Source organism: Gossypium hirsutum, chromosome D02, assembly GCF_007990345.1.
Source record: "Gossypium hirsutum isolate 1008001.06 chromosome D02, Gossypium_hirsutum_v2.1, whole genome shotgun sequence".
Lineage (NCBI taxonomy): Eukaryota > Viridiplantae > Streptophyta > Magnoliopsida > Malvales > Malvaceae > Gossypium > Gossypium hirsutum.
Window position 1 is genome coordinate 39,364,588 of NC_053438.1, and position 72,089 is coordinate 39,436,676.

Consider the following 72,089-nt stretch of genomic DNA (forward strand, 5'->3'; position numbering starts at 1 on the left):
GCCACTAACCGCTCGAAAAGTATTAACATTAGAAACATTCCACACAAGAGAAATTTGAGTGCACAAAAATTGAATCCACATTTTTTTCTACAGAAAACATTATTGCTTCATTAAACGAAGTTGGGATATCAGTACCTAGACGACACTTCCATTCATTCCTTCCTTCTGTTAGATAATTTATAACATTATCCATATTTATGTCTTTAAAGTAATCCAAATAAGTTTCTTCTACAATGTCTTTCTTATAAAATGGGGCGTTATAAAATTAAAAAATAATTTGAAGGGTAATTCGTACTTCCTTCCCTCGCACCGGTACTATTTCCCATGTGGAGCCTTCATTCCAAAACTACAGGGACAACAGCGGAGTCTTTTGGGATCACACAAAAGCATTCCCATCTATGGTATCGGACCAAAGGCCAAATCTCCTAACAGAGAATCATCGACGGTTCAAATCCCTTCTCTTGAATAAATGTTTTTCCCTGAAGTTCTAGAAAATATTTCACAACATTTTGATTCGAGAAATTAGAGAAGTTTGGAGTCGTCGATGGTTTCAGTTCATTAATTCTCCTAACTTTCCTTGGAGGCATATTCAATGGTGTTCTAGGCTAATACTAATAAACTAAAAAGCAAAATTTCCAATAGAACAGTAAAAAGATTATTTAGGAACCCTTAACCTCGTATTACTTCTCTTCTGATTCCTTGTAATTTTTGGTTGTTGCTTTGAGTGTTTTCCTATTCGTTTATGCTCTGAATAAGATTAGAAGAAAAAAATTGTAGCAGAATAGTAGGGAAAAGTAATAAAAGGTTTAGGGTTTTTGAAATTTCAGAGGTTTTAAGATGGTTAAGGAGTTAAGATGAGTTTGAATATTGATTTAAGATATTTTTAGGTTTTAAAATAAGGGTTTTTAACGTTAAAACCTGGGTAAAATTATGGTTTGCTTGATTGCATTGCACAATAGGTCGAGACAACCCTGCACAAAAATTACAGCAATGTTGCAACACAGGGGTAACATGTCGCGACACCCATGTTAGTTTACCGATGTCACGACATCGGGGTTTGATCTTGCAACACACTCTGAAATTTTGAAAACTTGGGTCAACTGTCTTCTGTGTTGCGACATAGAGGTGCTATGTCACGGCATCGAGATGATTTTCTCAATCCTTTGCTTCTAGACGCAGAGTTACGACACGAGTGTTCTGTGTTGCAACACTGACTCTATTTTAACCCAAATTTTTGCTTTTAAAGTGTCCTTGTTCCTATAAAACAAAACTTTAATATAAATTAAAGTTTACGCTAAATAGTTAGTTAAATATAAAATAATATACATAAAATTAGATCTTAATTAGAACTATCAAGTTTTACTATCGGATTCATTCGTCAGTTCAAGTAATGTGCATGAGTAACTTTTTCTTGAATTGTTTCTATCTATATTTGTCCAGCATTCATCGTGCCACTCCACTCTCTTCTGCTTGTCCCTCTCTTTATATCTATGCTTCTGCCATGCACTAATCGAAGGAAACATTTTCCTTTGTTTAGGTTTATTAGTGATATTTACAAATATTTCATAACATGGTCTTCCTAATCCTTTCTTCTCTACCTCACCTTGCTGGTGACCACATTTAAAATTTTAGTTTCACCATTGATCTGCATGGTTAATTCATTCTTTTCCAAATCAATGGTGGAGTTCGATGTTGCTAAGAATGGTTTACCTAACAGGATAGGTATCTCACGATCTTCTTCAAAGTCTAATATCACAAAATCTATCAAAATGATGAAGATGCGCATTTTGACTAACACATATTCCAATACTCATTCTGGATGCACTAAAGATCTGTCAGCTAATTGTAGTGTGATCTAAGTGTTTTCTAGGTCCCGTAGCCTAAGTTTTTCATATATAGATAAGGGCATTAAGTTTATGCTAGCTCCTAAATCATGTAGGCCTTTACTAAAGTGAATATTCCCGATCTCTATAGGGATTGTAAAACTTCTCGGGTCTTTTAGTTTTTGGGGAACCTATCTAGATATAATCGCACTAAATGAGGCACTTATGTTAACTTACTCTCCTGTTGTAATTTTCCTACGCCTAGACATGATTTCTTTTAGAAATTTTGCGTACTTAGGGACTTTTTCAATCAAATTGATCAGAGGCAAGTTAACGTTTAACGTTTTGAATACACTCAGAAAACTTACAAATTCCTCTTCATCCCACCTTTATTTTTCTTCCAACCATGAAGGGAATGCTACCTTTGTGGTTGTGGGTTCCTTGATTAGCTCTTTCTCTGGCTCAACTGTCGGTTCAGCTACTTCTTCCGGTACTAGATCATCATCAGCTTCTAGAGGCTCTTTAAGAAGATCATCAGTATTCCTCTTGGTTCCCTCCTAAGTTAGGTTATTTGGACTACTCAGCACTTTAACTGATTTGAGCGCAATTGCTTCCATGTTCTCCTTCCATTCTCTTCGACGATTATCTTCAGTGTTACTAAGGTTACCAGTGTCAATTTGTCTCTTAATGTCTCCCATTATGCTCATCAATTGGCTCATCTAATCTTCTAATTTAGTCAATGTTTTCACGAAAATGATGCACTCAAATTGCACATGTTTCACTCTATCCTCATTGACTTCATTTCCCCTCGATCCGGTCGAAGCGTTGATCACATACATTATGTTCATTTGGGTTGCTCATTTCTTAAGGCTTCGGCAATTAAGGAGGTTGATAATTAGAATTCTTAACCTCGTTAGAGTTATTACCTCCTTCTTGATTTTCGCCGCATCTAAAGTTCGAGTGGTCTCTCCATTTGGGATTATAAGTTTTTGAATAAGGGTTTCCACCCCTATTCCCAATTTAGTTTACATCCTTAGTTGAGTTATTAATATAATGAAAGAGTGGTTTGCATCCTCCATATATAGATGATACGCTAGACAATTACTCGATATGGTTGAGTTTATCCACTATCTGTTGGAATCTATCATCTTCTTGGACAGCTTTTACCGTAGATGGTTTCTGGACATATGTATAGCGTTCAGTTGGCCACTGGCAAGAGCTCATTGTCATGTTTTTTTATCATTTCATATACGACCTCGTATGTCCTATTGATTAAAGCTCCTCCTACAGCTGCATCTAGTCCTGATCGTGTGTAACACCCCGTACCCGAGTCCGTCGCCGGAGTCGGACACGAGGGGTTTGCAGACTTAAATCACTTCCTTGCACAATCCATTTTAAATTTTCCAGGCAAGCTGGCTAACTGCGTCACTGTCACCTTAAAATCATATATTGAGTTTCACAACTCGAAAATCAGCTTCGTGATTTTTCTATAAAACTAGACTCATATATGCATCTACAAATTTTTTTCTAGAATTTTTGGTTGGGCCAATTAGTACAGTTTATTAGTCAAAGTCTCCCATGTTACAGGGATCGACTACACTGACCTTTGCACATTACGACTTGGATATCTCCCTGTACAGGGATTCAATACTGATGTCGTTTGTTTCTATAGAAACTAGACTCAAAAAGGAATCTATTCATATATGGCATGACTTCTAATTATCTCTGGTTAATTTATAATGAATTTCCAAAGTCGGAACAGGGAATCCAGAAACCGTTCTAGCCCTGTCTCACGAAAACTTTAGCATCTCATAATATACTATTCATATGAACGTTTCGTTACTTTCCTATGAAAATAGATTCATCAAGGTTCGTTTTCATAATTTATTCACTATTTAATTCCATTCCTACTATTTTTAGTGATTTTCCAAATCTACATCACTGCTGCTGTCAGCATCTGCCTTTAAGGTAGACTTTACCAATTTCATAGTTTCCATGATTCAACTAGCCCTTTTAGCATAAATAGCACAAATTATGATAGTGATTAACCATTCCCATGGCCAATCCTTGTTAAGCATATCCATACCAAATGAGTATAACATTATGCTCAAACATATATAAGCCATTTTCGCATGGCTATCCAAAATTATACAAATCCAAAGGGTCCATGACCCACAACAAAAAGGGTAGTCCTATACATGCCATTTCGAAGTTCAACCAAAATTGTACCAAAAGGGGGCTTTGATAGTGTGGGCGACTTCGACTTCAAAATCCCGAGTCCGATAGCTGAAGAACCAAAATCTATAAAACAGAGAATCAAAGAAACGGAGTAAGCATTAAATGCTTAGTAAGTTTTGAGCAAAGAATTTAGACACAACCAAAGTATAGCATTCATGTAGCTAAACGGATAATTTCATATGCACAAATTTTCAATATCATACTTACTTCACATTACCAACCCTTTTATTCATACACAAAGATCAACTTAGCCAAAGGCCGGTAGCTCATTTATCAACTGAGCGAATACTTATTTGTAAGGGCTCAACTAATTCAAAGCACATACGAAACATACCTCAATGTTGGGATGTTACAAGCGTATTAACTGAAATTTTTACAGCAAGATCATTCATTCCCAAATCACGTACCTTCGGAATTTAACCGGATATAGCTACTCGTTCAAATGTCTTCGGGACATAGCCCGGTTATAGTAACTCGCACAAATGCCTTCGGGACTTAACCCGGATTTAGTAACTCGCACAAATGCCTTCGGGCTTAGCCCGGAATTAGTATCTCGGACAAATGCCTTCGGATCGTAGTTCGGATATGGTCACTTAGCACAAAGCCTTCGGGACTTAGCCCGGACATCATTCGAATAACCATGCACATTTAACAATAAATCATGACACATTCGTATTTCATTTTCATTAGCAAAACTCAAACACAAGACACTTATCACTCTTGCCATTTCGGCTCAATAGCCACACACAAAGAGCACGATTTTGATTTGCTTAAAACATGATCTAATCAAATCATAATTTAAGCTCTATTACTCAAGAACTTACCTCGGATGTTGTCGAACGGTTTCGACGGCTATTCGACCACTTTTTCCTTCCCTTTATCGGATTTAGTTCCCCTTTGCTCTTGAGCTTAATTCAAACAAATTTAACTCATTAAAGTCTCATTTTGCTAGCTTATGGCCGAATATGACAAGGAGTTTGATAGGTCATATGGCCACCTTTTAGCTCAAATACACAATGGTCATACGCATTTTTAATCACATCAAGCAATTTAATACAATTCATTCGAACATCAAAAGAGAAGCTCAAGGTACTTAGCCCATATATACATTAGACACTAGAGTCACATATGTACGAAATCACGAATCGAATTCAACATACTAGCTAATATTTCCCCTTAGCCGAATTTTCTAAGTCAAGCTAAAGCCATCAATAGGCTACCTATGGTCGAACATACACATAACTTATGTACTTATTCATGTGGCCGAACATACATGTCTATGTTGGGGCCGATTGCATCACAACACCATACCATTTCAATTTTTGGTCATGGTTAAACAAAAAACTTAATGTCTCACTCAAAAATGCTAAAAAGAAGATTCAAGAATCATCAATCCACCATCACATGCACCATTACAAAGCTTCACTTTTAGCATGCAAATGATATCAACACCAATCCATCTTGGCCGAATATCATCTCCATGACATAGTAAAGATTTGAACCATGGGCTATTTAGAACTCAAGCTAACTACTAAAACATGCATGCATCTCATGGAACATCATCAAACATACCTTAGTCTATCAAACCACCATAGCTGATTTCCTCAAAGCTCTTTTTCTTTCTTTTTCTTTCTCCTATTCGGCCAAGAACAACATGAGAGCTTTTCTCTTCTTTTTTTTTTGGTCATGCATGAGAATGATGAACACATTTTTTTCTCTTTGTTTTCTTCCTTCAATTTCTTATTAGTTTATTGCCCATGCTTCTTATTTTATTCTTCCATTAACACAACATGTTTCATGACATGTTTTGCCCATGCTTCTTATTTTATTTTTCCATTAACACAACATGTTTCATGACATGTTTTGCCCATCATCCCTTGTCATGGCCGGCCACTAGTACTTAAATGGGGGGAAATTGACATGCAAGTCCACCCCTTTGATTACATGCACTATTAGGCCACTTGCATTTGCCTAGCACATTTCTAAATTTTCTCACATAAGTCCTATCAACTAAATTCACATGCAATAAACTAAATCGAAGCTTAAAACTTTCACACATTTATATTCACATATTTTAGGCAATAATTATAACATTTAAATAATTTGGTGACTCGGTCTAGCGGTCCCGAGACCGCTTTCTGACTAGGGTCACTTTAGGGCTGTCACATCGTGCATGTGCATCCAACTCGTTATATAACATTTACAGTCGTAACCATTCAGGTAGTCCAGGATGTAGGCATTTCTGAATTAGCATTTTGAAACGTTCCCAAGCTTCATGAAAACATTTTTCTTCTAACTATTTAAATGTGGTGATCTCTCTCCTTAATGGACTATTTTGCTGATAGGGAGGAACTTTTGTAAAAACTTTCCTACTAGCACATCTCATGTTGTGATAGATCCTGGTGCTTGCGAGTCTAGCCAAGATAAAATATTATCTATTAAAGAGAAGGGAAACATTCGAAGACGAATAGCGTCATCAGTGACCCCGTTATATTTAAATGTATCACAAAGCTAAAGGAACTGTTTTATATGTTGATTTGGGTCCTCCGTTATCGTACCTCTAAACTGCAAGTTGTTTTGGACCATCTGGATCATAGTTGGTTTGATTTCAAAATTATTGTCCGTGATGATTGGCCTTGTTATACTTCCCTAAAATATATCCAAATTTGGTAGCACATAGCCCCTTAAGGTTCTCTCATTGCGTGTTATAGGAATGTTTGTTGGTAGCTGTGGTGGTGGTGGTGGTAAGTCTTGGAAGTTATTGTTTGCCTCATCGAACAGTGGATTTTTGTGAGGTAAGTTGTCAAAAGCAAGTGGTGGGTTCTGCATCTACTATTGCTATTATTATTATTACTATTAACAATTCCTACGAATTATTCTTTCTGGATCAGTGGATGGCTTTATAGGTGTTCCCCTACTACGAGTCATAAACTAAACCAAAAAGAGAATAAAAGATATTAGCAACAATAATAAACCGTATCTATAATTTAAAATTTTCCTAATTATTCTATTAGAATGCAAAAATTAAAATCAATCTAGTGGCATTGTATCCCCGACAACGGCGCCAACAACTTGACCACCTCCAAACATACCAACATCTAGAGTAAGAATCCTGCACAAAATATATCTAATAGGCGGTGTCCGCAAGCATATGGGTCAGGTTGTAATATTGTTACAACGAAGTAAGTGAGTACTCCAAGGATCGTACAAAAGGGAGGCGAGCACTAAATTAACCCTAACCTAAGCATAAATAAAGCTCATTAGTACTTTAAATAAATTATATTACGAATCAAAATAAAGAAAGATTTTTGGTATTTTTGTAAATAAAGAATAAAATAATATAAGGAAACAGACTTCGAGAAATTTAATATAGAAACTAAATTAGATCTGAGCATGGGTGATTAGCTCGCTTCAGTAATCATAATTGTCGTTTCGAGTTCCCTGTTCAATCAACTAGTCGCTACCCTAGTAAGATCTCTCGATCTTCTACTAGACTAACAAGTTGGCAAGAACTACTTATCTCTCAACCTCACAGTCCAGACCAGTTCAGGGATAAGGTGTTCATGAATAGGCCATACCAATTTTGGGTTAATTCCCACCTAGATGACTTTCTAAGGTCGTCAAGCCTAGGGCTTAATTTCAAATTGAGTTAGGATGATAAAATAGGACTTGTGAACTCAATTAACTCAAAAAAAATTCACTCAATTCGACTCGAGTCAATTGAATGCTTACCCCTATTTAAGCGTACCTGTGAATCTCTCTATGAACTGCAATAGGATTGAATATGTTGTGGCTCCTGGTTTGAACAATTCTACATACATCTATGCTTGGAACTCTAAGAATATGATAGTCCACTTGCTCAATAAAATATTGTCAATTGTAAAGAAATTTATGCTTCTGGATGACATGTATTGTTGTTGTTATTGTAGGACTTTATCAATTTGTTTAGGAATGTCCATTTCACTGAAGATCGGATATTCAAATTCTTATTGATTTAGGATTTCTACTTGTAGTTCAATGAGAAACAATTGTTGGAGTGATTCTTTAGGAATGGTTTCATCATTATCACTAGGAATGGTTCATTCATCAGTAGTTCCTTGCGAGAATTCTCTGATAATCTTATATTGTCCATCACTAGTAAGCTATCATTGACCATGTTAGTCAACATGGTCATGAAGATGTATGGCGTATCATTCAACATCAGTTGGGTTGCTAGCCTTGATAAGGTACTAATAGTTGGATCCTACAAGCCTGATAGATCTGGAAGACTGGTCATCTTATTGGGCCTGATTATGTTTGGTAAAGGAGTGCTGACTGCTATTTTCTCCTTTTCCTTTTGCTTCTTGTTTATACTTCTAGACCCATGCTTTAGATGAGTGTTTTCCTGGTGTAGGATATAGGGCTTTTAGGTTTAATGTAGTGTAGAGTGGTTTGTTGGAAAAAATCTGGTTCAAAAACAATTTTCTTGCACAGCGAAAAATTAAAATTTTGAAAATTGAACCAGTTTGTGATATTTATAACAATAAACCTATTCTTTAAAAAGTACCTATGTTTAGGCTAGACAGATCCTAGACGTTCCTGGCTTTCAACCGAATGTCTTCTACTATTCTCATAGCACGAACTACTTCAAGTGTGGGCTTGAATAATTTCAAATTAAATATAGAACCACAAACAATTTTCTTACTTTCAATAGGAAAGTAAATATCGCTCTTTCTTATAGAAGCCGGTAGAATTGTTATTCCCGAAAAAAAGAATTTACACTTAGAAATAAATTCTTACCATTTTCGAGCAGAATACTAATATCTCAAAAGTTGTGTGTAACTTATTGTATTTTTAGCTCTACCAGTGTCATCTATTTGTAGGAAGAGAAAGTGAAATCCTAGTAGAATTAGTAGCATGCATTTAATGTCTATTTAATAGAAAAACAATCTCCTAGTTGAACTAGGAAAGAGAGTGGCTAATAGGGTGTGTTTCCCCTCATATGTATTACAATGAAGATTCAAGTCTCTCTTGTATTGGGTCCAATTATATGTGCTTCGTGGACTTTTAGCCCATACTTTATAATTTAATCCAACCCAATACATGTTTTTCTATTTCTCAAAATAGACATTATTTATTATTTTAATTTTACTTAATTAATTTTCCAATTAAATAATTTTCTCAATACAATTATAATTTCGTTAAAATCATGACAACTTTACCTTAAAAGCATTTATGAGAAAATATATTTAATTTCTACATTCAACGGATTTCATAATGACCAATTAATTTAATGTCATTCTCTAACTTCAATTATTTAATTAAATAATAATTCAAAAAACTTAAATTAATTCTAAGGTCATTTCCCTGAGTAATGCGATCATGGTCAAGGACTCGTCCAAAATAGTTGTTGATCAAATTGAGCTTCCAATGGGGCCAATCACTCGTGCACGAGCAAAGAGGTTCAAGGAAGTTATTTCGGGTCTCATTGATCAAGTTTGAGGAGAAGCTGTTGTGGGACTCATTGATCGAGCTTGGGCATGCATTGCATGCGTCCCATGCAATTTTCTCCAAGCCAAGCTTTACTTTTCAGTTTGTTGATTTCGGTTGCAAGAATAAAGTTTTTGATTTAATTTTAGTTATTTTAGCTATTATAGTTTGAGTCTTTAATTATGTCATAATTTGAACAACATTAATAAGAGTTTTAATTATTTCATAATTTGAACATCATTAATATGTACCTTTTATTAAGTTTTCTTTATTATGTCCTATTTTGCACAGCATTAATATATGTCTTAATCTGGTCTTATTCAGATATCAAATTGTGTGTTTAAGATTCCTACAAATTAAATTGTGTTTAAACCATGTCTTGATATTGTATTTAACCGAGTTTTAAATGTGTCTTTTAGGCTGTTCATATTGGCTACTAATCATGCATGTATAATTAAAGATTCAGTAGACCGTATTTATGGAGAGACATGCACTAGGACGTTCATGCATATGGGAGATGATGATTACATTCTTCCAAGCAACTTTTCGTGAAAGGTTATGGCATCTAGTGGTTTCACACGTGACTAATTGGCTGGTTGCTATGTTCACACCAAAAGGACCGTCCAAATTTTGTTGTTCAAATTTGAAGACTTTTCATGCACCACAAGCAACATTAAAGAACTACATGCACATTCGGTTTCCCAAGGTAGCTTCAAATCATGTTCACACCTTCTTAACTGATCAGCTCCTTGCACATTCAGCTCAACTTCAAAGTCCAATCAATTGACTATTTGGGGATTGTAAATGACAAGGCTGTTGGCATCTTCCACACCTAGAAGTCTTCAAGTGATTTGTTGGACAATTCAATAGACATTTAGCTCAATTAATCTAATTGTAACATGCCTATTTGGCTGGTCTTTGTACAACATATAAATAATAGGTTTGAATCATGTAGAAAGCACTTTTGATGAATTTTATAACTATTGTGGGTGTTCAACTCTCTTTGTTCTTTCTTGACTCAAATTGACTTAACAAGTGTTGGATCGCCGGCACCCCTATGGCGCAGCAAAAAAATAAAAATCCGGAGATCCTAACCAGGGATCCATGTGTGAGGAACGAATCGGGGTGAAAGAGGTTGCGAAATTACCTAATGTTTATTCAGAGTAGACAGCAACACCTCAACAACGAGTAGTCTGATCTGTTGTCGAACCAAACCGTAATCTATCGTGATTTCGGCCTCTACGTAATCCACCCAGTTGACTACGAACGGAAGGAATCCCCAAAACAGTTTTGAGAGTTATTTTTCTTTGAAGGCTGCTAGACTCAAACAAAGAAAAACGGGATTATATATATCCTTTTGTTTTAGGGTTTTTTTAAGAATTAAATAAATATAATAATATTTTAATCCGAAAATTATAATTACATTAATTATAATATAAGTTCAGTAAACCATATATTTATTTGAATTCTTATGCTAACCAAATTCATGTCCTCACTATACGTACAACAACCTTGTACATAATGTGTTGGAAATTTGATTACCGAATTAAATTAATTCTATAATTAATTTAATTCAAGTGACCCCGAAAACAATACCAACTATGGTTTATTCCATTCATTTCAACTATAGGGTGTGACCCTGTAGGTTCTTGTAACGTTAGCAGTAACACTAGAACGATTCTAATGCTACGAACAATGAGTGGCATCTAGCAATGCATCATTGCTACCTAAGTCACAAGAGATCATGATTCGACATAACCTTTTTATGATTAACCTTTTATGCAATAATCCTTAAGTCCTTTATCTCTGGATTGGACACAAGTCATGGAATAGTCACACTTGCATTGTCCATTCCATGTTCCTTGATATCTTAAGTAGACTACGATATACAAATAAGTATGACATCTAATATCAACTTATTTGAGCATGGCCATGCATTTCTAGTCTCACTTAATCAAGTGGCCTAAGATATTACTCCCATTATGTAGGAGGGACTTATCCTATATCGACCAACCATATCCCTCTACATAGATTGTGGTATATCCAACATCAGTCTTTATAGAACAACCAGTTACGGTGTACGTTTGACTGTATCAAAATATACAACTCACGATGTTGGGATTATGATGATCTCAAGTCTGAGGATCATATAAATATTAATCATTATGAGTAATGTCGTGACAATTACATAATAATCCAAGAAACATACTCATAACGGGTCAGTCCAATATGTTGTTCTCTAACACACATATTCATGTAATGATTCTGACATTCCATATCAATGACAACTCTTTATCATCAATTAACTACACGTTAGTCTTAATGCATTATCATTGTCCTATCCAACAATAATACTTGACTAAGGAAATTTTAAGAATAATCATATTATTCTCAGGATATTATTATAAAATAGTTTATTTATATACACAGAAAAGAAACTGAAATAATAATGGTAACGCCTTATATTAATAAACATGATAAATCAAGTATGTTATTACAACCATCTCATGATTGATCTTTGGGCATACTCTAACAACAAGTACATCTTGTGGCATCAATCTGATTCCTTTTGAACTTATCACTTCTTCAAAGTGTGGCATTCAACCTATACCGATTGGTTCCTATCTCATTATAGATAGTGGGTCACGGTTCAAGTTATCGTCTCCATTTCCACCTTAAGAGCTAACAAAAGAATTGGGTCAATATTCCCCTTAATATTGGTTCGTTCTTCAGCCTTAAGCCCACACTTAACTCGTACATTTTCCTACCAGCCAAACACAACCCCTTTGCTAAAACCAACCACTTTCGTTTTCAACCTTTCCTAAAACTTAATCCGATACTTCCTAATTTACGATCGAGAACTCAAGCGACTCAATTCATCAAACGAATACAAAATCGCATCATTTGGTATCAGAGTTAGTTAAAATTAAGTAAGTATCAACGTTCTATGACTCTCGGGGTTAGAATTAAAATATATATATTCAGCATCTTTGCAAAATTCAAGTTTGAAAGTACTAGAGGGAGTTTTGAAATTTGATTAAAAAAAAGGAGGAATCTAGTTTAGGAGTTCTCTATTGCCCAATTTAATTTAATTTCCTTCGCCATATCGAACTTGGGCACACTTCAATTAACTTTGTTTCCTTATTTTTAGCCTACCCTATACCCAACATCAACTCCCACCTCTACATTATTTTTTTAAAGCCAATTTCACAAAGTTGCTTCTAAGTCTAAGGTAGTCACTTACGAACTTAGAGAGACGAGCAAGAGTGGTAAAAGGCAAGAGTGTGTGAGAGCATTAGAGAGGGTAAAAGCCAAAATTGAGTGAAACACGAGCGGAGTGAATTTTTTTTCTTTTGAGAGAACTAGTGAGGTTTGTGGTGAGAAAACTCCATGTCTCAAAGTCCCGAAACAAACGTTGCTGATGACGGTGGTGTGTGTCCCGTAAGGAATGTTACAGGTGGTGGTGGTGTGCCCGACTTAGCATACCAAGCCCTATACGAGAAATGGACTGAATGTTACAACGACGATTGCAACCAATGTAAGAGCAATTAGACCAATTGGATGAACGAGCCCAACGCGAACGAACTCCTCAAAATCTAAGGAGAGAACGAGGCTGTCCTAGGCTAAATCAAGATGATCTCTACGAGCCTAGTGACATGGAAAGTGATCAAGCCTCAGTTCATAGCGAAAGATGACGAGGTCAAAAGAACCGAGGGCCAAGGGAGCGAAACCAAGTAGATGATAACCTTAAAAACATTAAGATTTTAATTCCTCCATTCCAAGGGAAAACCAATCCTGAAGCTTATTTGGAGTGGGAAAAGAAAATCGAACTAGTCTTTGAGTGTCACAACTACTCGGAGAGAAAAAAGGTTAAGCTTGTCACCATAGAATTTTTTGATTATGCCATCATTTGGTGGGATCAACTTACCATGAGCTGGAGAAGAAATGGTGAACGGCTCGTGTCTACATGGGCCGAAAAGAAGGCTATCAAGGGGAATAGATTCATTCCCACCTATTACCATTGTGAGTTGTGCCAAAAGTTGCAAAATCTCACCCAAGGAAATCGGATCATGGAAGATTACTATAAAGAGATGGAGATAGCCATGATTCAAGCTGATGTTGAGGAGGATCGAGAGGCTACCATTGCAAGATTCCTTGCTGGTCTAAATCGAGACATTGCCAATGCGGTGGAATTGCAACATTACATTGAAATCGTTGACATGGTTCATATGGCGATCAAAGTGGAGAAGCAATTGAAGCGAAAAGGAGCCACCCAAACCTTTCATAACTCCACTTCTACATCAACGTGGGGAAAAGGAGTCAATAAGAAGGATGCCCCCTTTCGAACCAGGAAAATTGTTGGAGCCACAAAGCCTAACAAATCGAGTGGCGAATCAAGCAAAGGAAAAAATGAGGCTATACCTAACCGTACCCGAGACATCAAGTGCTTCAAATGCCTTGGGAGGGGCAACATTGCTAGCCAATGTCCCAATTAGAGTGTGATGGTAAGGGCCAATAGCGAGATTGAACTCGAAGAAGAAAAAGAAGATGAGCCCAAAGCATTCACCGAAGAGGAGGAAGATTTGGAATATGCCGTGCAAGGGGAAATTCTTGTTATTAAGCGGAGTTTGAGCCTCCAAAGCACGAAAAATGAGCAGCAACGAGAAAACATTTTCCACACGTAATGCCATGTCCAAAGCAAGATGTGTAACGTGATAATCGATGGAGGTAGCTACACGAATGTTGCTAGTAGCATGTTGTGGAAAAACTTGGCTTAGCAACCACCAAACATCTGCATCCTTACAAGTTACAATGGCTCAATGATGGAGGAGAACTCAAATTCACCAAGCAAGTCGCTGTTGCCTTTTTCATTGGTAAATATAGTGATGAAGTTGTGTGTGATGTGGTGCCGATGCATGCTGGTCATTTGCTAATAGAGAGACCATGGTAGTTCAACCGTCGATTCATACATGATGGTTACCCTAATAGATACACCTTCAAACATCTTGGGAAAAATGTAACTTTGGCGCCAATTACCCCTAAACAAGTGTATGAAGATCAGCTTAAATTGAAAATTTCTATTGAAAATTTGAGAGCAAAAGATCAAGAGGGAAAAAGTGAGAAAGGAAAAGAAAAGAAATCAGAAAAAAAGGAAAGAATGAGGTAAAAATGAGAGAGAAAACTAAAGAATGTGAGTTACAAACACGAGAGGAAAAGGAAAGAAAAGGAGAGAGTGATTCTAAAAAATTGAGTTTCTATGCAAAAGAGAGAGAAATCCGAAAGTCTTTGTCATTGAAACAGCCCGTGCTTGTACTCATGTACAAGGAAAGTTTATTTGGCACTAACGAACTAGATGACACTCTCCCTTCTCCTATTGTGACCTTGTTGTAAGAATTTGAAGATGTGTTTCTAGAGGACATTCCAAGTGGTCTACTTCCTATTAGAGAAATCGAATATCAAATTAATTTCATACCCAGAACCACAATTCCAAACCGTCTAACCTATCGAATTAACCCCAAAGCAACCAAGGAATTACAAGGGCAACTGACCGAATTGTTAGAAAAGGGGTACATTCGAGAAAGCCTAAGTCCATGCACCGTGCCCATGCTCTTGGTGCCTAAAAAGGATGGCTCTTGGCGCATATGTGTGGACTGTCGAGTAATTAAAAAAATCACCATAATATCGACATTTTTTTCTGTGCTTAGATAATATGTTGGATGAGCTAAGTGGAGCTCAACTTTTCTCCAAGATAGACCTCAAGAGTGGCTATCATCAGATCTAAATGAGAGAAGGAGATGAGTGGAAAACAGTATTCAAAACCAAGTATTGTTTGTATGAGTGGTTGGTTATGCCTTTCGGCTAAAGCACTAAGTACTTTTATGCGTTTAATGAATCATGTTCTTTGTTCTTTCATTAGTAAATTCTGTGTGGTTTATTTTTAAGACATATTGATTTATAGTAAGTTTCTGGAAGATCATATTTATCATTTGAAATCTGTTTTGGAAGTGTTGTGAAAGGAAACTTTGTTTGCTAATCTAAAAAAATGTTCATTCTGTACTAACAAACTTGTTTTCCTAGGATTCATGGTTATTTTGGAAGGTCTTGAAATTGACCAAAAGAAGGTAAAGGCAATTCGAGAGTGGCCACAACCTACAAGCATTAGTCAAGTAAGAAGTTCCCATGGCTTAGCTAGTTTCTATATAAGGTTTGTTCCTAATTTTAGTACTTTGGCTACTCCTTTGACAGGAATTATCAAGAAAAACACTAATTTTCAATGGAGTGAGGAACAAGAGAAGTCCTTCATGTTGATTAAAGATTGTTTGACAAATGCTCCTTTATTATCCTTACCTAATTTTAGCAAAACTTTCGAGATTGAATGTGATACTTTAATAATAGGGATTGGAGCTATGTTAAATCAAAATGGGCATCCCATAGCCTATTTTAGCGAGAAACTACATAATGCCACCCTCAACTATCCAACGTATGATAAGGAATTGTATGCATTGATCTGAGCATTGGAGACATGGCAACACTACCTATGGCCCAACGAGTTTTTCATTCACACCAATCATGAGGCTTTGAAACACTTCAAGGGGTAAAAAAACTGAACAAGAGACATGCCAAGTGGGTGGAGTTTCTTGAATCATTCCCTTATGTGATCAAGTATAAGAAAGGTAAAGAGAATGTTGTAGCCAATGCATTGTCGATAAGGTATGCACTTCTTAATAACTTAGACTCTAAATTACGTGGTTTTACGTATTTAAAAGAGCATTATGAAACTGATGCTGATTTTGGTGAAGTGTATAAGGCTTATGAAAAAGGGGCCTTCGATAAGTTTTATAAGCATGACAGATATCTATTTCGAGAAGGTAAGTTGTGTATACCTCAAGGATCCGTTCGGGAAGTACTTGTGAATGAGGCGCAAAGTGGAGGACTCATGAGGCACTTTGGAGTGACCAAGACCTTAGCCATGCTCCACGAACACTTTTTTGGCCAAATATGAGATGTGATATGGAAAAGGTGTGCACTTGATGTGTTGCTTGTAAAAAGGCTAAATGACACATAAAACCCCATGGATTGTACACGCCTCTACCATTCCAGAAGAGCCTTGGGTTGATATTTCCATGGATTTTGTCCTATGGCTTCTTAGAAATAAGAGTGGAAAGGACTCAATCTTTGTAGTTGTTGATCGATTTTCTAAAATGGCTCATTTTATTGCTTGCCATAAAATTGATGATGCTTTGAATATAGAAAATCTGTTTTTCAGGGAAGTAGTGCGATTACATGGAGTCCCAAGGACTATTGTGTCGGACCGAGATGCTAAGCTCCTTAGCCATTTTTTGGAGAACTTTATGGGGCAAGCCTGGCACAAAGCTGTTGTTTTCTACAACATTCCACTCACAAACGGATGGTCAAACCAAAATGGTGAATTGAGTCCTATCAACCTTATTGAGAGCGATCATTAGGAAGAACCTAAAGTCATGGGAAGAATGGTTGCCGCACATTGAATTTGCTTACAATCGATCTGTCTATTCGGCCACTAAGCATTCTCTATTTGAAGTTGTTTATGGGTTTAATCCTTTAACCCCTCTAGATTTAATTCCCTTACCTACTAATCAACTTGTGCATGTAGATGGAAAACGGAAGGCTGAGTATGTGAAGCAACTACATCATAAAATAAGGGAAAATATAGAAAAGAGAACTGAGCAGTATGCACACACAGCAAACAAGGGACCCAAATGACTAGTCTTTGAACCTAGAGATTGGATCTGGATTCATATACAAAAAGAGAGGTTCTTCGCATAAAGAAGGTCTAAGTTGCTACCTTGAGGCGATGGTCCTTTTAAAGTGTTGGAAAGGATAAATGACAACTCATACAAGTTGGACCTTCTAGGTGAGTATAACGTTAGTGCTAGCTTTAATGTGTCTGATCTTTCTCCTTACGATGTAGGTGACAATTTGGGGACAAATCGCTTCAAAGGGGGAGGTGATGATGCCATCATGGTCAAAGACTCATGAAAAACAGCTATTGATCCAATTGAGCTGCTCCAATCACTCGTGCTCGAGCCAAGAGGTTCAAGGAAGCTATTTTGGGTATCATTGGTCAAGTTTGGGGAGAAGCTGTTGTGGGACTCATTGATCGAGCTTGGGCATGCATTCCATTTATCCCATGCAATTTGCTTCAAACCAAGCTTTAGTTTTTAGATTGTTGATTTCGGTTGCAGGAATAAAGTTTTTAATTCAATTTTAGTCATTCTAGTTATTATAGTTTGAGTCTTTAATTATGTCATAATTTGAACAACATTAATATGAGTTTTATTTATGTCATAATCTGAACATCATTAATATGTGTCTTTTATTAAGTTTTTTTTATTATGTCCTATTTTGCAAAGCATTAATAAGTCTTAATTTGGTCTTAATTTCAGACATCATAATTGTGTGTCTAAGATTCCTACAAATTAAATTGTGTTTAAACCATGTCTTGATATTGTATTTAACTGAGTTTTAAATGTGTCTTTCAGGCTGTTCACATTGGCTACTGATCATGCATGTATAATTGAAGATTCAGTAGACCATATTTATGGAGAGACATGTACTAGGACGTTCATGCATATGAGACATGTTGATTACATTCTTCCAAGCAAATTTTCGTGAAAGGCTATGGCATCAAGTGTTTTCACACTTGGTTAATCGGCTGGTTGCTATGTTCACACCAAAAGGACCGTCCAAATTTTGATGTTCACATTTGAAGACTTTTCATGCGCCACAAGCAGCATTAAAGAACTAGATGCACATTCGGTTTCCCAAGGTAGCGTCAACTCATGTTCACACCTTCTTAACCGATCAGATCCTTGCACATTCAACTCAACTCCAAAGTCCAATGAATTGACTATTTAGGGATTGTAAATGACAAGGCTTTTGGCGTCTTCCACACCTACAAGTCTTCAAGAGATTTGTTGGACAATTCAATAGACATTTAGCTCAATTAATCTAATTGTAACATGCATATTTTGCCGGTCTTTGTATAGCCTATAAATAATAGGCTTGAATTATGTAGAAAGAACTTTTGATGAATTTTATAACTATTTTGGGTGTTCAACTCTCTTTGTTCTTTCTTGACTCAAATTAACTTAACAAGTACATCCTGTGGCATCAATCTGATTCTTTTTAAACGTATCACTTCTTTGAAGTGTGGCGTTCAACCTATATCGATTGGTTCCTATATCATTATAGAAAGTGGGTCATGGTTCAAGTTCTCATCTCCATTTCCACCTTAAGATCTAACATAAGAATTGGGTCAATATTCCCTTTAATACTGGTTCGTTCTTTAGCCTAAAGCCCACACTTAACTCGTACATCTTCCTACCAATCGAACACAACCCCTTTACTAAAACCAACCACTTCCATTTTCAACTTTACTTAGAACTTAATCCTATACTTCTTAATTTACAATCAGGAACTCAAGCGACTCAATTCATCAAACGAATACGAGATCACATCAGTGAGAAACCACATTTATTTTTTAATGTAACCCATTTCTCTAAATATTTGTTCATTTCTATCCATTTTTTTTCATTTGGTTTATTATACAATTCATTTCTAGTTTTAACGAGCTAATGGAGGGACCAATTGGACATATGTAATACCCTCACCCGACTCGTTCGTCGAATCCGAGTATGGAGTGCCACAAACGGATTGGTTTTGACTAAACTCAAATTGTAAACCTAATAATCATGAGGACTCTTCAATTTCAAACTCTAATGGAACCATTTAATTACAATATGCCTAGCCCTTAGGGGAAGCCTCTGAAGGTACCCCCTTCCTATGTGCATGACACTTTACTAACGATGCTTGTAAAAAAAAAGACACTTTACTGATGATGATCATTGATCTAACACTATCTGAATTGGTCACTCCTCAAGTTCCTTATCCCACAAATCTTGTAAATACAAGTCAAAAACCTTGTAAGTTCGAATGAACCTAGTGAGTTTATTTACTACATTACTCAAAAATAAACCCTATCTTGGAGGGGGTTTTAAAAAAATAACTCAACACATTACTCCTTGTTTTGTTTAGTCAATCTTGTTTTGACTGGAGTGTCAGACTTTTGCTCAACTTTTTCCTTTCTTTAAAGGTGGATTGATTGCTGAGCGTTTGTTACCTGGTCGACTTGTGACCATTCAACTAATTCTGGTGGATTCTAGATGATTTATCATCCTTGCAGATTTTGACTTTTCCTTTCACATATCACCTTTTGTCCCCTTTTTCCTCACACTTCCTATCATGAATATCTTTTTTAGTTTTATCCTGGCTTGTAAACATACCATGGCTCTAGCGGATAAACTGACATTCTACTCAAAGTCCTACTAGAAAAGGCCCATGCTGCTCTAGCGGTCTTAACCTTATTTAATCCTCTCTACTTCTACCCTATACTCGAGTTAAATGTTATCTGGATTAGCCCTTTGTAAACTACACTATTAGCGATGTCTTGATTTTAAGGCGCATCAAATATTTCTGCATTGGACCGTTTTAGCCTACAATTTCCAGCAGACTATTAACCATTCGAGTTCACATTCCTCCTTATATGATGGTTCCTTATAGAACTAAATATATATCAGATACTCCCATACTAGGTTTTCCTCAAAGAGAAATAGTCTTAAAAGACATATCTATCACTTAGATTAACCTTTTTAGTACCTTTTTCCTATTAATGGGTTTTAGCTGACCCATTTTTGTCATATAAACTATCAAGAGTACTTGTGATCGAACCTTTAACTTACCAAGTTTCACTAAGCACCTTCTAGTGATTCTTAATGACGGTTTGTTATCCGCGATCCTCAGAAAATTTTTCTTTTGTTTATCTCTACACCGAACACTACTGGTACATCATTTCCCAAGTTTGGTTCTTGCTAGGTTACCACCTATATGCCCTACCAGCTTCTATGACTACCGTTTTGGCGGATTATTCCTATTTCTACTACTTTTTCCTTGTTTGACAAATTGCTCAGAATTCGCTTGCTAATTATAGCTCGCCAACACTGGCATTTTCTTCTAACCATTTTTTCCATATTTTTGATTTTCCATAATTATTGTCTTGGTGATCTGCCCCGTATTTAATTTCTCAGTAGACTATATATGTTGTTGTAGACGAGCTACAGTCTTATTTATCAGACTCCATGTTTAATGTCCTGATAGACTTCCCTGTCTTTTCTGTCCCGGTGGACTGCCTCGTTTTTAATTTCTTGATAGACTCTCTATGCTGGCACTGTCGAGCTATGGTCTTATAATATACCCCATGTTTAACGTCTTGGTGAGCTTTCCCATGTTTAGTGTCCCGGCGGACCTTCTATGTTTCCATGGTAAAGCTATGGTATTACACATCAGGCTCCATGTTTAATGTCCTGGCTGACTATCCCGCGTTTTATGTCCCGATGGACTACCCCGTGTTAACTGTCCTGGAGAAATTTATTGGTTGTCATAGCCAAGCTATGGTCTTATACCTTAAACCTCATTGAGGTGTTGCCCGAAAGGACCTTACCGTCTTCACAGTGTTACTCTATAAAACCTAATAATCGCCATCACAATGTCGCTCTAGCGAGCTAGTTGATATCATCATATCTAACCTTGATGCTCAAAATCATAGTGTCCCCTCCACAAGGCCCGGAGCTTCACACATCAAGGTTTACACCCAGCAACACTGTATGGCGAATTCTTAACAGAATTCCATTTTTCTGTATTTTTTTGCCTATTCTTGTATTTCTCCATTTCAAACCTTGATGCTCAAACACTACAGTGTCCCTTCCACAAGGCTCGGAGATTCACACATCACTACTTGTACCTAGGAATATCGTATGGCTGTAAACAAAAACTCTGTTTCTTAAAGCATCCACTCATTCCTAACTTTATCTATCTTGTCAATACATTTTCCCTCTGTACCCCATAATTTATAAGCACACAGGCATAGGTATATGATCACATAGACATAATAGAATGGAGCATGCCAAACTTAGATATGTATTACTATAACCATTCTATGCATACTGACGCGCTTGCATATATCAATTTCCTACTGAACCTCATGCATACATAACATTCTTAAACAATAGATATTATACATCATCATAGAACTCATCTTGGACTCAACATAAATTGGAGTATAGAAACACACATGATGCTTCTTTGCCTCCTCAGCTTAACCTTTTCATATGCCAGAACTTCTATTCTCCTAGCAACAGCTAAGTATTCTAACCAAAATCATAAGTTAAACCCAACTTTTCAACTTAAAACTCAATTTTTTAGAAACATGCAGAACCATAAAGAGGCTCTAAAAATTCTTAACTTTATTTTCTTAATCTTATATATACCGAAAGGTTTAGAACCTTACCAGCTCATAAGATTCTATATTTTTTTAACTTAAACCTCATAACCACTGCCCCATGCAGAGCTTCTCATAATTTTCGCTTCTTCGGAATAACTAAGGAAAAAGATAAAGAAGAGAGGAAAATGAAATATAATTGAGATGAATCCTTCCTGAGAAGTCACTTCTCAGCTATTTATAACTCTTTATGCACAATTTTCAACCATATAGAAACCATCCATTGGTAACCATTTTGTCTCCCACTAAAGAACCAGTTGGTTTTAATCCAATCGAACTAGAATTGCATCTTAACCATGTCTAAATTAGTTAGTAAATTTTCTTGATTTTTCAGTAGAGGCTGCCAACTTACGGCTTCTTTTAATTTAACCCCTACTTATTCCTAATTTCTGGACTTAAAGAAAACTGGGTGTGACAACATATGTGATTAAGACTCAAATGATTTATAATTAAGTTCCAACTTTTTTACTGTTAATTATAAACTCATTTAGTCAAAAATTCATTCCAATATAGTATCATAACTAAGCTCTCCTCAAGTACATACCAGTACGAAAGCTACTCGATCAATACTCGTCCAATGACCTTCTCATAAGTTTGTTACCCTCATGGGATATCTTTAATCTCTTTGGAATAAATTCGTTCTCCCAATATTATCCTATTTTATCTCAGAGTAACCATTACATTTTTCTTCATGAAAAGTCAATCAATATCATATAGTAATTAAGTCATTCATCACAAAGACAAAAGACCTGTGGCCACGTTTACTTTTCATCTATCATGTAATGTCAATGAAAGGATATCATTTATGCATGTCTTGGGCTATAAATTCCACTATTGTGAATGGTGTTACACACTGCAGAAGTCATATAACCAATGCATCATCTTTTAGTTTCTTATCTATTTAAACTTAAGCTTTTAGCTATATCAAAGTATACGAGTCACATATCATAGTCTATCATCCACTCAGAATTAAGGTATGTCACACTATGAATGTCACAAGTGAATAAATTCACAAATGAATTCAGGATCTATTCTACTTGGGCCCTGTCCGATGTACTTCCAGTCAAGTCAGTCACATCTATATCTCTATCTTCTAAGAGTCATCCGCTCCGACGCCCAAGATAAAACATCTCCCCAATTAGACTTGATAGACAGCATATTAGCCTTTCAATCGATTTTCACATTTCCAATTAGACTAAAGACATGTTTAGGTTCATCTAATAATATAAGTTGTCTTTTCGTATTACGATTTGACCACATAATACCGCTTAGTATTAGTTAAACATTAAACAACCAGTGATCTAATATTTTTTTCTATTTTTCTTTACATGCAAAAACCACATAAGGACAATATACAAAGGGTATTAATGTTATTCATGAATAATATTATTTACCAAACTATTGAAAAAAATTACAAGTGTACATAGATGAAAATACTACACTTAGGGCACTAGATCCAACATGGTTTTCTCGATTTTTAGGGTGGCGATGGTAGTAGAGGGGATTTTTTATGTGGCTGCTCTGAGATGTTGGGTGGAGTAGAAGGGGATGTGTGCTAGGGCCTAGAGGTTTTTTTGTCTAACTTGACACATATTGGGCGTTGGCTAGTAGAAGCTCTTTGTTTCTTATTCTTGGATTTTCTTATTCTGTTAGTGTTGTAGATCTATAAGTTGTTTTTTCTAAAGACCTGATTTCTACTTTTTTTCAGACATTGTGAATGTGAATCCTTGGTCTATCCTTAAGATATGTTTGAGTTCTTTGTTGAGAGCGATTATTCTCATTTGGATCTCATATATTACATCGTAGAGTGTTTGGAAATGATAATCAAAATGTTTGCTAATATGGTTGATCTCGTTTTCAATTCTCTAGAGGATGACATTTTGAGGAATTGCATTTCGAGTTTGTCAATTTAGGATTGCTTCTACTAGCATCACTTTTTTTTTGTTTCCTATTTCATCTTTGTCCGTCGGGTTAGGAACATTTGGTAGGTACCTATACTAGTCTTTGTGATACTCTTGCAATGGTAGAAACTTGGTTTCGTACTGGTTTTGGTTAGATCATACAGACTTGGGGAGTATATATGTAGCTTTTACTTCTCCTTTTTCAGTTTTAGTTCATCTAAAGGAGGTGTTTCTTGTTGTGTTGTTGCTCACGGAGGTGGCATGTATTATGCCCCATACTAATATTTGTCGTTATCTTATCCAAGTGGTGCAACTGAAGGGTCTCCATCAAGGTATCTTCTATAAAAATGATTTTTCAAAAGAAATTTTGCTTTTGCTTTTGCTTTTGCTTTTGCTTTTGCTTTTCTTCTTTTTCTTTTTTGGTCTAATGGGTTCATAATCTGCAGTGAGGCTATCTTCATAGCATCCATCGCAATCGCAATTGATATCCCATGTATAGTGTCTAGCTTTGGTATCTTTGAAGTATTATATTGGCCTTCCGTTAGCTCTAAAGTTGTAGATGATGTTGTTCATTAAATAGGGGCCTCTGACATATTTTGATTAAAACATTTAGAACTACACATTTTGAGTTGTGAATGTTGGTTGCATCATGAATTGTGTAGTAAAAATTGAGGGTGTGGCATTTTCTTTATCTTTCTCGTCATGCTTTAACTTTATGGCCACTATTTTGTCTACATTTGAGCTGAATGTGGCTTTCTTCGATTGGACTGGTTTTGTATTCTCATGGAAGTTTTCGTAGTTGGTCATCCATGATGAAGGATGCAACAAGATCATTTTTTTTTATTTTGTAACCATTCTAGGGACATGTATACAAGTAACTTAGTTATCTTGCATGTCATACTTTAATAGTGGGGTTTCATTCTTCATTGGGATGGCATTATCAATTGCATGGCCATAAACTCTGTAAGCCATTTGATAGTGAAGGGTTGCTTCGTTAGTTGTGTTTACCATCTCTACTCTAGCTATCTAAGTGAATTCGAATTTCTTTCAATTCAAGGGATAAAAATGGTATGCATAAAAATCCAGATTTAGACTTTGAGGCATTTGAGTAGTGTTGGATCTTTGAGCACCATATTGTAGTTAGAGAAAAACATCAAGTAAACCATCCCTGAGTCAAAGAATGTCTCGATAATATGCATGTTCATAATTTAAGTATCTCGAGTCTAAGAGAGCTATTCTAGAAAAGATAGGTTGTCGTTCACTGCCATGGTAGCTTAGGGCTAGTTTGACTGCACCAAAGTGTATGTGGGTGTACTCATACTCAGTCCATTACTGTGAAAATTCCGAAGGAATTTCTATGGTGACAAAGTATTCTATTGTGCCTGTTGGGAGAATGCACTGGTCAAACTTTGTTGACTGGATGTATTCTTTCGGTACTCAAGGTTTTGAACGTGCAAGTGATTTAATGAAAGATCTTGGAGGTTTTTCAAAAGCTTTATAAAGGTTTAAGAGAGCTAGATAGGAGTTTTCTATTTGGCTTGATTCAAGAATATGGTAATTTTGTACTAGTAATCTAATATATTTGTTGTGGTTTTCTTAATAGGAGTAAAAAGTAAATTAAAATATGATCAAACTAATGTAGAGGAACTTGAAAGCATGATAGCTAAAATTTATTTTTCCATCGTTAAGAAATTCTCTTGGCTACTTTTTCTTGTACGGTATCTTACTTGAAAATCATGCTAGTGTAATACGAATTGTACACGCATATTCCCGTGATACTTAATATCACTCATGCTTACACATGCATATTTCTGTCATATTTAGTACATACGTTTCAATTGTGATCACTTGTTTCTAGGGGTGAGTAAAACTCAATTCGACTTGAAAAAATAAAAAAAATTAAATTTCGAATTATTCAAATCTATTTAATCGAGTTAATTGAATCTATTTGAATTTTTTTTTGAATTTCAAACTCGAATCGAGTTGAATTTTTGAATTCAAATAATTCGAATAAACTAAATATCAAACCCTTTTACTTTCCTTCCCCCTAAACCCTTTTACTCCCCCTCCCCCCCCCTCAAACAATTTTACTTCCCCTCAAACCCCCAAAACTTTTTTCCTTTTTTCCCCCTCAAAACTTTTACTTCCCCTAAAAAGTTTACTTCCCCTAAACTTCCAAAAAAAAATTCTTTTACTTTTCCCCCAAAAACTTTTTTCCTTTTGTTTTCCCCAAAACTTTTTTTTCACATTTATGTCTACTATTTATATTATTGAATTAAATTTCACATTTTGTAATATTTATTTTATTGAATTGTTTAATCATGTTGAATCTTTATCAATTTCTGTTAAAATTAAATTATTGATGATGCCATAAAATATTCATGTTAAAATTTTCTATTGGTATCAATTTCACATTTTATCTTTAAAATAAATTTTATTAAAAAAATCACAGTTTTTACATTTAATATATTTTTTTAATTTCAAAATACATGGTGACAAGAATCATAATATTATTGAAGCAACTAAGAAAATAAAGAAACTAACTCGTATATAAAATTAATAAATAAATTATGAGGGAATGGAAATTAATTATAAATTTAATTACAGTGGATGACAGTAGTTATAAGGATCTAAAGTCATTTTTTATTTAATTCGAACAAATATATTTGATTCGATTCAAATTTCATCTCACTCGACTCAATTCAAGATAATTTCAAATCGAGTTAGGATGATATAATAAAATTCTTCAACTCATTCCATCGAACTAATATTAGTAATTGTCACAGGGCTCCTAGGTGATTTCAAACTTGCGAGGGCGAGGTCACCGGGCCTTTGATACTGTAGCAAGGTAAACTGTAGTATATTAATAAAATATTAAAATGATAATGTTAATAATTAATATTTTTTTATTAAAGTTGAAGTTTAAATTTTGAATTCAACGTGAACCGATTTAAAATCTTTAAATAGTAATAATTTCATTCTTGCAATTAACACCCCCTCCCCCAAAAATAAAAAACAAAAACGGTAATCGAAAACGGTTGTAGTGAAACAAACACACTACACAATATTCTGCTTGGTTGTACAACTTCAGATTGGTACATAAAATTTGAAGGGAATAAGAATACCTATATCAAAAGCGCATATATATATATAGGTAGAGTTCAGTTGAACATCTGAACCTACCTAGACAAGTAAACACTATGGTACACGTAGCATCACACATCATTATACATCTTAGCAATTCAATCCGCAGTAATACATTTTGGCAGGCACCTCAAAATAGTACGACCTGAAGAAGGTTTATAAGTCTTAAAAAATTCCGGATCCTCTTCGAGGGATTCCGCATAACTTTCCAAAATCGAAACTATCTCCTCAAACTGTGGTCGCTTCTCGGGATTGCTTGACCAGCATCGGTTGATGAGATGACTAAACGCAAGTGGACAGGAGGAGGGTAGCGGTGGTCTTGCATCCTGCATAAATCCAAGATTTAATAAGATTTGAAGAGAATCAATCATTTTATGCTTATTATTTAGAACAAGATCAAGAGAAAAGAACTCCATTCATCCAACAATCCTGCTCATGACCCTCTGGAAATTCAGGAATGATAATGTTTGAACTCACCATACATGTTAAGCTACAAATTATGTCATAGCAGCTCCAGATGCATCTACTCTTATGCTGATGCTTAAGTAAAACTAAAAGCACACTTACCTCACACCCGAACATAAACATGGCAAGATGATATTACTTGGAAACTAGAAAAATGCATTTTAATGTCACCCATAACAAACTACACCATAGATTCCACGTATATTTTACTCCCTATTTCTTATCAGGTTTCCATATTTAGTGAATTATCAATTTAAATTTATATATTTTGACAACATAAGACTTTACATTACAAATTAATAGAGGAAAAAGGAAACCGCTATACTTAAATTATATAATCACTTAATTAGGATTGATGACGCTCAATATTTAATAACATGATAAGGTATCATCAAAATTTACAGGCTTTTATTATGCCTAGTACTTGTCTCTGTTGTTAGCAACACCAATGCGGAGAAAATCAGGATTCAAGAAACACCTGAACGATGAGAAATTATGTAGGGTGCCACCAACTGATCATTGAGCTTATTACCTTGCAATTATATGCACTCGCAACGATTTGAGAAAGGTATACAAAGATCTTTATATCACAGATAGATAATAGAGACTTGCAAACTTGGCCTGTATATCAACGCAAGCACATTAACTGTCCTATATTCACTACCTTAAAAAGTTTCCTATTAACATTCTCAACCCCCCCCCCCCGAAAATAAAAAAATAAAAAAAAATAAACCCTATTGATATTGCATAACATGCCTGCTTTCCAAGTGGTTGAAAAGATCACATGAAATTCCCAGATATAAAAAGGTTCCACTTACAAGTTTAAGCTTAAGAGCAGTATGTCAGCAATCAGGACAAAGATACATTTGCCTATCGTACTCACTTCAATGCCAACAGAAAAAATTGATTTTAGATGCTGCATCACTGCCTCCATATTCTTTCACAATGATTACCATCACATAATTATAGGTCCATAGGTCAATGATCAAGTAAGCATCATATGGGTTAAAATGTCAGCCTGAAACAAATAATAAAAAGGGGATAATCCTACAAACTTTTTCCAAATTCTTTTAGGGTCATATCCTCTATCCAGTTGCATGATTTCTTTGTAAACTTAAGAAGGGTTAAAGGCCTAGTTATATTTATATCACTTCATTTAGCATCTAATATTTCTCAACTTCTCTTGCCTTGACATCATGCCATGTCCGAATCATCATACCAGGCTTCATTATTTCATATAGTCATTTCATAATTTTTTTTATTCGGAGCTTTCCAAAAACTAGTTCCACAAAGTTAAGACTTAAGCTTTTAATATGGTTTAATTAATAAAATTTTTCACATAATTCAAGAAGTATAACATCATATCTGCATCCTAGCTTAAAACTATCTTCAACTTTGTTCCCCCCAACAACATCACAAGCAGACAATTCACTGAAGCATCACTTTCTGCATAATATTAGATCATTAGCACTTCCATTATGAGAAAAGGGAAAGGGATATCATTGGAATCTTATGTGTAAACTAATCACTTACATTTAAGTTAGATAACTCCTTAATATAAATTATGTTGGATCATCACCATCCCAGCTTTGTGTTTCTTATATAATTGACAGATCACAACTAATCGATGACCTTAATATAGACAATAATACCAGAAAGAGCGAGAGCAGACAAATAAGACTAGTCATGGGCCGAAGGTAGAGAATCTTAATAACATGGTAGCTTCATACCAAGAATGAGTTAGGCACTTTACCTTTTGGCAGACTGCAAATGCAGCCTGTTCTGGAGTCATGTTGTCAAATGGTGTCAAAGCCGTTAAAAGCTCCCAAAGGACTATGCCAAAACTGTAAACATCTACTTTCTTTGTATGATGTTTCTCTTTAATCATTTCAGGTGCCATCCACCGATAAGTACCAGTAAATCCCTTTGCACTACCACACTGAGATTCTAAGCATGAAATACCAAAATCTGCCACCTTCACACACATATCTTCTCCAAGGAGTAAATTTTCTGATTTGAGATCCCTGTGAAGTATTCCTTGTGAATGAAGGTACTGCATCCCACGTGCAATATCAAGAGCTAATTTTAGAGCTAAATTAAGTGGGACTGAATATGGCTCCTGCTGATGCAAATACTTTCTTAATGAGCCACCTGCAAGATACTCGGTGATTATACAGAACACAGGAGGCTTCTTACAAGCTGCAACAAACTGATTGGAAGATAAAGTAACAATTAGTGAATTACTAAGACAATAGAATCCCCAAGCTTTAAAATACTTAAGATTATCAGTTGCTTGTCATGCAAAAAATGTTCAGCTTATTATACTGCAATTTATTAGATGATTGTTGGCAAATCTAATAGGCAGTGACAGGCATGAGCTCTGTATAGGTTTATTTATGCAATTCAAACCTTCTTTTCATTCTTTTCCAGTATATTGTTTGTTATGCAAGAATGATAAAGAATTTAATTCATTTTAGCTGGTTTTACAATTTGGATGTTAGCACCAAGAAAATAAATGATATAACATTATGCATCCCAAAATTCCCCAAGGGAGCATCAGTAAAGCCAGATTGATAAATAACTCTTTAATATAACAACTAATTGCTAGGACAATCATCCGCAGTTGAATTTACCAATATCTAAAACCTGGATACAAGGGGGATTAAGTAATAACTGCATCGTGACTCATGGCTGCACCTCAAGAGATAAAGCACAAATATATGGCCATAAAAGCACACTAGTGGAAGAAATTGCAAACCCACACAATCACAGTAACTGACCTTTAGAGAAGGTCAAAGTGAGAGTAGTACCTGGGGAACTGGTTTGCCTGTATCCAAATAATCAATTTAAGATAATAAAGAGACACCTCTGGGCATCAGACGCTGGTTATTCTTTTACACTAGGATTCATATCACCAGTATGAACTAATTATGCTACCTTTTGGAAATATCGCGCTATGATGCCCAAACTTAGTAAAGCAGACAAGGTTTTATCAGGGCAAGTTGAAGGTATCCAAATTCCAATAGTAAGTGAATTCAATGCCACATGTCTCAGACAGGTATGATAAATAAATCTCAATTAATGCCAATTGAAGAGCTCAACAACAGTTATCCCATTCCCTCTAGAAATCAAATAAAATGTTGCAAAATGGTTGGGTGAAAAGAAAGGTCACAAATTTGCACAAAAATGAGGCTATTTCAGCTGTATGTCTTGGTGTCGTTAACTGACTCATCAAAGGCTAAAAACTTTTAAATTAGAATCTTATAAAGGGAAAATAAGCATATTCTTCTCTTTTGAAGGTGAAGTAGTTTGATTCCCCCAGCTCAGTCTTATTCCAGAAAAGTTGCTTTCCTACCAGATATGTCACCATCCATTCATTTTTCAACAATCTTTTTCATTAAACTCTTACTTAATATGATATAATGTTATGAATGTGATCAATAAAATCACAAAAGCAGAAGGCAGAGAGCAAATTACTATGTTTCTTTATGTCATCAACATCACATTCTCCTGCCACCCTATCCCCCAATCCCACACACCAAAGAAAGATGCATTATTCAAACATTAAAGGAAAACCATGACCCCTTTTAGCACAAACATAGTGCAGGCAAAAGGATACCAAAGATATATAGAACTTACAGTGATAATATTGGGATGCCTCAAATGAAAAAGCAAAGCCACCTCAGAAATGAACTGCTTCTCAAGAAAGTTAGCTAAATTCTCATCCTCCTCAGGCTGGCTGATAATTTTAATTGCCACATCCCTTTGCTTATATATCCCTCTATAAATCCTACTATGTCTACCTGAAGCAAACTTGTTGCCAATAAGCAACTGTGACATGTCAGCACTCCATTCTTCTCCTTCTCCTTTTATCTCACCGCCAGAGGAAACCAAATACTTAGACCAAGAAACTGCTCTTTTGTATTCCCCAAGAGAAAGCCTCCTCTCTGACTTAACATTGTTTGAGATTTGCTTAAACCAGTAAAAATTCTTCATGGATTAGCACCAAAACTCAAAGAAAATCATCAAATCAACCTAATGTAGAACTTGAAAAAGAAAAAAGAAAAAAATATATGGGTTATGATTATGAAAAAATATGGATACTCGTAACTATGTACTTCAAACTTCAAGCATCACAATTTGAAATAATCCTTGAGTTTTGAAACAGAAAATTTTGAAAAAAGTAAACAAAAAACTAGAAAAGTTCTGTAGGTGAAAAATGAAGCTTTTTTCTTGTCTTTGTGTCCCCTGAAGATGGTAAAGCAACCCCTCCATTGTTTTTACAAAGCCTCAACTCAGAGATCAAATGAAAAGGACAAGGGGGAGGGCAGGAATTCACCAACAGGAATTTCAATCTTTTTTTTTTTAATTTCTTTTTGTAAAAAGAAAAAGGAAGGCTAATTGGCTAAATCAATAATAAGCTTGTTGTTGGTACACTGCAGGTAAAATGGCAGCCATGGAGAAAACGGAGAACCCTGAAAACTATTTTAGGTGGAAAGCCTTTTTTTTCTGTTGTTCAGGGCTTGAAAGCGTCAAACAGCTAAAGACTATGAGAGAAAAAAATAAGAAAACGAAAGGAGAATTTCCAAATGGGTCTAACCTTACTGATAATCTTTTACAAAGAAAACGTGAAAATATCAAATTAGCCAAAAGAAAATTGCTTTTTTACTCTTCTTTTTTCTATTTACAAATATGATTGGAAAACTTTGGTTCTTAAAGTTTAACAAGTTTTGTTGTTCTGATTTTTGTAATATTTCATTGACAAGCTCATTCATTAAGATTAACTTTGTTTATTGTTAGGTGAATTTAAAAAAATCAAATCAGCTGCTATATTTATTAAGAAAGAAATATTGTCAAGTTAAAATTAATTTTATTTTCTTGTAAAGCAAACTACACTCTTACGAGGAGGTAATTAAATTATCACATCAACATTGTTAAATAGGTTAATAATCAAATTTAATTAAATAAAAATAAAAATCAAATTCACAAAAGATGAAAATATAGATGATTAAATTTATTAATATGCCTTTTTTATCCTTGCTTTTGTTTATAGATTTGATAATTTATATAAATTTATTTGGCAATTAGTATTTTATCATCATGAAAAATTTTGGGAAAAACCATTCATTTTTTTTCTTCTATTTAAATTATGAGCTTATGTTTTATTATTTGTGCATTAAATATTTTCTTGTGAGATAAAATAAGTATTAAATAGAATTTCTGGACCGTCGGATGCACTAAGAGCATTGATAATATTTCGATTTTTCTATAGAACAGTAATGAATTATTTTATAGAATTATCATTTAATTTGTATAATCTTTAATTTGAAATATCAGTGGAGTATCACTAATTCAATTGAAATTTTTTAAAGTTGTAAATTCCAAAGGATTTAATAGCAAAATGTTTGCGATTAAATTAGGAATTTTAAAAGGTGTATATTTTAATAAAACATTTTGGATAAATATTTTTTAATTTTAGAATAACACAAGATAATCATTAATTTTCATAAGATAAATTTGCTTCCAAAGAAGATTCAGTATTCAAAGAATTTAACAACTTGGTATTAATCGTCATGCATATTCCAAACCCAACAAGTTTGGTAATATATATATGTTGTTTTATGCTTTCCTTCTTGGATGTAACTATTTTATCTTTTTTAAATTTTACTCTCTAATTTATTCAAGATTATTTGTACTGTTGTTATAAAAAACTATTTTTTAAAATTTATAAATAAATTTTATTAAGGACTTGCTTAATTTTTGGATATGCGGTTTTTAATTATTTTATTTAAAATTACGAAAAAATAAAAATACCGATCAATATAACCCCATACAGAATGAATCCAATATATACGGTAATTACACAATATTCCATTTACCTGTCAATGATTACTATATTGAATCCAATTTTATTGTGATCTATAGAAGAAGTTTAATTTACTCTTAACCATCATATCTGAGTGGATGATTCTTTTGGTAAATTAGTTTAATTTGTGTTTTGGTAATTTAACTTTAATTTTAACAGTTTCAAGCAAATATTTTAGGTCAAATTTCACATTTAGTCCCTAGACTTTTTCTTTTTAAGCATTTTAATTCTTTTTTTTCTTTTTCCGTTATTTATTTTCTTCTCTCTTTTTCCCTCTTATCCCTTTCATAACCCTAACCATTACTTGTATTTGAATATTGATTTTAAAACAATTATCAAAATTTAATTGATTAATAACAAATAAGGACTTAAACAATGAAGCAGCTTCTGGTTGTTAAAAGTCCAATAAGTGAAGAAACAAAGATGTAAATTTTCTGGAATTTTGTTTACCTCCGCAACATCAAAATAAAAGAACACTCATTCTGAAGGGTGCCAGAGCCCGGAACGACGCAGATCTACCAACACTAGTCCTCGGCGGCTGAACTGAGCCAAACCAGGCGGAAGCCGAGAGCGAGTGCGTCCTAGGGAGCAAGCCAAGGAACAGCGATCTCCTCGGCTCGCGGGGGCTAAGACAGAGTTGAGGGTGCAGCCGAGGAAAGACTTGTGAGTTTTTTAATGACTAAAAAATAAAGGAGAAAATGTAGAAATACGGGAGTGATAGACCAAGAAGCGATTAGAGAAGCTCACCAATTAAAACGCTAAACTTTGAGAAGGGGAAAAAGAGAAATGAATGCTAGGTGGAAGAAACGGAAGTTCATGGCCTAAATGGGGACCTCATTTCTTGATTTTGCGTTGGATTCTACCATCATTTCAGTTAAATATCCAATTCATTTTGCATTAAAATGAAAGCCAAAGAAGGTTCACATACCTCGTGGTGATTCCTTTTTAATTGCAGAGTAGAATCTTCTCAGTTGTTGCAGAGCTTGAGGCGTGTAGTAATTAATGGTAGATCCTCTTCCCAATGAATAATATTCCGATGCACCGAGCATCTTTGGAAGATTGTCTTACCGAAAGGTCGCTAAAGAACTATATTTGCATCAAAGATTTGATTTGATTATGACTTGAATGAAAGACAGGCATATCAGCTTAAAAAGAGAGAAGAGTGAAAAAAGGTAGAAGAGAAGGAAAATAACTAATTAAAATGCTTAAAAAGAGAGCGAGCGAGAGATTATACGTGCAATTTCATTTAAAATGATGGTTTATTAGCTTGGTATTACACTGATAACGGTTTAGTGATGATAAAAACATAATTTTAGATTAATTAGGATATTCATATTCCAACCACAAACTTAATATCAGGATTAATTCATCACAATTTTTCATTTTGTACTTATTAAAATATACTTCTACGTATATTTGTAAGCTATTCACCTAAATGATACAAAAAAGAAAGATAATGTTATTTTATTAATCAACGGTTGAAGAGTCGGCAAACATTGATAACGTGCGAAGATCCACTTCTGAGGAGACAATCTGGGTCTTTCTGATTATGACTTTCAGTCTTCTGCCCATTCTCTTTTCATATTTACCCCTCTCTCTCTCTTTATTTTCTCACCCCGCCATTTTCTCTTCTTTTTTCCCTTTTTGCCCCTCTCTCCGTCGGCCTACTTTGTTCTTTTCAATTGCTTTCACTGCCCCTACATTTCAATTCCAAACTTCTCTTGTCAATTTTGCATTATTGTTTTGTGTAAACCTTTAGAGCAAAAATAGATCACTTTAAATATATAAGATTTTATATAATATGAATATTATTATATTATAAAATATAATATTTTAAACATTTACAAAAAGTTATATTGGATATAATTAGAGGTCATCATGGCTCCGATCGGGTCTAAATAAAATTTTAGGCTCGGGCTCGGACTGGAAAATGGGTTTAAATTTTTATTTAATTTCAATCATGATAAAAATGCTAAAACTCAAGTTCGGTCCGACTCAACCAGCCCATATTAAAACTTTTTTTATATTATTATTTTTATATAAAAACAAATTAAAAATATAATGCATCAAATCACTAAAAACATTAAAATAAATTGTTCCCAACAAATTAAAAATAAATTTAAAAAATTATTGACAATTAAATAACACTAAGATAGGTACAACTTAGCAAGCAAATATCTCTAAAATGGTAACAAAATTAACAATAAAACAAGAATTATACAATATTTAAACAATAATAATAAAATATTAACAATAAAATTACGAAACGACACCAAAACAGTGATAAAACAACGAAAACAATAGTAAAAAGCAACAAGATTTTTTCTTTTTTGCAAATTCGATTTGGGCCGAGCCCAAAAAACATACCCGATGCTCAATCCGTTTGAAAAACATGCCTCATTTTTTATTCAAAATCATTTTTTGAATCTATATTTTTACTCAAACCCTTTTATATTTTGAGTGAAACTATGATCAGGTCCAGATATAATGTAAATTAGAGGTGCTCATGGGCCGGGCCCATAAAAAATTTCGGCCCGGCTCGAAATATGGGCCTAAAATTTTTCCCAGGCCTGGCCCGAGAAAAAATCATAAGCCCAGGCCTGGCCCATTTTTTAATAAATACCAAAAATTTATTTTAAAAATTAAAAAAAGTATTTTAAAAATATTTTAAAATTAAAAAATAATAATAAAAAAGTATTTTAAAAATATTTTAAAATTAAAAATTTTAAAAAATAAATATATGTATTATATCGGGCCGGGTCAAGCCGGGCCCGGGCCAAAAAAGTGGTGCCCGAGGCCAGGCCCGTTTTCTAAACGGGCATCGTTTTTTTCCCAAGCCTATATTTCGGGCCTATATTTTTACTCAAACCCTCCCATATTTCGGGCAGGCCGTCGGGCCGGGCCGGGCCACCCGGCCATGAGCACCTCTAATGTAAATACATATATAAATTGCTAAGATTAATTGACCAAATATATACTACTTTTTAAATAGCAAACCTGAGGAGGAAAAAACAAACAAACTTGTTGGTGGAATTTTGATAGTTCAGGTTAGTTTGATTCAAATTTATTTAATTTAGAAAAGAATTTCATTTAAATCTATTTATAAAATATATACCAACAATAACATAAAATAATATATTTCAAAAAAATAAAGTAGACTTTCAAATGAAAGAAGGTAATATATATATATATATATATATATATTAAAACAAACTTACTTATTGGATAAAATGTAGTTTGTTGTACTAAAACAACAATTTTTGTTTGTCAAATGTCAAGTTTTACATTAGAGTGGTACATGTTACCTAATAATTTGCAATCATTTTACTTTAGAAAGAAAATAAAATAGAATATAAATGATTTTTTTATTTAATGTAGAATGTAATAATTTTTTTTATTTTAATTCAAATTTCAAAAATTATTATTTGTATTAAGGTGGCATTATTATACATATTTATAATTAAATGTAAATTACAATTGAATTAAAATTCAAGTTATATATATAGTTACATAAAATTATAATTCATGTATCATTTTACACAAAATCAAAATTTATTGTATGTTTATAAAATGCATATAAAAAACTACATTTATCTAATATGAAAATAATTTTATATTTTTTAAAAATATGTACAATTAAATGAGAAAATCAAAGTTTCATGTATAGAATTGAATGAAAATTAAAGTTTTATATATATAATTAGAGCAAATCAAAATTCATGTATTGAATTGCACATTTGATCAAAGTTAAATGTAATTTTGAAATTTAATTTATTATTTTTTATACACTGACCATAAAAAAAATCTACAAACGCTTTTATTATATAACAACTATTCTCTTTATTATTCTAAAAATTTCATTATCAATGTATCAAATAATAAATGTAACAACCCCAACCTGTATCCCTCGCCGGAACCGGGTTACGGAGTATTGCCGAAGTTTACAGATCAAATAGACAGAAAATTTATCATTTCATATAACATAACATTCATGTCAGAAACCAATCAAACTCATACATATTGTCCCTTATTCGAGCCCTCGAGGCCCAAAATACGCGTTAGAAATAAGTCAGGACTAATTCGGAAACTTAGGAAATCTTTTCGGAATACATTAAAAATTTTCAAAGCTACAGGGGTCACACGGCCAAACCACATACCCGTGTGCTAGGCCGTGTGAACATACTGACTTGCAAACCTTTACAAGCCACAGGGGACACACGGCCGTGTCACCTGACCGTGTGTCACACACGTCCGTGTCTCTGACCGTGTGGATGAAAATAGTCTATTTTATAAGCCATTTTTCTCACCCAATTTGGTGTCAACCTACAATCAATATTGTGTATATAAACAAGTCCATATTATAGCATCTAAAATCAATCCCTAAACATGTAGTATATTCACATAAAATCAATATGCCTATAGGCATCTTAAATGACCAATACAATTATGTTTAACCATATATACCACGTAACCAAGTAATCAACTAAATTTTATATCTAATCACATTAATACACAACATGTAAATCATTTACTAAAACTTACCATTTGGTACCAGTTTTACCACTTATTCAATAACATAAAATACATATACACTTACTATAACATAGTACCAAATCACACCAAGTTATAAAACATACCTCATATGCATTTTCAACTACTATTTTGTCTTTCATTATTCCACACATCAACATTATAAGGCAAATTAAGCACATAATAAAATACCAAAACACAAGCGAAATGTATGACTAATCTCAACAAAACACATATAGACCAACATTTAACCAAAATAACCTATACATGCCATTATAACCAAAATCAAAACATTTAAAAGTACTGATAGAACCGATGGATTTTGTGATATAACTCTGACAAGCTTCCAACCCATTAATCGAGCTTCCAATAATATGTAAAATAAAGGATAAACAACTACGTAAGCAATGAATGCTTAGTAAGTTCGTACAAACTTTAAACATAATATTCTAATTCAATAATAAATTTTATATATTAAAATATAATTAAATAATTTTGTTAAAATCTATGTAAAATGCCAAAAAAATTATCAAATATAATATATATTGAAGATAACTATTATTATTGACCAAAAAAAAAACTAATATGAAAAAAATTAACAAGAAGATACATGACACAGAAAAATGAAAGTTATTGTAATAATATTTGCCATGTTATTTTTCATACCATATTTATATTCGGATTAATTTCATGTGTTTTAGAATAATATAAATTTATTTTATATATAGGCTTTGATTTTTTTTAATGCATGCCATTTTTTTGTAAGTTTTGTGTCATATCGTGTTTTGCATAGACTTTCATATTTTTATAACATATTTTGTATTATTTTTAATAATGATTAAATTAAAAATAATATATTCATATTGTGTTTGTGCTTTTTATTCATAATTGTTAAATGTAAATTTGGATACATTTTTATATTTAAAATATTTGTATGTTACGTTGAATATTAATTATTCCACATTTTTTTTCATATAATTTCTTAATTTATCTCAAATTTGCATCATTTGTTATATTCATTTAATTTTAACTCCAATCACCTTTTGAGAATTTTAAAAAAATCTAAATATTAAAAATAACCCCTAAACTATAATAATTTATTTGAATAAGTTCTCATAATTTTTTTTACCTAAATAAGCCACCTTACTCGTAAACGATTGTAGTTTTAATTAGCTAGCATTGTTTAATCACACAAACTTAAAATTGACAACATTACATGAAAATTATTTGTTCACTCGAACAAACACACAAGTAAAAAAACTTTTAATATGATACATTTAATGGTTGACATTCATATTGAATTTCTTACAACCAATAGATTTGTGATAATAAAAAAAACTACTTATGTGTTTGATCAATAAACAAGTGATTTACATCTAATTTTTATAATTCAAAGTTAATGTCCTCAAAAATAGCAAACTAATTAAAATGAAAGGTTTTTATAAGTGAGCAAAAGAATAAGGACTTATATAAGTGAAGAGAACATGAGGACTTACTTGAAAAGCTATTAAACTTATGGACCCATCTAATACATAAACCATATAATCGAGTGTTTGCCAATGATTTTCTTTTAACTTTGCTTTGCAATAAAATGACTTAATTACCCCCACCCATAAAAAAATGTCATGACTTAATTGACACAAAATTAAAGCCCTAGCCTCTCATTAAACGGGATTGCTGTAATAGTATTGTATAGATTATATAGTTATAATTCCAAATATAATTACTATCTACTTTAACTAAAATTGATAATAATATTTGTAGTTGATATATTAGTGGAGAGATTTTATCTGAATATTATCCTCGATTTAAATAGGACTATATTCAAACTCTAAAGTAAATGAGAACACTTATGATTTTGATATTATTATTTATACTGTATAATAAGTTTTTGACTAAGTTAATATCATAAGTTAACTAAATATTAATTCGGTTGAGTAACGACTAAAATACCATAACTTTACAAAATAAATTTAAACTTAAGCCAAATTTCAACATATCTACTTTGCCATTTCAATTAAAACTCATTTACATTTTAAATATATTTATAATATAATTATAACTTTCACCCCTATAGGAGGTTTATTATAATTTAATTACATTTAGATTAATTAAAGATTTGAATCATGATTATTCACATTACTAACATTTAAATGAATTGAATCCAACTGGTTGAAATAGATATGCTTTTAACTCATATGTATTATTTAAATTACTAACATTTTAAAAGAATATATTATTAGTGATAGAAATTGAAAATAAAGTTAGTGTCACTAATATACTAACCATCACCAAATGTAATTCTTTGTTAAGTATTGATCATAAATAATGTTTTTATATTTAACAAGAAGTAAGGCTAAACTACTAAAAGAGCGTTTGAATTTTCTTAAATAATTATTTTTTAAGTGTTAATCATTATATCAAATAAAGCAGGAGCATATTATATCATTCATTTGGAAGAGAGGGGGGCCCAGCGCCAAAAGGTTGAGGCTGGTACCTGTGGGTGTGTCGGACATTTACCGTATTGGTATGGTCCTTCTCCGTATACGGTCGTCTTCTTTTTCTTGATTTTGGTGCCACTCATTTTATTTATTTCCTCACTTGCTGCTGTTTAAAGGCCCCCCGCTGTTGAAAAACGCGTGGCACATGCACCTCCAGCGCTTTTGGTGGGGCCTGGGATGCATGCCATTATAACAAGCTGGGTTCGGGTTGGCATATCCGCTGCACAGCGCCAAATGTTGGGACAATCTTTCCAATTGCTGCCTCTCTCTTTGCTTGCCTTGCTGGATTTTGGGTATTTATAGGTTGAATATTATTTATGTATTTATATATAATGATTTATTTGATCTTTCAATTCTTTTAGAATAGTCATTTTAGCTTTTTATTTATATTTATATTTTTTATTTATATTTTTATCAAATTATCTTAAAATAGATAAAAAATTAATATTTGTTAATTTTGTTGACATGACATTTATGTGAATGTCACGTCAATAATTAAATAATCTTTTAAATATTTAAAATTTAAAAAATTATTAAATAAAATTTTAACATTATTAAAAATTATAAAAATTATAAAAAAATATACTTTTATTCTTAAAAAGTTAATTAATTGCTAATATGGCATACACGGGGCATTTACGTGGATGCCACATGAACAAAGTTAATAAGCGTTAACTTTTTCATCAATTTTAGGGTGATTTGACAAACAGTGAAAGTTCAATGACTAAAAAAGATGAAAAATTAAATAAATGGCTAAAATAACTTTTTTTTGAAAAGTTGGAGGGCCAAATAAATCATCATGCCTTTTATATATTCGCAAATTCATCTATATCCGTACTTATTTATATTTATAATATATAAAAATCAGATAAATATCAAAATTATACACGAATTTTGATACAATTTGTAATGTTATACATCAACTTTAATTTGATGCATTTATATACATCAAACTTTAATTTTAGTTCAATTTTCACATTTCATTAAGTTTCACTAACTCTGTTATCTACGTGGAATAATTTTCCGTTAAGTCATGTGTAAATTGCTAACATGACATTTTATTAGGTTAAAAACAAACAAACAAATTTAAATTATTTCCACATAGATTAAAAATTGTTGGAAAAAATACTATTGCAGAACAAACTCGTTAGCACTGACTGGGTAAAATAAACTGAGCATAAATAAATACTAAAGTAATCATTGTATCGTGAAAGAACCACTACCTTGAAAGCAAATTCGCCCTGATTGGTATAATCAGGTAATGGACGTCGTGTTGGATCTGATGCCCTGAGTGTAGTATTAAATTAATATATTTTGTGTTATTGTCCTCACATAGTTTTTGCACGCAAAGAAAAATAGAAGAAAATGTTGCTCATTATTTGTCTAAATGTTTAACTAATACTAAGCGTTATTACGTGGTCTGATCATAGTACAAAATGACAACTTGTATTAGTAGACGAACCTAAACATATCATTAGTTTAATCAAAAATAAGCAAACTGATCAAAAGACTAATATGTCGTTTATCAAGTCCAGTCGGGGAGACGTTTTGTCTTGGGCATAAAAGCGGATGACTCCCAAAAGATAGAGACAGAAATGTGACTGACTGGACTGACAGTACATCGGACATGACCCAAGTAAAATAGATCTTGAAGTCTTTTATGGATTTTTTAACTTGTGACGTTCGTAGTGTGACATACCTAATCCTGAGTGGATGGCGGACTATGTATGCATGACTCATACACTTTGATGTAAATAAAAGCCTGAGTTTAAATAGATAAGGAATTGAAAGCTGGTGCATTGGTGTACGACTTCTGTAGTATGTAGCGTCATTCACAATAGTAGAATTCATAGTCCAAAACATGGGTAAATGATATCCTTTCGTTGGTATTACATGGTTGATGCAAAGTAAATGTGGCCATGGGTCGCCCATCTTTATGATGGATGACTTGATCACTATTTGATAGTGATTGACTTTTCATGAAGGAAGATGTAATGGTTGCCATGAGATAAAATAAGATCATATTGGGCGAAACAGATCTACTAATTCTTTGATTCCAGTTAGTAAAGAGGGACCTTAAACTAAGAAATGTATTCTAGAAGCTAAATTAAAAAAGAATATCCTGAGCAATTGCAATAATCGGGTTCATTGATATTCCTGGTATAGTAGATGCTATCACACATACAATCATACTCAATTCGATGAATTTTTTTTATTTTAAAGGGGATCTTCTATAATTTCGCTCCGATAGCTCGTTGAAATAAGAAATGAATTGCGTGTTTGAATAGAAATAAATGGAATGAATAGAAAAAGAGAAATGAGAAACATTCAGGAATGATTATAGTTTTCTCCAAAATGGAGAAATGAAATCATTTGAAAATGTATGTAGGTTTCCAAAAATGGAAATGAAAACGAAAATAAAAATTGAAACTTGCAATCCTATATAGGATTACTTAAAAATGATGGAAGAATAAGTTTATATTTTTGAACTGTTTTTGAAGTCTAAAAATAAAAATAAATCATTCGGTCATAGTGAACATATTGAGTTGTGACATATTGAACGAATTTTCTCGAAATTTTACTGAGGGTAAAATCGTCAAAATTTTAACGTGGGTAAAATTGTCAAAATTTTACTTGGATAAAATTAGGGTGATAAAATTATTTAATATGTAGACATTAAAGTTTATTTTTGAAAATAGAAAAACTGAATTGGGTTAGATCATATTACAGAGTATCGGGACAAAAAGGCCCAAGTAGTCGTAATTGTGTAATAGCCTGATTTTAGTGGTGTCAAAAATTATAGTTTCGGGACCATAATTCCGATGAGTGAATAAATATTTTAATGTTTATAGAGTTATATTAGGGTTGTATTATATTTTCATTAAGAAATTTTGAGGTTTAGATAGTTAATTAATTAAAAAGGACTAAACAGAAAAAGATGCAAAAGTTTATCTCTTTTGTTAAAAGGTTAATTAGAGATGGAATATTTAATAAATGGACTTAGATGGTAAAAATACCATATTTATATTTTAGTGGAATTTGGTGGTTTGGTATTGGGGTAAAATTTAATGTTTTAAAAGGCTAAATTGGTATTTATGAAATTATAATTAAAATGAAATATGACAAAAGGTTGTCATCTTCTTAGCTTCATTTCTCCACAGAAATTTTAAAGGGAAGAACACCATTTTCATGTTTTTTTTAAGTTGGCAAATTCAAGGGCTTGCATGGTAAGGTTTTTGAGTTCCGTATTTAATGATTTTTATATTTTTGAGCTCGTTTTAGCTTAACCTAGCTAGCTCAAGGGTTAAATTGTAAAGTTGTAAAAATTTTAAGGTTTTTCCATGCATGAGTTACTAGTGTTTGTGAATTTTTTTGATAGATTATTAAGTTTAATTGTTAGGTAGACATGTTTTGTTAAGTTTTTTTGATGAATTTAAAGTTTAAGGACTTAATGGTGGAAATAACAAAATTCATGGTTAATGTTGTGATTTAGTGAAAGTTAGGGACTGTATGAGACCCTAAGAATAGTTGAGAATTATGATCTTTTATTCTTATTGGTTAAATTATAAGATTTAGATTTAGGGGCTAAATGGTAAAAAGTTAAAATATTAAGGGTAATTTTGTAATCTCACATTAATATGGATTATAGGTTTGAATTGGATAATTGTAGTTAATTGAAATATTTAATTGAGTTAAATTATTATTTAAATCAAGAAAAGAATCAACTAGACTTGAATTGAGGAAAAACGAAAGTCTTGGATTAGTTCTCGACTTTTGTTGATACAACCGTTATGATCGAGGTAAGTTCGTGTGAATTTTATGCTTATTAAATGTTATTTTGGTTGATTATTTGTTAATGTTATGTTATTTATAATTGATTTGGTAATAAACCAATATTTGATACTTAACGACAAAAGTCCTGTTTGAACCTAGAGAATGCTTAGGATACAAATGACATGTCATTAGAGATATGTTTCAAGTTCTGGTCTTAGATGTCCTACCGATGGCTGAGGTATTGCATTTTTTGTGGATTTTCAACAGCTCATGTGAGCAGCATCGTGTAGCTAATGTCCTAACCCATAGCTTGTGTGAGCAGACCCATTTCCCAGCTTGTGTGAGCATTATTGAAAATGTTATGGTTCTATGGAAAGGTGTTCCCAAGTATCCGATGTTATTCTATACGGTTCAATGGGAAAGTAAGGAATGTAAAAGCTTACATATGGAATTATGGATAACGATGACCGTATGAAACGATAAGGTGAGCTTTAATAACGTATGGAAAAGAGCATTAATCACATATGTGATGCAATATGAGTAATTATAAACAATTCATGTTGTATACCATGTTCGTATAGGATGTATTGTTAATATATATACTAATGATATGAATTATGGTGTTAGGAAAGGCCAGTACTATATGATATAATAAGTATGATTGAATGATTTAATGTTAAGGAACGGTAAGTTTAAGTTTCTTTATACGAACTTACTATGCTTGCGTAGTTGTTGTTCCTCTTTTATAGATCACCAGAAAGCTCATTCGGTTGGAATCTTGTTGGAGCCCTATCACACTATCCGTCGATCATTTTGGTAGTTTTTGAACATTTTGGCTATGGTTATAAATGGCATGTACAAGACTCATATGTAATAGGTGTCATGAATATATTACTTGGTCCACTTGGTTTGTTCATATCTTTTGGAGATTATGTTTTGTGGTGAACTTGTAAAGCTTTGTAAATAAGTGTCTTTTGGTCACTTTGAGTGACATGTAAATGTATGTTTTAGACATGTTTATATGTGTGGTTGAAATGTTTACGGTTGTAGTGAAGTAAGCTTAGGCTATGGAGTGATAGTAAATTATTTTAAGTTAAGGTGCCTTTAAATGGCATATTGTTTAGAACCTATAGGCTGATTGATTTGGTATGTTTGTGTGTGTTTAAGGAGTGTTTTGAACTATTGAATGTATATGTAATAGGTGTGTTTGTATATGTTTGGATACTTATTACAAATGTTACGTTTTAAGCTTGGTATAAGCTTACTTGTGTATGTGCCTTTAGTCTTGGTGTGAATATGTTCATATAAAGTTGTTTTGGTCATTTGATATAAACCTTATTTAAGTGTTTGAATCATGGTATGAATGAATGTGGATGATTAAGAAGAAATAATAAGTTTGGCATGAGTTTTATAGATGAACTTATGAAATTGAATACAAACTAGTTGATGTGTCATGTGAATTGAGATTGATAATTGAATTAATGTGTCAATGAGGACACATTGGTTAGGCACTTAGGTTGATTGTTTTGACATGTTTTAGGCTTGTTTAAATGTGTTTTTAAAGTATGGAAATGATTGATTTTGATTTGGTTGGAACTTAAGTGTTGGATGAAAGTTTGCTTTGTTTTAAAAGCTTGTTAAGGTGCACAAGGCTTGAGCTATTCCACACGGCCTGGCCACACGGCCATGTGTCTTATTAATTTTAAGGTGCATGATTTTTCACACGGTCACAGTTAGTTACACAGTCTAGCCACACGACCATATGTGAAGCCACACGACTTGGGCTATTTCATACGGTCGTGTGACCCCTGTTTCCAAAATTTTTAAATTTTTACATATTTTTCTGTTTTGATTCAAATTAGTCCTGAATTGTTCCCAAACTATTTTTAAGGTCTCGTAAGCTCGATTTAAGGCTCGTAAGCGTATATTTTACCCTAATTTTTATAAGCTATTGAATGTTATCATTGATTTTATATTTTTGTTTGAAGATAAATGTCTTGATTTGTACTGTAATGCTCCGTAACCTCAATTTGGCAACGGAGACGGGTTAGGGGTGTTACAAATTGGACCTGATGAGAGAGAGGTCCAAAACCCTTCATATAAGGAGGTGGGACGAAAAAACCATAGTATCATTAACTAGGGTTGCTGCCCCTATATCCTAGATAAATTAGGATATTATTTTTCTAGTGGAAATAAACTTCTTCAACTCTACAAGGGTTCTACCTTCTCTTCCTATAAATAGATGGCACTAGTAGAGCTATTTACACAACTTTGAGAGATTCTTATTCTGTCGAAAAATAAAAATAATTTATTCTCAACTTATAAATATATTTTTTAGAATAAAAATTTTGTCGGTTTTCTATTATAGAAGAGAGAATTTTCGTTTTCACCCTAGAAGGAAAAATATTTTCTAGTCCGTGTTTTGATTCAATTGGTTCAAGCCTACACTCGAAGCAGTTCGTGGTACAAGAATAACGAAGAAGATCATTTGGTTGAAAGCTGAAAAATATCAAGGATCCGCTTATCCAAAAATACATGTACGATTTCGGTCTAAGGTTTATTGCTATAAATATCACAAACTGGGTTGGTTTTTAAAATATTTATTGTTCACAATGTAAGAAAATCATTTTCAAGCCGGATTTTTCCAACAATTGGTATTAAGAGCCATGTTGTGTTATGTTTATGGTGTAAACCGAGGTCAAATCTCCCTCTTCATCTTGTTTAATTAATATTTGATAAGATGTGACATTCTTATAATTATTCATATGTTTAGGAGAATGTATGTGAATGAATGCAATATTATATTTTTTTTATATAATAATAAGTTTTTTTCCAAGGTTGTGGTTTTTAGGAAATAGATCGTGAACTATCACCTCCACGTAGGATTATTTTTATTTATAGAATTCTTGTGAGTCGGAAATGAACATAGGACATAAATGTAATTTTTCCAAAAAGAAGTCAATGACAAGGAGAAGATAGAGTGATGGCAGTCGAAGACATAAGAAATGCCTTGTGATGAAAAATTATGTAATTTTAGTTTTCATTTATTTTCTAGAAATAGAACCATGAAAACTTTGGCTAACAATTTTTTTTATTACCCATCTATTTATATGTTTGTTGATCTATTGAAGATAAGAAGTGTAATAATGAGAAAATACATGTGTTGTATTTTTCCATTCACTTCTTTAGGTTATTCGATTACTATGAGAAGTGTGGTAATGAGAAGGTACATGTCTATGATTGGATCTGGCAAGGAAAGACTAGGTTTTTAAGTGGTCAAGTACAACTCACCTCCCTTTCTTGAGAACCTACCTGGTGCACGGTTCACATTCACTTCTTCAATTTTTTCCCTTAAAAGAAAAACTATAAAGAATCAAAATTGTTTAGTTGACTCTTGTGAATAATTGAATGTGAATATTATAAAATTGCCAGCATGTCATGCATACATGAGATAAGCATGCCATATAGTTTAGGAAAAAATGCTACACGTACTTGTCATGCACTTATTGATCATACATGATTGAAATTTGAAATTAAAAACCTTGCAAGTTTTTAAAATATTTAATGGGAGAAGGCCCCCAAACAAGACCTACGGCCTCCATCAATGGTCTTTTGTGATGGTATGACAAGTGCGCTACCCTATGGTAGGATTGCTTTGTGGATTTCACTGAGGAGATTTCTTGAAAGTAAGAAGAATTCTCTTGTGATCAAATGATAATTGGATTGGCCCTTGTGGTAGGCATTATCATGCAATAAGTCAAGAAATTCTATCTTCAAAAGAGGATAACTAGTCAAAGTATGCTACTCAGTGAGATTGTTGCACAATGACTCATTTTGGTGCATGATGCGATAGGTGTTGAGTGATAACTCTTGAAAATGATTATATTTCATGCTTTTAGATCTAGCTAATTACCTGTATTTAGGTACATTTAGTTGTATTTTTGTAACTCCCTAAATAATTTAAGTTTGTTTTTGTGAAATTTGACCCAAATGTGTATCTGCTTTGGTGGTTAAGTGTTCTGGGTGTGTGTATGAGGTCTTGGGTTCAAGTCCCACATTTGGAAATTTTTTTATTTTTTATCTAAGCCTTATCCCTGTTGGGTGGGATTATATAAAATTGTCTGTAAATCCATATCAGAATGAGCTTGTTAGTTCGAGTGGTAAGGAGCTAGCTTATTGGAGGTCTTGTGTTTGAATCCTTGCGTGAGAAAAGGTGATAATTTTTGTTCTGGTTGTCTGTTAGAGGTTCGGTGGAGTTGGGAGACTGAACTGGTTGGATGTGGTTAGTGGGGAGGATTTTATGGGATGTGGTTGTTAGTGGGAAGTTTGGATAGTATCAGTTTAATTATTTTTATTTTTTCCGTTTCCTCCAAATTTCTGACGTCAATTTCTGCCTTTCCTCTTGGGTTCTATTGTTTTCATCTTTTTATCCCTCATTTACTTCTTTGTTTTCTTTTTCTTTCGTTTCCCTTCAAATCTGTTCACACTTTTTCTATTCTTCGCATGATTTCGGTAAGCTTTTTGATTCATTCTCGTCGTAATGGCGTAACGATGATTGTAGGGAATCTAATCTCTGGGAATTATTGTGTAGGAGAAGACGGTGAAGCAGTGATTTTCGCTCCAACAATTTAATTTATGCGTATGGTCATTTTTGTGGTGGTAAGTATATGAGCGTTGCTCAGTTTAGTTTTGTTGAAATCGTAAATTAGTTGGTAGTAGATCGTTGGAATGCTGTCTTTAGGTTTTGGTGGGCTCGGGATTGCAGTAGCATTAAAATCATACCAGGTGTGTACCTTAAACACGAAAAATTAAGGTTCGGTGAAAGCTGAAAAAGGGCACTGTCGATGCCACACGAGCGTGTGCCAGGTCGTGTGCGAGACACGGTCGTGTGAATGTCGTAGGTGTGGCCGTGCGCTAGACACGATCGTGTGAGCCACATTGGCTAGGCTAGGTTGGGCGTGTGGACCCACATGAACATGCCACATGGGCTTGTGGGTTTTGGGTTAGGCCGTGTAGGCCACACAGGCAAGGCTAATCTTGGTGTGTGGGCCACACGGGCGTGTAGGCCCATACGGGCATGTGGGCCCAAGATTCTTAAATATTCCCTAGGGTCACACAGGTCGTTTTGATCGAATGTGGGCCTACCGTAGGGTCGATAAGGGCTGATTAAACCCTTTTTCATGTGATCTGATATTCTAATAGTCTGATTTGAGAAGGAAGCTGATGAGTGTGTTTGACTATACTGTTTAAGTATTTATGTTATCTGCAAACGAGCATGTTAAGCATGTCAAATCTGTTATTTCTGTATATGTATTCTGTACCTGTGGTTGGGGTAGGATTTATATATGCGGAGGAAGTGATTTGTACGACGACCTTTTGCCTATATTCTGGCAGCTTGACTACATATTATCTGTTATGTGTCACATTGACACTACATGGTGTGTAGGGATGAGTGGGTGTTTTTAACCTCACATGGTGCGATGGGATGGATGGAGATGGTGTGTAAAGGATGGGGGTAGGATTCTGTATATCTGTCTAGGTATCTGATTATGATATCTATATCTACTAAGGGCTTAGGTCCGTATTTGTATCTGTTCTACATATAAGAATACTGTGTATATATTTTTGGGATGACTATCTCCATTGGGTTACACATTGAGTTTACGAAAACTCACATCTGTTTGTCTGTTTTGTACAGGCAACCCTCGGGCATTGGCAGGTCGGTGCGACGAAGGCTTAGCGGTGACCACTAGTTAAAACTGCCTTTGAGTTGTCGGTATATTGAAATTCTGGATTTGTTTGAGAGTTTGTAATTTTTGGGACTCTCTAAACTGTATGGTTTTAACTGTTGGTTTTGGTTTCGATTGTTTTCTATCCTGCGTTGTTTGATTAAACGATTTATGGAAACGACAGTTTTATGCAAACAAATGTTTTTCTGGAAACATGAACTGGGTTTTTAAGATACAATGACTTTTAAGATTTCCGCTATAAATTATATTTCGGCGAATGAAGAAACCCATGACGGTTTTGGTAATAAACAAGTAAATGAATATGTTTTGTAAAATTTTAGGCACTTTATAACAACTTTATAAGGTTTTTGTCGAAATAAAAATAATTTCAAAACCCTTCTTCGTAACACTCCCGAATTCGGCCATAACGTCTAGGTCGGGTTTGGGGTGTTACAATTTTAGAACATTTCATTAGTATTTTTTGTTTTAACATTACATTAGGAGCTTGGGCTATACTTAAATGTTAGTTTTTTTTAATTGGTTGTGGAAGGGTTGTGTGTGGTGGTGGGTTGTCATATGCAGGTTGAGGAACAAGAAGTAAAGAAGTGAAGGTTTGCCGGGGCAAAGGGTTGGATAATTTGTCAACATAAATGCCATGGTAATGCCGGGAAGATGTCCAGTCAACAAGCGAACCGGTCTTAGACCCAGTTGAAGTTGTAGCAGATATAACTACCTGAAAAAGAAAGAAGAAAATCATGGACTGTTGGATTTACTGTAACACCCATAACCCGATTCCGTCATTGGATTTCAGGTTTCAGCGTATTACTGTACTTTACAGAACAACTGAGAACAAATACCATCAAGTTGTCAAATTAATTAACAGAATTTCATCATAATTCAAGTCGGAGTAATACATACATTTACGGACATTAATTCGAGCCTACGAGGCATTAAAATTAATTTAAAAATAATTAGGACCAATTTGAAATAAATCAAAAAGTTTGGAGAAAAACTGAAGCTTCTCAAAATAGGGGTCACACGGCCGTGTGACACAGCCCAGGCCATGTGGTGCAGGAACATGGCCGTGTGGCCAACCATGTGACAGACCGTGTACCTTTCAAAATAAATCCACACGGCCGTGTCGCAGGCTGTGTGCTAGCCGTGTAGCATTCGAAATACCCTCACATGGTCGAGTCGCGGGCTATGTGCTAGACTGTGTTATATTCAATGTTGGGTCACACGGCCGTGTCACAGGTCGTGTGCTAGCCTGTGTGAAAATTTCATCTAACACGTTCAGGGCATGCACCCGTGTGGGTTGCCCGTGTGTACCCAAAAATGATCCAAACATACTTAATTCACATCCAAATGCTTAGGTACCTAAACCAATTCTCAACACAATATTATAAGACTTCAAAATGCATTTCAATGACACCCAAAACATGCCAAAACAAACATCCTAAGGTCTAACCAATGTGCCATCCATGACACCACATTTCAAGTACTTTTACAATTCATTTCCTTAACTAAGTATACAAGCTACAAGCACATTCAAATAACTTATTTTCTATCTCAAAATGTTATACCATAAAATCAAGTATGCACCTCACTTAGCTATTTATACCACATCATCATATGCACATTAAGAACAACACCAATAAGTACTTATGAACCGTTACAAACATAATCAAATTCTCCTATTACATGCCATATAAGCCAATATGTATTCAAAAGCTACCAAATGATCCCCGGATAGTGTGATTCTATGAGCTGATCAAATCTCTCGATCCATAAAATGTATCTACTAGAAATAAGACAAATAACACGAGTAAGCTTTCGTAAAGCTTATTAAGTTCATCGATTAAATGATAAATCTTATCAAATTTAATCACAACAAATCAAATAAAAAGATTAAAAAACAGAGTTCTTGTCACAAGGTTATTATCAAAATTCCTGTCAATCATAGCTCACAACAGGTGATTATTGCACAGTACAATAATTCAAATCATATTCCATATTACTACCATTTCAACTTTCCAAAAACACTTATACTTAGATAATTCATATCAATAAAAATGCCACATGATAAACGATTATAAACCAAGTCATCATTCTAATAATATCTCATTTCAGGTAATCTAAAGGATACCACTTACTTAAGTTAACTTTAGAACTTTGACCAGCTCATGATGCTACTCACACAAGCTATAGAGAATCCGCAATACATGTAGGATCTCAAGCCATTGTTACGGTCTGTATCACCAGTACATAGTACCTACTAATTAATCCCTCTCTCATGATACTGCTCACACAAGTTGCAGAGAAGCCACAACATATGCAGGATCTCAAGCCAACGTTACGGCCTGTATCATCGGTACATAGTACCTACTAATTAACCCCCGGCTCACGATGCTGCTCACATAAGCTATAAAGAATCTGCAACATATGCAGGATCTCAAGCCATCGTTAGTGTCTGTATCAATGGTACATAGCACGTACTAAATGATCACCGGCTGAAGGCCTGATAGACAACCTAGCACAAGGCCTTCTAGGCACAAAGCTCGATAAACACACCGACACAAAGCTTGCTAGGCACAAAGCTAGATAAATACACCATCACAAAGCCCGATAGATAACACCGGCATAAAGCCCGATAAATAGCACCAACATAAAGCCTGATATTCAGGTACATCATGTACTCACAATATTCATTTATTATTATTCTCAAATTATTCAATATTTAAGTACAACATTGGATCTAATTATAATAAATTGTACTAAGCATAAATGTTCAATAGGATGAAGCATCATCTTCTACCTCCATTGAAGCCTTGCTAAAGGAATATATGGCAAAGAATGATGCTGTAATTTAGAGTCAAGCTGCGTCCCTTAGAGCTCTTAAGAATCAAGTGGGGTAGATAGTGAATTCTTTAAATTTGAGGCTACAAGAAGTATTGCCAAGTGATACCGAGAATTCAAGAATGTAACGCTCAGTTTGTGCAAATGTACACAGTCGTTCAAGTAATAAGTAAGTAAATGAGTTATCGTCTCCACTGAGACTTTGTATGTTAATCGATTAATTGTAAAATTATAAGTTAACAATTTGGTGATAAAACACAATAATTTGAAAGATGATGATTAAATTAGATTAATTTAACTAGATGCAAAATTGATCCCTAATGCAATTTTAATCTAAGTATGCAAATTATCTAAATGTATGAATGAATTTAGTTGCAGAAACACAACCTCAACAATTAATAACATGAACAGGCTAGGATAACTACATTAATCAACTTGATTCATTTTCTTCATGATTAAAGTCTTCGGAAAACATTCCATGGCAACTCAATTTTTCATAAGTTTTGAAACCAAATTAAGTCCTTTCGGAATCTTTTACTTAGTGAAGCATGTATTTTACTGATCATATTAAACTAAAGGTTTCTTATTATTTATGTGAAGTAACAGGAACGGGTTAGGTTTGAAACAATTTAATCATATAAACCTAAAAATTATGCAAGATAATAGAGCTCGTTAAAGTTATTATGAACCTTCAATTTAGTCGAGTTAGGATCTAAATTAAGCATGCACTTTTCAATTACTGTGTCCACTAGCTGTTGTCTGGTTAGGATAACTTAGCTAATTCTAATGCATCCAATCACGTATGAATAAAATACATACTTGAATTTAATTGAAAATATGATCGACTGAGGCACAAACACTTTAAACATGAATTAAACAAATCTCATTGAATTAATACAATTAACTTAGCTAAACAGATTTAAGCTACCGTTGTTGATGTCAAGATCACAAAAAACGTTGCAAACATAATTAATTTACAACAAGTAAGGGAAGAATAAAGTCTATTTCAATTTGGTAATCTCACGGACTCTGATTGAAGGTGTTTTCGTCTGCTCCTCCTATTGTACCTTTGCTAATGGCTCCTCAAGGCGGCGGACCAAGAGATGATCTCTTCAAGGCTTTTGATAGCTAAAAACTAAGGGGAAAATGGAATGATAGGCGTGGTGGATAAAGAGAGCAAGAGAGGGAATGAAAAATGTTGTGAAAATGAGGAATGAATGGATGAGTCAGGGATGATTGAAAATGTGAGATAGGTGTGGTATTTATTCTTGAAATAGGTGGGAGAGTTTACTAAAAATAGTAGCAACAATCCCTTGGATTTCTCCCTCCTATGCATTCCATGATATGTGGAAGAGAAGGTGGTTTGGTTGCTTGATTCAAACATGAAATCATGCTTGAATCATGCAAAGGGTGGACGATTTCTCAAGTAAATCTTTTGTGCCAATTTCCAATGTTCTTCCAAGTGTAGGGACCTTCAAATAATTGTCCCAAAATTAATTTCTTGGCTGCCCAATTGTGGTTGCCGAATTGGGTCTCTCTTCTATTGAACTGGATGGTTAATGACCCAACTAGCTTATAGACTTTACCAACATTTATTATCTTTTTTTATTGGGTCAAGGTGGCATCTTGATGACCCATTAGGCTTGGTCTTGCCATCCAACACATGAGAATAATAGCTCATGCCCATGCAACATTATAATAAACTCAACTCTATTGTCCCACTGCATAAGTAAATTTAACATATTAATAAATAACATGAAATACTTTAATTTTATGCACAAAATAATATAAAAAGCACAAATTCGCATACTTTATAAATTCATGTCCATTATTAACTTTTAAGAAAAATTCATTTAATTAATTAACAAATACTCAATATTAATATTATTTTTAAGTAAAAAGGTGGTAAAAATTACTAGAAAAATCTTATATAATTTCAAGTTTACACACACCCAAACTTAAACCATTGCTCATCCCAAGTAACGTTCAGGCACAACAAAAAATTTTTCTAAGGCAATTTTGCAATATTATTAAGTAGCATCAATCTTTGGACATAATCATGCATCGACAAAATCATGCAAACAAACTCTTTTTATTGATAAGTCGCTCATATGCAGACATTATTCTAGAATTTTTATTCTAAGCGCAGAAATATGCTAGCATAAGTCATAGAGTGCATACTTTTCAAGATCATACATACCATTCACCATTCAATCAAAATTTCTTATCAATTAAATAGAACAATCATAATGTTTAATTAATGGTCCTCATATGTTGAACTTAGGAATTCCTTTCCATTAATGTAGTTAGCATAATCATCAAAATCAACGGGTCTGTTATATGGTTGTAATGGGGCTAGGCTCAAGGTAAGGATAAAAGAGAAGTGAATATTTAGGTTCAGTAATCTTAACCTTAGCTTTCCTTAGATCAATTTGAGGTACATCTCTCCAACTAATGGGTTTTTCACCCTAAACTTAATTTTAAAGCACATGCCCAATATTTCTTAATACTTTGAGCTCTTTCTTTTATTCTTTTTGCTTGACATTCGAATAGAGCTCTCTCTTTCTCTTTTTTTTAAACACCTCTGAAAATATGAAGAATGTGTACATCTGATTGAATTTTTCCTTGATCTTTGCTCACCAAGACAAGTATAGTTAAGATAGGTGCAGAAATAATATAAGATTTAAAAAGATGGTAACATGGCTTATTACGTAGGTAAATAGAAAAAATAGGCTTTAAGACTTAATTTAGGTTTCAAGGGTCACATTCATATGGTAGGATCGAAAGGCTCAAATGATCCAAAGAAAATGTGCCTAAATCATGTTTAGAATCTTATGCCTTCTAGGATTTCGCCTCAAGAAAGTTACTAAGTCAATTCTAAAGATTAAACCTTCATGCATGTCTATTTCAAAAGACGTTCAATTTTCATGGCAAAATGCTACATATGACCTAAGAACGTACAAGCATTCCATAACTCAAGATAGCATAAAAAAAATTAGATAAAATCATAAATCATACTTGCATTTGGGCTAACTTATGAACAAAAATTTTCTCTGAACAACATTTTATTTCAGCATACTTATGTGTAATCATTGAAACATACTTAAGAAAAAAAAATCTAAAATTCATGCTAACTGCTAAAATTTCATGCTAATATTGCCCTACCCCAACCTTAAAAAGAAACAATGTCCTCATTGTGTAAGCAAAGTAATGAATGAGAACTGAACACCAAGTAGGATAGCAAGAAAGAGAGGTAAGTCATGAAGACTGCTTAAGTGCCAAGTCTTTCTCAACAATCCAATCTTGGACATGTTCATTCACATTACCACACTATTTAGCTTTTTTTTATTAGAGTAGAGGCATTAACTTTATTTTATTCATGCTTGCAATTTTATTGTTCAAAAACAAAATACCAACTGCGAAAGTAAATCACTAAAACTACTAAGAAAAAGAAATTTCCCCCTTTTTTAATTTGAATTTTTGTCTAAGTCTTTCTTCTTTCCCTTCTTGGTCGCACTTGATCTCACAAGCTCTTCTTGCTATGTCTCAAAGATATGACCTAGGAACTTAGGAACAAAAGTGTTAGGTATATTATTAAAACTATTTTTAATAGAATCATATCTAATTTTTTCATATCTCCAATAGGCTTATTGTTGGTTATGCATGAATTTCCACATATTCATCATAGTTGAAAATTCTGATTTTTTCATAGTATTTGAAGAAGTGAGCATTAGCATGGTTAACTCAGGACTAAAACTCAGCTCTACTGGTTCAACAACATTAGGTTCCACTCTCAGTTCAGGGTTGTTTGGTTCCTCTTCAAATTTTGCTTCTTCTGTCTCCTCAACTAAGTCAGCTTCCGGTTTAGATTTATTAGATGAGTCGTCAGTTTCTGGTTCGGTTGGTATACTCGGTTCAATTGGGTTCAACTCGTGGATATTATCCACTAACCTTTCAAGATTAAGGGCTGTGATGCAACCGTGAACATACTGACCCTTCAAGTTTGCTTTTGATTTAACTTGGGCCCTTAAGCAAAGTGAAGTAATCAATGATGGAAAGTAGGTACTTCCTGCCTTCTTTCTAGCACAATCGTGGATCTCCTTGAGAATAATTTCCCCAATAGTGATAGTCCTTTCTGTCATAATTGCATACAAGAAAAGCATTCGTTCCATCGAGATGGTGGAACTATGTAATATAGGCATGAAGCTATATTGAACAAAGTAGAACTATACCTTAGCCACCAGTTTTAGATATTCCTTTCGGCAAGAATGACTACCATGATTTCTGATAATCCATTGGGATACCATATTTGTAACAACATTAAGCACTCATTGAAGAAAATCCTAATTTTTTTTGTCATAATGGCAAAGTACTCATCTTCTTCAACATCAGATATATGAAACAAATCATTAATAGACTTAGAAGTAAAGGATACCTTCTTTTTGCGAACAAGAACTTTAGAAGCATCTAACATGGTTAAGTTGACATAGAATTCTCAAACTAACTCTTCTTTAGGCAGTGATCACACATCACAGAAATATTTCCAATTGAGGGCATTAATTCTTTTTCCAAATTGGCAAGGGCACTACCAACTTATCATTGCTTTCAAAATTGAAACCTTTTTCTGGTATCATAGGTTGATTTTTGAAGATGGAATCAAACCTTTCTTTTGCATCCTCATCTTGAATCATGATCAAATTTTTGGCAGATGTCTTGGAAGATCTAGTTCTTTTGCGAGACATGGTGATTTTTCCTAAAAAATAGGTAGAATTTCGACAAAAAGGAAGGAAAAAAAATCAACAATGGACAGTAGCAAGAGGTTTGCGACAGTGATAGGCTTGCTACAGCAATAGGATTGCTATGGCAAAAGGCTTGCAGTGGCAATAAGATTGCTCTCGCAAGAGCTATGCGACAGCGATAGTAAGGCTCCAGTAAAAGACTTGTGGTGGCAATAAGGAGGGTTTTGTGATAAGGGAAGGAAATTGGGGAGATTCTTCGGGATTTAAGACCAACAGCTAAGAGGAAAAATAATAAATGGCTGGGGTTTGAGCTAATTACTTGAATCGTTGTGAAAAATATGGTGGTAAAGAGGGGTTTATATAGTAGTAAATTAGGGCAAACTTGTAGCAAAAATTTAGCAGAAATTTAGCTGCAAGGGTTGAGAAAGAAAGTGACGACAATAATAGGTTTTGGGAACCCTTTGGACGATAATGTGCGGTAAATTTTTTCCTCTTTGCTGTTTTAGGCTTTGAGCCCAAACTGTATTTATAAACTGGACTACTTAAAATAAAATAACTAATTAGTACGTGGGCCAATTTAACCCCCTTTTTAAGCATAAACAAATAGAGAAACAAGATTAAAATGAAAAATAAAAATATCAAAGTTAATTAGAAAATTTATTCTCAAAAGACTACATTAAATTAATTCCTAGGAAAGGTTGGAGGGGTCACAAATGGTCCCGTTTAAGTTCCAATCTCCTTAGACATAATTAATTAAAGGTACTAATTCAAGCAAATAATTTCTAACTATTTATTAAAAAGTAAAAACATGAAAAATTAAGGGTATTTTAAATTGAATGAAGTTTCAAGTCGCTCAACTTCACCATCCTAATAGTGTTTGAGATGTTGACCATTAACTTTAAACATAGCTCCCTGGTTGTTGTACAATTCTACAGCTCCATATGGATAAAATTTACAGATGGTATAAGGTCCTTTCCATCGGGACTTGAGCTTCCCAGGAAATAACCTTAGCCTTAAATTAAACAACACTTTCTGACCTTCTTCGAACTCACGAGGTTGAATATGACTATCATGCCATTTCTTATATTTTTCCTTATACATCTTGGCATTTTCATATGAAAATAACCTCAACTCTTCCAACTCATCAAGCTATAACATTCTTTTTTCATTTGCTTGCTTAAGTTCCAAATTTAATTGTTTCAAAGCCCAGTGAGATTTATTCTCCAATTCAAGTGGGAAATGACATGCCTTTTGAAATACTAGCTGATAAGGAGTCATTCCTAATGGTGTCTTAAAAATAGTTTGATAGGCCCATAGAGCATCATCGAGCCTTTGAGATCAATCTTTTCTGTTAGGGCACACTGTTGGATGACGATCACATCCAGGGATCCATGTGTGAGGAACGAATCAGGGTGAGAAGGGTATGAACGATTAACTTTAATCATTTAGAAAATCAAAGATAACTATTGTGAAACTGATTACGCAATTGTATGTCGATTCCAAGTTGCCACGAAAAGTTTCAGCCTCTACGTTATCCACTCGGTGTGATAATGAACGACAAGAATTTTCTCAAACTTTTTCAGAGAGAAAAACTCATTGACAACTGCTAGACCTCATACACAATATTTCGAGTATATAAGGTTTTTCTTAAAAACCCTATATTTCTTAATTCGGGAATAGTTGTTGTCTTAATATGAATCAAGATTCATTATAATAATTAACCGAATGTAATAATTATAATTACCATATTTATAATAATGTTTGAATGAAAAATTACAATTACAATAATTATAATAATATTCAATCATAAATTATAATTTCAATAATTATAACAAAGATTTCGATAAATTATGTTTAGTTAAATTTTATACGAATCAAATTCATATACATTAATTTAACCATGTTCTCATTATGCGTACAACATACTTGTACATCGATATTTAACTACCCAATTAAATTAATTCTATAATCAATTTAATTCATGTGACAAACAAAAAATAATACCAACTATGTTTGGATTCCGTTCGTTTCAACCATAGGGTGTGACCCTGTAGGTTCTTGTAACGTTAGCAGTTATACTAGAACGATTCTAATATTACAGAAAATGAGTCACATCTAGCAATACATCATTGCTACCTAAGTTACAAGAAGTCATGATTCGACATAACCTCTCTGTGATTAACCCTTCATGTATTAAATTCTTTTGTCCTTTATATCTAGATTGGACATAAGTCATGCAATAGTCACACTTGCATAGTTCATCTAATGTTTCTTGATATCCCGAGTAGACTTTGATAAACAAATAAGTATGATAACTCATATAAACTTGTTTGAGCAGGGCCATGCATTTCTGTAATGAATTGTAACGTGGTTACGCAAGTGTACATAGTCGTTCAAGTAATAAGTCAGTAAAAATGAGTTATCGACTCCACAGGGACTGTATAAGCTTAAACAATCAATTGCAAAATTATAATTAACAATTTGATGTAAAAAAACTCAATAAATTCGGATAGTGATGATTAGATTAATTAAATGCAAGAGTGATCCCTAATGCAATTTCTAATCTAAATGCAATTTACCTAAATGTATGAATGAAGGCTTTAACAACAAAAAAAATCAACATTAAATGAGCTAGGATAATTATATTAATCAAATAAACTTACTTTCATCATGCTAACATGTTCGGAATTACTTCCATGGAAACTCGATCTTTGATGGGTTTGGAAACCAAATTAAGTCCTCTAAGATCTTTTACTTAGTTAAATATGTATGTTACTGATCATATTAGACTAAAGGTTTCTTAGCATTTATGCAAGGTCACAGGGACATTTATGTTTGCAATAGTTTAATTGCATAATTCTAAAAACCATGCAAGATAATAGAGATAACTAAAAATATTATGAACCTTAACTTAGTCGATTTTAATGACCTAAATTAAACATTACACTTTTCAATTATGCGTCTACTAGCCTTCTTCTGGTTAGGATTGCTCAGCTAATCTGAGTGCACCCAATCATGTATGAATGAAATGCATCATGATATTAATTGAAAACATAATCAACTGAGGCACAAAACATGTTAACATGAATTAAATAAATCTCATTAACTTAATATAATTATCCCAACAAATAGGATTTAAAACTTCATAGTTGATGTCAAAAGCATAAAACTCAAAGAAAACATGTTAAAATAAATAATCAAGAGGAAATAGTGACTCAGTTCAGTAGCCTTTCGGATCTATTTTGACTGATGTGCTCAACTTTGCTCAGTTCAACAGTATTTTGGATCTATTCTGACTGAAGTGCTCCTCCTTTCTGATTGAAGCTTCTTTTGCTAAGGGTTTAGAAGGTAGCTGGCTAAAGAGTGCTTTTGACAAATCTTTTGAGGCTAAAGAAAGGAGAGGGGATGGAAGGCTATGCAAGGTAAAACAGGAAAAAGAATTGAGAGAAAAATACAGTAAGTGAGAGGAATGTTGAGAAGTGATGGATGATGGAAAAGTGATGAATGACAAGGTATTTATAAGTGAAGGTAAGGATTTGAGTTTACTAAAAATATGTTTAAATTTCCTTCTTTTCCCCTCTCATGTGGCCGGCCATGCTTCAAGGTAAAGGGATGAACAAGTCTTCTCAATTTGAATTTGAATTTCAAGCTAAAAATAGCTATAGAGTGGACAGTTTCAACAGGGAAGTTGTTGGGCTAAATTCTAATTATTTTCCAACTACAGGGACCTTCAATTAAATATCCCAAAACACATTTTGGGCAACCAACATCAAGTGACAAATTGGGCTTTTAATTCCCCTTGTTGGACTATTTTTTTCAATCCAATAACTTAGTAGATATATCCATCTTTTAACATCTTCTTTACTGGGTCAAGTTGTCAACCCCATGCCCAAAATTGCATGGTCTTGTCGTCCACATGGATAATTTGTGCATGGCCATCTTTTATTTATTTTAATCATGTCTCCAATAGACCTCCTAGATAGTGAAAAGTAGATACATTAATAAATTAACATGAATTAATACAAAATATGCATGAAAATCATGTAATTAAGCATAATTTCACATACTTTCCAAATTCATGTCTAAAATTACTAATGAAGTAAAATACACTTATTTCAATAATTATTACTCGAGATAAACATAATTATTACGTAAAAAGGTGGTAAAAACATATAGAAAAACCCTATATAAAACTTAAACCATTGCTCGTCCCGAGTAATGTGCATGCATAGCACAATTTTTGCTAAGGCAATTTTGTAAAATGATAAAGCAGTAACAATCTTCGCACATAATCATGCATCGACAAAATCATGCTAAAATAATATTCTTTATTGATAAGTAGCTCAAATGCAAATATTATTTCGAACTTTATACTAAGTACGTCATAATATCACCATGAATCATATTTTGCATGCATTTTCAGAGTCATACATAACATTCACCAATTAATATGCTTTCCTTATCGACTAAACATAGCAACCCCAAGGTTTAATTAGTGTCTTCATATGTTTAACTTAGTAATTCCTCTCCACTAATGTAGTCAGTATAATCATCCAATTAATAGATCTTTTTTTTAGGTTGTAATCGGGCTAGGCTAAAGGTAGGGATAAAAAGAAGTGATTTGTAGGTCCAATCATCTTAACCCTAACTTGTCTTGGATTTTTCTGTGTCACAACCTTCACAAAATTGGGTTTTTGGAACACCCCCAAACTTATTTCGAGCTCATACTCAACCTTTATTATTTTTCAGACTTTGAACAAACCTTGCTCTTTATTTTTTGAGATTTTGAGCAATCTTTTCTTTGTTTTTATTCTTCTGAGCAAACTTACATCCATCTTCCTTTTTTTTTTGACATATGAAGAGCATGTACATCTTCTCATAATTTTCCTCAAACTTTGGTCACCAAGACAAATTTTTGGTTAAGATAGGAGTAAAAGAATAGGAAAAAAAAGATGTTAATATGGCTTATAATGTAGGTAATTTGCAGTAAACAGACCATTAAGCTCAAAATTAAGTTCCAAGGGTTAAATTTCATATGCTCAGCTTGAATGGATCAAACAATCGAAAGAAGTTACTAAGTCAATTCTAAAGACTTAAAAAAGTTACTAAGTCAATTCTAAAGACTTAAACCTTCATACATGTCTATTTTTAAAGAAATCAAAATTTCATGGCAAATCCTATATAAGGCTAAGATCATACAAGCATTCTATCACTCAAGATAACATACGAATAACTTTAATAAAATAAAAAATCATGTCTACAGAACATACTTATGAAAAATATTATTTTTGAATATTCATTTATTTTAGCATACTTAAGTAAAAAGATTGAAACATACTTTAAAAATTCATGCGAAATACCTTATTAAAATTGATGCAAAATGCCTTACCCCTTTTAAAAAGAAGCAATGTCTTGATTGCGAAAACAAAGTAATGAATAAAAACTAAACACTAGGTATGTAACACCCCGAACCCGAAACCGACATCGGAGTCGAACACGAGGTGTTAACTGGCTTTAACCCCTTACAAAATTTATTTTCCAGACACTGCCCAATCTGTGTACTAGTCGTTTTAAAAATCATATCTTGAGTTTCGTAACTCGAAAATCAGTTTTGTAATTTTTCCCAGAAACTAGACTCATGTGCCCATCTATGTATTTTTTTCTAGAATTTTTGGTTGGGCCAATTAGTACAGTTTATTAGTCAAAGTCCCCCAAGTTGCAGGGGTCGACTACACTGATCTTTGCCCATTACGACTTGGATATCTCCCTGCACGGGGCTTCAATACTGTTGCCGTTTGTTTCTATGAAAACTAGACTCAGAGAGGAATCTGTACATATATGGTACGACCCCTAATTATCTCTGGTTAATTTATAATGAATTTCCAAAGTCGGAGCAGGGATTCCAGAAACCGTTCTGGCCCTGTCCCACTAAAATCTGAATATCTCTTAATATACTGCCCATATGATCTTTTCGTTACTTCCTCATGAAAGCAGACTAATCGAGCTTCGATTACATAATTTATTCATCAATTAATTCCACTCCTACTATTTTTAGTGATTTTTCAATCTCATGACACTGTTGCTGCCAGCATCTGTTACGAAAGTAACTAGGTCCATTTCATGCCTACCCTTGATCCACTTCAAACTAACATTCGTGCCATTTTCGCATGGCTTAAAGTTTACATGCCATAATTCAAACACAACGTACTAGCTTATACATGCCAAAATGATCTTCTAAACACACTAAGAAGAAAGTACCAAAACTTGCTATCCGGTGTGATGACTTCGATGACGGCCCGACCCCGCAAAAAAAATAGATGAGTCCAAGCAACCTATAATGGGTGACAAGGAAACATCGAGTGAGTTTATAACTCAGTAAGTCATAAGCAATGCACTACCATCTATCAACAACATTATCACAAGATGAAACAAAATGGAGCGAGACAATTTACTCCATCCATACCGAACCATACCATAGTTCCTCCAACCTATCAATTCAATTTCATATCAATTCATGCATTCACATTCTATATACTCATCAATAGGACATTGAAGCAATTTCATAAATCGATTTATTTTCGTTACAATCAAATGACTATACGGCCTTTCACCCATCCTACGATAATTTTATGTACGTGACTTCAAGTATATATGTCACATAGGTTCGAACTTACCGAGCTCAACACCAAGTATAAGCATAGCACCTATTAGCCACGTGCTCAAGACACTTACCCGACCCGCCGTCCGCGATCGACTCAATAGTGTCGCACACATAGTGTCCATAATGATTCACGAATGTATATTGAGCCCGCACACTCAGTGCTATACAATCAACTCGCACACTTAGTGCCACGTAATCAAATCGCACACTTAGTGCTACATAGTTAGACTCGCACACTTAGTGCCGCATGGTCAATTCGCACACTTAGTGCATCATATTCATTTCGCACACTTAGTGCAACATAGTCGAATCGCACACTTAGTGCTGTACAATTTAATCCCGCGCACTTAGCGCCAATCTCATGGTCATAAATGGTTATCCCGCACGTTTAGTGCCGAGATCAACAACTCAGTACATCTTACCTCTTTTCATTCATTCAACAATTTCATCATCACATACGTACATGCATATATATATGTATATTTATTCATTCCAATCAGCATCAATACATACACATTATGACCATTTAAAATAATACCCACTACATGCTTAATGACTTACTTTATGTTGGGTAAAATAATTCCGAGTCGGCTACTCGATGACCTTCGATTTCCCCTTGTTGGACGCCTCTCCTTTAGGTTCTTGAGCTTAAATAATACAAATAAGAGTATTCAATATTTAACCCAATAACATGAATTTATTTATCACATTCGGCAATCACACATCATTAAATTTTCAAACCAAGACGTCATTATATGACCACATATACACATATCCATATACTTAAGCTCAATAATTATAATGTAATATCATGTACCCACTTTAAGTATATTGCCGAATATACTTAATCATACATGCACCTAACCAAAACAATTTCCTAAAATCTTCATATCATTTATACACTAGGCCGATTGCTCTCACCAAGTTCACCTATATTCTTCAACAATTCCTTCATTGATCAAGCACATATTCGGCTAAGAAATGGCAATTTTTAGCAACCTTCGATTTAGTACTTAACTTTTACCACATATCAAATAGCTCACTTCCTTACTCATGTGACCACGTATATTCGGTCATGCATACACACATAAAATCAATTTGAAGACTCTATCAATCCAACATACATTCGGCACCTTCATCCACCATTCTACCAAGCATGTAATATTCAAACACAACCAAATTCACATTCGGCCCTAGCTCATAACAAGGTAGCCGATTCTTCTTTTTTTATAGTTCAAACACTCCTCTATCATCATTCACCTAACTTTAACATGAAACAACAAAACTCACCATTTCTCATCCAAATAACATGAACAACAACCATTCCTTGAACACTTTCTCATGACCGATTGCTCATGTTATCAACAAGATTCAAGGTTTGAACATGGGCTATTTAAAACATGCATGCATCTCTAAGACAACATTAAACATACCTTGGTCTAAAGGACCACCTTGGCCGAATCTTGTTTCCCCTTCTTCCTCTAGTTAGAACAATTGCAAAAGAAAGAAAATATGAACACTCCTTCTTCCCTCCTTGTTAAGCATTCAAACTCCCTCATTTTTCATGCCACAACATCAAACACTCTCCCTAGGCAAGCAATGGCCGAATCCCTCCCAAGTTCTTTTCTCCCCTTCTTTTCTTGGTTTTTTCGGCTAGGTGATGGCAAGTATGACACCCATTTTTTTTGTTCCTTTTTCTATTATTAATCCCATCATTTGTTCACCAAAGAAACATTTTAAATTAGAATGAGTGGAGCATTATCACTCCTTGGCCGGCCACCATAAATTTTATGGGCAAATTGACATGCAAAACCATGCTTCCTCAACCTATTATTAATTGATCCTTATAATTCATCTATCATCTTTCCTAACTTCGTCAACTAGGTCCTTTTTGAATGAATTCACAATCCTAATGCTAATATTAAGCATTTAATTTCTCATACATTCACTGTCACACAATAATTTATGCAATTAAAACACGAAAATAAATTTTTGGCTCGGTAATGTGGTCTCGAAACCACATTCCGACCAGGGTCTAATTTGGGTTGTCACAAGGTAGGGTTGCAAGAAAAGAGAGGTGAGTCATAAAGACTGTTTAAGTACCAAATCTTTCTCACAATCCAATCCTAGACATACTCATTCTCATTACCACATCACTTTATTTTCTTTCTATTGAAGAGGCATTGAGCTTATTTTATTCATGCTTGCTATTTTATTATGTGAAAGAAAAAAATCCTAACTGGGAAATAAAAATAAACACCTAAAAAGAAATAAAAACTAAAGATAAAAAATTCCTTTTTTTATTTATTTGACTTATCCTTCTCATCTTCCTCCTTTGATGTTTCATCCTCACTTGTGTTCTCATATTCCTTCCATGACTCGAAGATATAATCTAGGAACTCAGGAACAAAATTGTTAGAGATATTTTTAAAAGTATTTCTTATGGCATCATCTTTAACTTTTGCATATTTCCAATAAGCTTGTTGTTAGTTATGCGTAAATTTTATCATATCCATCATAATTGACAATTCTAATTTCTTCATAATATTTGAAAAAGTAGGCCTAGGAATAGTCAACTCAGGATTAACACTTGGTTCAACTAGCTCATCAGCCTTCTGCTCTTCACTTGGTTCAGAGACTTTCGGTTCCTTTATCGATTTTGGATTGCTCGGTTCTTCCTCAGATTCAGCTTCTTCTGTCTCAGTAATTGAGTTAGCTTCTGTTTCAAAATTGTTCGATGACTCATTAGTTTCTAGTTCTGTTGGCTCACTCGGTTCAGGTGTGTTTAGGTCATGGATATTCTCCACTAACTTTTCAAGAACATGGGTTGTGATGCAACCTTAAACATACGGTCCCTTCAGGTTTGCTTTTGTTTTAACTTGGGCCCTTAGGCAAAGTGAAGTTATCATGGAGGGTAAGTAAGCACTTCCAATCTTCTTTCTGGCACAATCATGGATCTCCTTAAGAATGACCTTCCCAACATTGATAGACCTTTCTGTCATAATTGTATACAACAAAAGAATTCGCTCCATTGAGATGGTGGAACTGTGTGAGATAGGCATGAAACTATATCGAACAAAGTAAAACCATACCTAAGCCAACGGCTTTAAGTATTCCCTTAGACAAGAATGACTATCATACTTCCTTATAATCCATTGGGATCCCAAATTTGTTACAACATTAAGCACTTGTTGAAGAAAATCTCAATTTATGTTTGTCATCATGGCAAAATACTCACCTTCTTCAACATCAGGTAGGTTAAACAAATCATTAACAGACTTAGAAGTTAGGGGTACCTTCTTCTTGCGGACAAGAACTTCCTTAGCATCTGGCTTAGTCAAATTTGCATAGAACTCTCAAACTAACTCCTCTTCCAACAATGATCATGCATCACAAAAATGATTCCAATTTAGGGCATCAATCGTCTTTTGAATCAGTAAAGGTACAACCATTTTATCATTGCTTCCTAAGTTAAAACCTTTTTTCGGCATCATAGGTTAATTCTTAAAGATTGAATCAAGCATTTCTTTCATTTCTTTATCTTAAATCACAAGGGAATTTTCGACAGAGGTATTGGAAGATCTAGTCCATTTGCGAGATGTGGACATTTTTCTCAAAAAATAAACAAAATGGCAAAGGATGAGAGTAAGGTGTTGTGGCAGTGATCAATTTGCGATAGCGATGAGCTTGTGGTGGAACAAAGCTTGCTATGGCGATAGGATATGGCGGCAAAGGGGTTGCGATAGTGAAGGGGCTACTTCGGCAAAAGTTGTGCGGCGGCAATACTAGGGGCTTACGGAAGGAAGAAATTTTGGGATTTAGGCTGACGGCTAAGAAAGGCAAGAATGAATATAAAATAACTTGAAGGGTTGTGAAAATTATGAAGGGAGAGAGAGGTTTATGTAGTGATGAATTAGGGCAATTTTGTAGCTAAAATTTAGCTAATTTAAGTGACTTGGATGGCAAGGTAGTCTTGTAGCTAAAATTTATTTAATTTTGAGTGGCTTGGGCGACAAGTATGATGGATGGATGATATGATGGAAAAAATTAGGGCTTTAGGGAACCCTATGGACGACAACATGGGTTTAATTTCTCCTCTTTCCTATTTTGGGCCTTGAGCCCAAAATTTATTTAAAAATTGGACTACTTAAAAATAAACAAACTTATTAGTATTTAGGCCAATTTGACCCCATTTATTAAAATAAATAAATCTAACATTAAAATTAAAAATAAAGATTAAAATTGAAGACAGATAAAAATGAGAAATAAAAAAAAAACTAAGAAAAGATTAAAATGAATTAGAAATTTTCTTCTTAAAAGATTACATTAAATTAATTCCCAGGAAAGGTTGGAGGGGTCACAATGGTCCCGCTTAAGTTCCAATCTCCTTAGACAAAATTAATTAAATGTACTAATTTAATAAAATAATTTCTAACTTTTTATTTAAAAGTAGGTTTATGAAAGATTAAGGGTCTCTTAATTTGAATGAGGTTTTAATTCGCTCAACTTCACCATCCCAATAGTGCTTGAGACGTTCACCATGAAGTTTAAACTTACCTCCATGGTTGTCGTACAATTCTACAGCTCTATATAGATAAACTTTGTAGATGATATAAGGTCCTTTCCATTAGGATTTGAGCTTTCTAGGAAATAACCTTAGCCTCGAATTAAACAACAACACTTTCTGACCTTCTTTGAACTCATGAGGTTGAATATGACTATCATGCCATTTCTTATATTTTTCCTTACACATCTTGGCATTCTCATACGAAAATAACCTCAACTCTTCTAACTCATTGAGTTGTAACATCCTTCTCTCACCGGCTTGCTTAATATCAAAATTCAATTGCCTCTAAGCCTAGCGAGCTTTATTCTCCAATTCAAGCGGTAAATGACATGCCTTTCCAAAAACTAACTGATACGGTGTCTTACAAGCAGTTCGATAGGCTCATAGTGCGTCATTGAACCTTTGAGACCAATCTTTTTTGTTAGGGCGCACTACTCTTTCAAGAATACCTTTGATTTCTCGATTCACTTTTCAACTTGACCATTTGTTTGTGAGTGATAGGTAGTAGTAATCTTATGCTTTACATCATACTTGTCAATCAACCACTTAAGCCACTTATTTATAAAATAAGATCCTTTATCGCTAATTATAACTCTAGGTGTCCCAAACCGTGTAAATACGTGCTTATGTAGAAATCGTATGATTACCTTAGCGTAATTAGTTGGGTATGCGTCGGCTTCAACCCACTTGGACACATAGTCCACAGCCACCAAGATATACTTGTTCCCGTAGAAAGGAGGAAACGAGCCTAAGAAACCAATGCCCCACACATCGAAAAATTCTATCTATAAAATATTCGTCAAGGGCATCCCGTTCCTTTTTGATATGTTTCCGGTTGTTTGGCATCTATCGCAATTTCTCAAATATGCATAAGCATCTTTGAACAATGTAAGCCAAAAAATCCAGCTTGTTAAATCTTTGCTGTAGTTCGTGAACCACCAAAGTGTCCCCCACTCGGAGATGAATGGCAGTGGTATAGAATCTCATCAATATCACTTACGGCTATGCACTTCCTGATTATGTTATCTGCAAATAGTTTTAAAAAAATAGATCCTTCCAAAAATAATATCGACTATCATGAAGGAATTTCTTCCTTTGTTGGTATGACATTTCTCGAGAAATTTTTCCACATGCTAAATAATTGACAAAATCAGCAAACCACGGTGTTTCATAGATTTGTCTTACCTTAAAGATATGGTCATAAGGGAAATTCTCATTAATTGGAACAAGGGAAGAAGTTACCTTATTCTGTTCCAACCTTGACAGATGATCAACTACTTGATTTTCAACACATTTTCTGTCTTAGATCTCAAGGTCAAATTCTTAGAGCAAAAGTATCCATCGAATTAGCCTTGGTTTAACATCTTTCTTCATGAGTAAGTACTTAATTACAACATGATCCGTAAATATTATAACTTTGGTAAATATAAGATATGAATGAAACTTGTAAAAAACTATAGCAAATAGTTCTTTTTCAGTTACCATATAATTGATCCGGGCTTTTGTCAAAGTTCTGCTTGCATAGTAGATAGGATGAAAGACTTTGTTCCTCCTTTGGCCCATCACAGCTCCGACAGCAAAATCACTCACATAACACATCAACTCAAAAGGCATGTTCCAATTAAGTGTAAAAATTATTGGGGCTGAAATTAACCGATTTTTAAATTTTCAAAAGCTTCTAAAAATGCTTTGTTAAAATAAAAAACATATTTTTCTAAAAAGCATACATAAATGTTTAGAAATTTTTGAAAAATCCTTTATAAATCTATGATAAAAATCGAAATGGCCTAAGAAACTTCGAACTCCTTTCATATTAAATGGAGGTTGCAACCTTTCAATTACGTCCACCTTTACTTTATCAAATCCGATTCACTTCTTGGAAATTTTATGCCCTAAGACAATTCCCTCTTTAACCATAAAATGACACTTCTCCCAATTAAGGACGAGATTCGTCTCCTCACATCTTTTAAGTACCTTAGCCAAATTATTCAAAAAAATATCATAAGTATTACCAAACATAGAGAAATCATCCATGAAAACCTCGACATAATTTTCAACCATATCAGTGAAAATTGCCATCATACATTGTTTAAATGTGACAGGTACATTACATAAGATGAAAGGCATTGGCCTAAAAGCAAATGTACTATATGGACAGGTAAAAATAGTTTTATGTTGGTCTTCTAGGGCTACAACTATTTGGTTGTGTCCTGAATATCCATCTAAAAAGCAATAAAATTCGTTATGTGCCAGACGATCTAACATTTGATCCATAAAAGGTAAAGGAAAATGATCCTTACGAGTGGCTTTGTTAAACTTTCTATAGTTAATACAGATTCTCCAACTTGTGATAGTTCTCATCAGGATTAACTCATTTTGTTCATTTTCGACGAGCATGATTCCACCCTTCTTCGGTACTCATTGCACCAGACTTACCCAAGAACTATCTGAGATAGGGTAAATAATTCCCGCATCTAACCACTTAATTACCTACTTCTGAACCACTTCTTTCATGATAGGGTTAAGTCTCATTTGCCCATCAATCTTACCTTTTTCACCTTCCTCTAAAATAATTTTGTGCATGCAGAAAGAATGACTTATACCTCGTATGTCAGCTATGGTCCAACCAAATGCCTTCTTAAATTTCTTTAAGACAGCAATCAATTGTCCCTCTTGATGTTCTGTTAGTTCTGATGAAATAATCATAAGCAAAGTAGAACTATAACCAAGATAAACGTATTTTAAATGAGACAGAAGTACTTTTAGTTCGATTTTAGGCAGTTTCTTGATTGACAACTTGGGTTTTGTAAATTCTAGAGCTTTCAACTCTAGCGGTTCGAACTACGGTGGTTGAATATAACTCCTCAGATTGGCTTCCATCAAAGTTAAACCTTCATTACCTTTTTCATCTTCGAATGGTTCAGACCTTAAGGTGTTTCCAATGGATCTTCTTCAAAATTACTTCCTATAGAAATTAGGATTTCTACTTCCTTCATTACTGAACACTTTTCCATTGAATTAGGAAACTTCATTGCTTTCAGAATGTTAAACATTACCTTATCGTCTTGAACTCCTATGATGTGTATGCCTTTTTGCACATCTTTTAATGTTCTTTCTGTGGCTAGAAAATGTCTCCCCAGGATGATCGAAACTTCCTTATCTGCTTCAAAATCTAAAACAATGAAATCAGCAGTAAAAATAAATTTATCGACTCTTACCAAAACATCCTCGATCTTTCCTTCGGGATATGCTAATGATCGATTCACAAGTTGAAGTGTTAAAGTAGTAAGTCTTACTTCTCCTATTCCCAACAGCTTGAAAATAGATTTGGGCATCAAGTTGATGCTTGCTTCTAAGCCACACAAAGCTTTACCGTAATATGATTCACCAATGTTGCAAGGTATCATAAAATTTCCAGGATCCTTCAGTTTCGGAGGTAGTTTGTTCTAT

The 72,089-nt window shown here is 33.8% G+C and overlaps 1 protein-coding gene across 5 annotated transcripts; it reads right to left on the reverse strand.

The window, feature by feature from the left end:
- Positions 1 to 26,832: 26,832 nt before the first annotated feature.
- On the reverse strand, positions 26,833 to 34,743 carry LOC107933377 (serine/threonine/tyrosine-protein kinase HT1). Of its 5 annotated transcripts, none has more exons than XM_041088544.1 (6): positions 34,211 to 34,668; positions 34,030 to 34,141; positions 33,733 to 33,908; positions 31,056 to 31,462; positions 29,170 to 29,625; positions 26,833 to 27,277 (listed from the first exon to the last, which is right to left on the reverse strand). In XM_041088544.1, exons 4-6 carry the CDS (start codon positions 31,410 to 31,412, stop codon positions 27,050 to 27,052), a joined length of 1,041 nt encoding a protein of 346 aa, XP_040944478.1. In that variant the 5' UTR covers positions 31,413 to 31,462; positions 33,733 to 33,908; positions 34,030 to 34,141; positions 34,211 to 34,668; the 3' UTR covers positions 26,833 to 27,049. The 5 variants fall into 5 exon arrangements, with proteins under 5 accessions (XP_040944478.1, XP_016721075.1, XP_040944479.1 ...); XM_016865586.2 differs by having other exon boundaries at positions 34,030 to 34,122; positions 34,211 to 34,665; XM_041088545.1 differs by lacking the exon at positions 34,030 to 34,141 and having other exon boundaries at positions 34,211 to 34,665.
- Between the last annotated feature and the right edge of the window lie 37,346 nt (positions 34,744 to 72,089).

Coding starts and splice junctions, on each gene's coding strand:
- LOC107933377 (XM_016865578.2), bottom strand. CDS start 31,412: ATGAAGAATTTTTACTGGTTTAAGCAAATCTCAAACAATGTTAAGTCA. Junction 29,626..31,055: donor GGCATCCCAATATTATCACT/GTAAGTTCTATA, acceptor TCTTCCAATCAG/TTTGTTGCAGCTTGTAAGAA. Junction 27,278..29,169: donor CATTTGCAGTCTGCCAAAAG/GTAAAGTGCCTA, acceptor GGATTTATGCAG/GATGCAAGACCACCGCTACC.